The sequence below is a fragment of the Thermobia domestica genome, unplaced genomic scaffold (genome assembly GCF_964235325.1).
Source record: "Thermobia domestica unplaced genomic scaffold, izTheDome1.hap1.1 HAP1_SCAFFOLD_1083, whole genome shotgun sequence".
In the NCBI taxonomy this organism is placed as follows: domain Eukaryota; kingdom Metazoa; phylum Arthropoda; class Insecta; order Zygentoma; family Lepismatidae; genus Thermobia; species Thermobia domestica.
In genome coordinates, this window is record NW_027656793.1 from 1 (window position 1) to 61143 (window position 61143).

Genomic DNA, 61143 nt, shown 5'->3' on the forward strand with positions numbered 1-61143 from the left:
AGGTCTCCTACGCCAAAGGCGCGTACGCTAACCGCTTAGCCACCAAGGAGTCGCTACGCTGGATGACTTAAATGGAGAACTGAGAGGCACATACATAAGAAACAGCAGTGGAACTATCCAGAATTGCTCAATACTTTGGGGAGAACCTTAAGCTGGCTCTAAAAGAATACGTGAGCGCGTATACAGGAAGTTCATGCATTAACCAATTGGCCACGAAGAAGCACAGGAACACCTTATTGTTTAGGTACTACTCTAACAGATATTTTTCTATTTTTTATATTTCAAAAACCGGAATCCAATCATCTAATAACAACTGTTTAGTATAATCAGTGTCAAGGAAAGGAGGCGTCTATATATAAAACATCCACTGATACTAATCTCATTTTATTGAATTCGTATTCGTATTTGCTTCTCCTTTGCTACTTGTTTAAACCTTCCTGTTATTTTGCCCTTACTTTTCTCTCTGATACCAAATATGGCTGAAACGAAATAGTCGAAAAATACCGTAACTTCAATATAAGTTTTCAAAATCATTAAATTAATTTGAAGTACATTATTATGCAATACGTGCAGAAAAAAACGTAGATGACTAAATCATCAGCCTACAATTAGTGCATTAATCATAATTTGTTAACTCAAAATCCACTTGCACATAAAAGTGTTTGACAGTAAATATTGCAAAACGAATTTCAGGTTACTAACACTTGCCCAGTTAGAACTGGAGACATCTATTTGAATTACTGACACCGAGAATTTGACTCAAGATATTTCAACAACCAGAACATTGTATCTTTCACTTTTTTTATAAATTATTATTATTATTATTATTATTATTATTTAAGGTTACAACATTATCAGCACTAAACTGTGGAAAGAAGTTCTATACTTCTATTTTACGAAAAACCATATTTTTTCTGTGAACACAGAGAATCGTATACCTGTTTCAATTCGTACATCAGATCTTGCCGCTGGAGTTGACAAATGAATGAGAGGGCCAGCACCAGGCATAAAGTTATTTGATGGATCTTCTGCATAAATACGAACTTCAAAAGCATGGCCTCTAAGATTAATTTCATCCTGTCTCAACGGAAGTTTATCTCCGCTGGCAACCTGTCGATAGATATAACACGTTGTCAACATCTTAAAATAGGAAAAAAGTTCCATACATTTAAGTTACAAAAAAAAATGCACTCTAAAATAATTGCGTGATTATCACACTGAGCCACTCACAGCAACTGAATAATTTTACGTGTTGTATAATGTACGTGTACGTACTGCTATGTCCATTCAGAAAAAAATGAACGTTTTGCTGTCAAACACAAACGGCAAATGATATGTGTAAAAGATTTATGGTACAGCACCTACACCTACTTTACTCTGCTTTTCAACATATTCGCTACACACATTGAGGTAATTATCACAAAGTGATACTAGTTTTCTATATTGTCACTGTACTTTGTTGCCGCCAATGTTTGAGTTCACTAGCAGGGGGAAAGTGCTTTCCGGATAGTCTTTCAACTTGCGAAATAAGAGGAAATCAAACATCCTATCACATTCTGCAGTTCACAGTTGGCAAGATTCTCTATTTATCTCGCACATTTTAGGGCTCATACCTCGATATCGTTCATATCTGCACTGTCTCCTTAGTTGGCTCCAACTGAGGGGACGTAAGTACAGTATGTTGCAAGTTACAGTCGAATGTTTCTTCTTTCGAAAAATACTTTTTCATGTCTAATGAACTCAAAGATGAGATCATACGTGGTTCAATACACTGTCGGCAGCCGAGTACAATGCCGGTATAGAAAAACTGGCATCACGCTATAATTGCTTAAATGTGTAGGAAAGAAGTGTAAGGAAAGCAGCTTCTGTATCATAAATCTTTTGCATACATCGTCGGTTGTTTTGCTTCTTCACTAAAATTTATCTTTTTTTTCTGGATGGTCCTCATATTTTTTCAGCTGGTAAATAAATATACAAATATTTAGAACGCACTCATTCTGGTGTACTCCTTCTGTGGAAATTTATAGTCTATGACAAATTTATAATATTTTTCTGCAAGAATTGTAAGACGATAGAAATACGAAAGAGTAAAAGCTGACACAAATAGAATGGAAAAATAAATGCAACTATCTTCTACTATAACTTTGAGACGATAAACTTCTTTCTTCCGAAGCGACAGTATATTTATTACCTACTTTCCTTCGCTGAAATCTTTCCTCACCTTCCTTTCTTTTTGTCTATTCAGCGGTTACGGTTACTCCCTTCAGGAATATTTAGATTATAAATATGTTTTGGATTTGAATTGGGTTACGAAGGAACTATCAATGTTAAAGTCTACATCTACATACCTAAATTCTTATTATAAACAAAGACACCTAAGCGTGGAGAAAAGAGGTAAGGAGAACGATACCATGTAAGAGTTATGCTCAAGGACCTTATAAAATAAAGGATCTGCCTATACAACAAAATCGTGAAATCATACGTCACAGTTTTGCCAGCCCCACTCCGCCCACTAAGATCGCAAAATTTTGAGGGCAAAATTCATGGTGGAAAAGAGAGCACCCAATCAGACGATGCTCGTTTTTTTTTCTTTCTTCATTGAGTTAATAGAATGAAGATACATATGGGCAGATCCTCTATTTTATAACATCCTTAGTTATGCTACGTTCTATGTGTGCATCTCGCATGCTAGTGACATCTATTGTATGTTGTTCAAATCACTTGGCCTTGATACTTGTTTCTTCCATCAATAAATGGCAGCACAACAAATATGATAATTCTCCCAAAATTACAATTGACTTCAACGAGAAAAAGAAAAGGGCAATTTACCAGGAAAGGTGTCAATGGTTCTTGCCATGTATAACATTAAGATACAGTAATTTTAGTCTTCACACAGGCAGAAATTTAAGCTTATTTATTTAGGTACTTATTGATTCGTTTGAAAGGAACTAAAATAGTAATTAGGAGTATGGGCTTTTATTCTATATGATACGATACACTTGAAAAAAAAAAGTGTTTTTACACCTCCTGTGGTTAACCAAATTATACAGTGCGAACTATAATTTCATCTATTTTACGGAACATTGTTACTTGCTCACTAATATTCATTAGACTAGATGAAGTCACAGTTCCTACACAATAATTCACTTATTGATAGTTTTTAAAAATCCCAATCTCGTGCTAATTGATGGAAAACCCTCTCGTCAACATAAGACTTTCTTCACAAATGATTTACACCGTATTAACATTCGTATTTTAAATATGAAACAACGAACACATGGACAGGATTAATTGGTTCAACAAACAAAAGAATATCTGTTCGCAGAAAGAAAAAAAGGTGTCTAGATGACAATTCACACTAGATGGCAGCATGAGAGTCGATACTGCTGTTCCCCTCATGTGAAAAAGGTGTAACATACTATCTTGTATCTCCTAGTATCTTTACTCCATGGTCACTCGCGAGGACGACTGAGGAGTGCGGTGTTGCCATGTGCTTCTCGCGCAGAAGAAGAATCGTCTGCTTCCTCGTTGAGGGTGGGAGGGTCTGTGTGACAGTTTGGCAATGTGCGATGGTTACCATGGAGACGCGACAGGTTCTGAGCCTAAGGTTGGTTGACCTGCTGTCTTCTGCTCGCTCGCCGTGGCCTTGTGCAAAGCGGTCAGAAATCATCGTTCACCGGCCAGGGTATAGTCTATTACTCATTAATAATTTTTGTTGGCGCTGATGAAGTAAATACAGTATATGAAAAATCTCATATATATCCTGCCACAAAAATTCCCTCTATCCCTATTCGAGAAATGATTTTTCTAACAGGTTGGCATCACTGGTTTAAAACAATGATGTCAACCTGAAACGTTATAAAATCCCAACTCGAGAGGCAAAACTTCCCATTTTTCTCTTGAATTTTCCAGGCTATACTAAAAACAAAATTTTCTAAGAAAATATGAACAGTAAAATTAGTGTATATTTAATTTTCTTCAATATATGAGTAAATGATCCATAGCATAGTTCCGTTCGTCTATGCTTATCAAAAAATAATGAACTCAGATTTTTCTTAATTGAAAGAGAGAATTGAAAATAGTACATTTTGTCTTGAGTTTAGTATGTCCATCACGCTTTTGTGCCATGATCTTCCACTGAACATAAAACTAAATAAACTTCATTTTTCAGTCATTTCGGATGAAATGTTTTGGAAATGACGTTTGTCGTTTTACATTCTTCCGTTATTTCTGTTCTTTCTTTCATTTTTTTAAATACTAGATTAACGTACAATTAATGTTCCTTGGCACTTGTTTTTTGAGATTCACAAGTTACTAATACACAAATCACTTTAACACTAATATGCATTTTGCAGTATGTCGATTAAAAGTAGGGAATTCGTGTTATTATTCTGTTCAAAATCTCTTGTCACGAATTCCGTCGAGGAATTCGAAGGTTAAAATATATAAAACGATAATTATGCCTGTTGTTCTGTATGGCTGCAAAACATGGTCGCTTACTCGGAAGGAAGAACCTAGACTGAAAATATTTGAGAACAAGATCCTGAGACGAAAATTCGGACGGGAATAGGGAATGGCGGGAACTTCATACCAAGAAACTACATAATTTATACGGTTTCCCAAACATTGTTAGGGTCATCACGTCTGGGAGGCTCAGATGGGCAGGTCATGTAGCCAGGATGGAAGAAAGTAGGAACGCTTTCAAAGTCTTAAATGGCAGACCAACCGGGAAACGATAATTAGGAAGACCTAGGCGCAGATGAGAGGACAATACTAAGATGGATCTCGCAGAAATGGGAATACAAACTAGAAACTGAATCCAGTTGGCTAAGGACAGAAGTCAGTGGAGAGCTTTTGTGAACGCGGCATTGAACCTCCGGGTTCCATAGGTCATAGAGTTGGTTAGTTAGTTATGCATTTTACAGTAACAAAATTTGACAATCAGCATTGATTTCACGTTTACTGAACTCGCTTGTCTACTCGCCCATAGAGAATTTTATTGGCGTCAATGGAATAGATATATGAAAAATCCCATAAATCCTGCCCATTTTTACGGAAATTCCCTTTATCCCATTTCGAGAAATCATTCTCAAACCAGTTGAAAATGCTCCAAGAGCATTGTCAGAACGAGCTTAAAAAGAATGGAGAGATAGAGCAGGAAGGATAAGTGTGATTATTTCTAGATGTAAAAGTAAATCTTTTTATCCACACCTTGTTCTGTTTCTCGCAAAATATTCTCTCTCTACAACTTATAGTTCCCGAGATATGGCTTCTTAAATTTCCCGAAATTCGAAGTTTTTTTGGCCAATATCTGAGTAACGGTGGCCAGTTGATAAGTGGCCACCGGTTACTATTTGGTACCAAAATATTCACCATCCTCTTAGGTATTGATCAACACCAATATGATCTCTGTGTGACTTACGGTTCCCGAGATATGACTCCTTAAACATCTGGAAATCGGCCATTTTTTGACCAATATCACGAGAACGGCAAGTCATAGAGAGATGACATTTGTGTTAATCAATACTTAAGAGAATGGTAAGATTTTGGTACCGATATTAATTGGTGGTCACTGACCAAATCAGTGGCCTCCGGTTACTATTTGGTACCAAATATTTACAATCCTCTTAGGTATTGATCAACACCAATATGATCTCTCCATGACTTATGGTTCCTGAGATGTGGCTCCTTAAATCTCTGGAAATCGGTCATTTTTTACCAATATCTCACGAACGGTAAGAGTGACTCAAAAAATGTAATCACCTTCTCAGATACAGTAGTTTTTGATGCTCCCACGGGTTGGCATCACTGGTTTAAAAACTATTATTTAAAATAACTAGTTTGCGTGTTTCACAACATGCACTACAAAAATAGTTGGAATCGAACCCGGGATTAACCCACTTGACCGACATGGAACTTTTTTTTTTTTTTTTTTTTTGTCCGTCGTCCCGCTAAAGGGTTTTGCCCTTTCTTCGGGTAAGTGCTTTATATAAAATGTAGTTTGCAATTTAATGTGGTCGGTCTAAGAGGTGCACAAGTATATAATATTTATTTATTTATTAAATACATATAAACAGAGAGGAGATGGAAGGGTGACAATAACATCTAATGAAGTACAAGCATACTATAAGCATGAGACAGCAATATTGTTGAAAATAATAAGTTTATTACCATGTAGTGCGGAGTTAAGACGAGTGCAAAACTGGAATGAATATGGTACAGGAGGCAATATGGAGAGAAGTAGATGAAGATGAAATGAAGTGCTCTGAACGCCACATCACAAGGTATTTGTTAGTACAGACGAATGCGAGTTATGTTCTGTTCCTGGGGCGATTCAGGAACTGATGGAGACAGAGGAAGCCCATGTTAATAGGTGGTTACGGTGCGTGTGATGGATATATGAATGATGAAAGCTCACGTGGTTCGTAGATGTGAAAGATTTCGGGATCCACTACACCATCATCGAGTTGCAAATGATAAAGAGTCATGAAGTGCTGTAGGGGAGTATCAACGTAAGCTGAGGGTGCGTCGTGATCTCGATCGTACCGTAGGATATCAAGTAACATGGGATGCTGCTGGTCAATTCGCTTGCAAACGTACCGTGTACGAAGCTGTTCAAGATGGTGCAATAAAGGTGGAAAGTCAATCAGCTCGTAAAGTAACTGTGTCGGATGCGGTAAGCGGATGCGATGTGCTAGGCGTAGAGCATGGCGCTCTAGGATAGCCAACTTCTGATAGAATTTGGGCGGTGCAGATGTCCAGGCAGTGTGACCGTATGTTAATGTACTGCGCATAAATGCTTTATATGTATGAAGTACTGTTAACGGTTTTAAACCCCAGGTTGTACCAACTAGGCGCTTGAGGAGGTTGAGCCGATTTTGCGCTTGGCGTATGATCTTGGTGAGGTGTGGGGTCCAAGTAAGTTTGGAGTCAAATATGACACCAAGATAAGTAAGAGTATTTAACGGCACGACAGGTGTATGGTCTACTTGAAGGTTTAATCGACTTGGATTCCTGTAGATACGTGAACGGCGTCTACGTGGCAGGAAAACAATAGCCTGAGTTTTGGTAGAATTAATACTTAATCGCCATACATTACACCAGTCAACGAATGCATCAATTGCCGTTTGCATAGTTTTACTAATGGATTCTACTGTGCGGGCTGTCGTAAAAAAGGCGGTGTCGTCAGCAAACTGAAATATGTTGATGTTGTTTGGAACCACAAGGTCGGCAACATACAGTAGGTATAATAAAGGAGACAGTGACGAGCCTTGAGGAACACCAGATTGGATGAAGATCGGATGAGAAAGTGTTCCGTTAATAGAGATATATGCTAGTCGCCCTAGTAAGAAAGAATGGATGAATCTGATATAAGAGGATGGTAGAAAATAGTTATGGAGTTTGTACAGTAAACCAGGGTGCCAAACTTTGTCGAAAGCTTTTTCTAGATCAAAGGCTACCAGACAAGAAGGAAAACCTGTGTTGTATTGATCATAAATAGCCGTAGATAGTCGTAATAACTGATCCATTGTACTAAAATGGGGTCGAAACCGGCTTGATGAATAGGAAGTAGATTATGAGTTGCAAAATGAGCGTGCAAGCGGCGGACTAGAATGCGTTCTAATATTTTGCAAAGGCAACTGGTGAGATGAATAGGGCGATAGGACTGTACGTCAGTTGAAGGTTTGTTAGGTTTGGGAAATAGAAGAACTTTCGAGTATTTCCAGTCGATTGGAAAAAATCCAGTTCGCAGGATGAAAGTATATATGGCGCTGAGAAAAAGTAGAAAAGCAGGTGATGCTTGCCTGACGAGAACATAGGTAACAGAATCAAAGCCTGGTGCATGTTTCGTTTACGGAGCAATGTTTGGCGAATATCATCTGGTTGGATCGGAGTGGTAAGTTGATTATTGGGCTCTAAAGAGTGGCTGATAGATGGGCGCAGAGAAGCAGATGTTGGATCTGTACGTCTGTTTATTGAATTTTGTAGGTGCTGCGGTGTATGCCAACCAGGAAGAGGTGTAAAAATATCTTGAAAAAATGATGCAAACGTATTCGCTTTATCCATATCAGTGATCACTGCCTGATTATTGTGAACAATGGGGTATGGTGTGCGGGATACTGTACCGGTGAGTTGATGGAATTTGTGCCAATATTTACTGGGGTGTGATTCACTTGCAAGTGTGTTGCAAGTTTGAATCCAATGGCGTTTCTTATAGGCAACAATATAATTGTGCGTAATTCTAAGGTATTGGCGATGAAGTCTAAGCGCTTCAAGATTACCCGTAGCGAGGTACTCACGATGTGCTCGACGAGAAGCGGATATGAAAGGTAAATAGTGCGGAGGCAATTTTGGTTTATGTAATTGTACTTCTGCTGTTGGAATGGAACGGTGTGCTGCTTCTTGAATAGATTCAGTAAGATTAGCAATTGTGTGATCAAGATCGTATTGTGTAGTAGGTATAAGCAAGTTATTAACAGCAGTGTCCAGATCGGAGCGATATTGTTCCCAATTGGCTCGTTTGTAGCAGAATACTTTCTGAGGAGGTATGTTAGAGTGAGAGCGAGGAGAACAGTGAAGTGTAAGTTTGATAGGCACATGATCACTACCAATTGAATCAAGCACATCGATATGAATACTCTGCGAAAGAGATGTTGATGTGATGACAACATCAGGAGTAGTATTGCTGACGGGGCGTGTAGGTTTCGGTAGAACATGGAACTCAGCAACTGTTTCAGTGTGAAGAAAGTCTAAAAAGTTAGTTTTGTCCCTCTGTGACCGACTATGAATGTTTAGATCCGCCATGATAATGTAGTGCCGAAAGGTAGAATCGATGTATCGAAAAAAGTCGTAGTTGATTGGTTTGCCTGGTCGAAAATATATGGTAGCGAAGGTAACAGTGCGGCCTCGAAAATAAATAGTCGTGACATTATGCTCAGGAAGGTGGAGTGTGAGCGGAAGTGGAACCGTGACTGCTCTATAAGGAAGGCGTTGGCTAACACCTATAGCTGTACCTCCGTAGACTCTTGGACCAGATGGAGCATCATGTCGGAGCAAGTGATATTTCGAAAAGTAACAGTTCAAATGAGGTGCGAGGTACGTTTCGTTAAGTGCAAAGGCTGCAATTTGTTCTTCTTGAAGAAGTTGTGTAAAGAGCACATGGTGTGTTAAGACTGATCGAATGTTAAGAAAAAGTAAGTTATAAGCCATAATGATACGTATTATTCTAGCGTATGCAGAAGTACCCATATTAAACGTAGACTTCGAGTGGTTGAATTTGAAAGTGAACTGTAGGTCCGGAATATGTAGCATGAAGTTGTAGTTTAAACATTAATTTGGCTGCATACATGATCTGATTCAGGATATGATTGCGATCAAAAGGATGGATATTTTGTAGAGAAATAGTGAGGAAGCGTAATAGGTCTTCAACAGTTATTGGATGGCGCAGCGAATTTGCTGGCGGTGTTGGAGTGTCAACAGAGCGTATGGGTACAACGAGTTCTGGCTTAGCTGGATCGGGTTTAGGTTTAGCTTTACACTTGTAGCTATAGGTAGGGTGTCCCTCAGAACATCGAACGCAATGTGGTGGCTCCTTAAGATTAGGGCAGCTTTTTGTGGGATGGTCAAGTGAACAGTAGCCACATTTGATGGTGTTCGGACACTCAGATGTCGGATGGGAATTGTATTGTTGGCATTTCTCGCATCTAACAGGCAGAGGTGCTGGTGTGCGAGATGGTTCCACCTTGTAACGACGCCGGTATATATAGGCACCGTGGAGAAGCAGTTGGTCGATCAGTTGTTGTTGATCAGTAAGAATGCGGACTAAGTATGTTGGACCCTGGTTATTCTTGATACGTATACAACGCTTGACAGGTAGTCCTTCTTGGTGTAATTCGGAGTAAATTTCCTCATCAGTGAATTCAGGTTCCACTCCCCGTATGACGACAGATAACATTGGAGGACGCCGTGGTGGAGGTGGTGTTTTTCGTCCGCTGGAACTTAATGTTGATATTTTTGCTTTTAACCCAAAAATTTCGAAAGTAGCTTTGTTGCGGACATGTGTAGCGAAGTTCGGATTTGTCGATTTCAGAATGATACCCCGGCGCGTCTTGATGATTTCACGTATTTCTGGACGAGGAACATACTTTACTAGTTGTTGAAAGACAGCGCGCACTGTGTCGTATTTTGGATCGAAATCAGTTAGTAGGAAGTTATAAATTGTTTCTTGGTGTAAAGTTGATTGATTTCCAGTGGAAGTGGATGCCCAATCCATATTGTTGCTGACATTAGTAGCAGTAGGATCTGTTATTGGTGTAAGCCGTTGTTTCTTGGGATCTAAGGTTTGTTCGCCGTCAGAGAGGGATCTGGATCGAATTCGTTGTCCGGTAGTGACACAGTTTGCATAAGTGGTAGGAACAGTGGTGGTAGTTGGTACTAGCCGTGTAGTGCCGGTAACAATACGCGGTTGCGTTTTTTGGCGACCATGTGGGCCAATGTTCAATGCAGTTGTTTGAACAAGAGTCGATGGACCGGAAGCATTGCCAGAGTCCGTCATAGGGATGAGAGTTCTAGGGCCAAAGCCGAAGAGGAAGCACTAATAAAATCGGTATCCGGTGGAGGTGCCAAAGTCGTCAATTAGTATTGGTGATATAGGCCTCCGAAGAGGAGAATATCAAAAACAAATCGTAAGCCCAAGAGAATTGCAAGATCGTCAACAGTAAAGTCAATTAGATAATTTAGCCTCCGTAGAGGCTTAAACCAATTCGACGGTTGTTTCCTTAATCCTCAGTGAGGCAAGTAATCCAACCGTATTTCAGAAGTTCGCGATGGGATGGATAATTCAGTGACTCGCTTATTTTTCCCCGCCAGCTACGGATACCCTATTTTTTTACCTGGTTAGAGATTCCAGGTGGCCAGTTGACATGGAAGTCAGTCAGTCCTTGTCGTGGCTGTTGTTGAGTAGTGAAGTGACGGGCTTGAGCCCTTGCCTTCCATGTTTGTTGCGGCGTGGTTTGTTGTGAGTGGCGTAACTGTTCTTCGGGGCCGCAACTGTCGCTGGCTCCGGGCTGGTCATCTGGGGTGTTCAGGGGCGAGGCATCCTGTACAAATGTCTTCTTGGTTCTTTGGTGGCGATGTTCTCAATGTGTGGGTATGCAGAACTTCTGACCTGGCGCCAGAAGGAAGCTGATTGTTGTTGTCTGACCTCATTCAGCGTCGCCAATTTGAGATCTTCATGAAGTTGAGCCACCCTGGTGTCCCACGAGTGTCCTGTGATTGCTCTCGCAGTTTTGTTTTGAACCACTTGCAGCTGGCGGAGATGTGTGTGTGGTACATGGCCCCAGGCTTGGTGGGCGTACAGCAGTACCGATCTGATGCACATCTTGTAGACGTGAAGCTTGGTTTCGTGAGTGATTTGGGGGCTCAGGAAGAGCGGAAGGAGGGCTCGGAAGCGTTGTGTCGCCTTCTTCGCTGTCGTGGAGAGGTGGGGGATGAAGGAAAGTTTCTTGTCGAGGATGACACCGAGGTATTTTGCATGGGGACTGAGTGGGAGGTTGGTTCCTTGTAGGGAGAGGTGGATGGGTCTCTGCTTCCTGTTTTTTGTAAAGTCCACCAGGGTGGTCTTGGTGGGATTTATCTTGATGCGCCAATTCCGTGTCCAGTTTTCCAACATGTGAATGTGTCGCTGCAAATAGACTTCTGCATACCGGTGATTCAGATGGCTGGCAAACAGTGCGGTGTCATCGGCATATGTGGCAGTGGTGGTGTTGGCGGTCTGAGGGATGTCGCTGGTATATACGTTGTAGAGAATGGGGGAGAGGCAGGAACCCTGCGGAACTCCTGCTCGAATACTTCTTGACGTGGTGGTATGGCCTGCATGGTGTACATGAAAACTCCTGTTTTGCAGGTAGTTGTGTAATAGTTTCACGAGGTAGTTTGGGAAACTCGCTTGCATGAGTTTATGAATGAGACCTTCGTGCCACACTTTGTCAAAGGCCTTTTCTATGTCCAAGAAAAGTCCTAAAGTGTGCCCCCGTTCGTTAAATCTGAAAGTGATGTCATCTGCCACTCGCACTAGTTGGACTGTCGTGCCGTGTCCTGGTCGAAAACCAAATTGATGTGGCGGGAGGATGTCCTGGGCTGTGATATGCTGTTGCAGGCGCCGTTGGATGACTCGTTCCACAAGTTTGCTGAGGTGAGATAACAAACTGATCGGGCGGTGGTTTTTGAGTTCTGACCTGTTCCCCAGCGTCTTGGGGATGAGTATGACTCTTGCGTCCTTCCAGGCTGGAGGGAAGTGGCCTGTGTTGAAGATGGCGTTGATCAAACGGCAAAGGAGCACTATGACTTTTCTTGGTGCGTGTTTGAGCGCTTGGGGTGGGATGCGATCCGGTCCAGCGGCACGGTGGGTCGGGAGATGCTTTACAATTTCTTCCACTTCTCTTGGGCGTACTAGTGGGGGGTGGTTCAACAGTTGAAGGTGATTGGCAGTGTGGATGGAGTGCTGAACTTCCACCAGCGTCTCGGCGTCAGGTTGGATATCATTCGGTTGAAAAACACCTTCCAGGTAGTCCGCAAAGAGGAGGGCTTGCTCCTCCGGTTTGTACACCAATCCTTGTGGACCTCTGAGGGGTTGCGCACGTGGTGGGCCAGTTGGTCGGGCAAGTGTTCTGACTAGTCGCCAGAAGTCGCTTGAAGGTGTGTCCATCTCCTGTAGGGTGTTATTCCACTTCTGCAGACGCCTGCGTAGCAACCTCTTCTTTATTCGTATGGAAAGGGAGTTCCATACACGCTTGTATTCTGGGTGTCGTGTTCGCTGCCAAAGTTTTCGTGCTGTTCGTTTGAGGTGGATAAGTGCCGATGTGCGGGCCTCTGCCGGGTCTGGTTGCTGCTGGTGAGATGGATTGTTGCTGGTGGTGGTGGTCACATCCATCGCAGTGAGGATGTTGGAAGTTAAGGATGCTACTGCTGCGTTGATGTCTTCGGGGGTGCGTAAAGGGAGACGAGGGTCCACCAACGCTGCCAGAAGGTCCGTATATTGCTGCCAGTTGGTCTGTCGCAGTGTGGGTAGTTGCCTTGCAGGAACATGTGTGCGGAGGGCCACTGTTAGCTTGAAGGGGATATGGTCTGAGCTGAGTTCCGGAATGGCAATGGGGCCGTCCGTCAAGGCGATGTTTGCGCTAAGCACCATGTCCAAGATATCGGGCTGACCGCCATTCCGGGGAAAGTGCGTGGGTTCCGTGGGCGCGGAAGGCAGAAAGTCGACGCCACGGAGAGCCTGATAGAGAATGCGGCCATTTCGGTTAGAGGTTCTTGAGTTCCAGTGGGGGTGTTTGCTGTTTAAGTCTCCACCAACCAGCACTCGGTGTCCCAGCCTCCTGAGAAGAGTGAGGTCTGGCGGGTGAAGAGGCCCATTATGAGGTTTGTAGGCGGAGATCAGCTGCAGTGGGCCGTCCGGGGAGTGGACCGTGACTCCTATTGTTTCAAGTGAGGTTAGTGCCGGCGTGGGGAGAGGGTCGTGGGCAATGTGCGACTTTATGAGAATGGCCATACCACCCATGGGTCCTTGTCGGTCTAAGCGATATGTTGTGTAGTTCCTGACAGTAAATTGCTTGTCGGGCTTTAGGTGAGTTTCGCTGATGAGGGCCACGTCTATTCTTTCTCTGGTGAGGAAATCCTGTAGTTCCTCACGTTGGTCGGCTATGCCGGCAGCGTTCCAGCACGCCACTATCAGATTGCGGGTAATAGCAAATTTATTGCGTCCCATCATCCAAAAGGTCTGCGGCTACTTCCAGGACAGTAGTCATTTTGGTGATTGGATCTGTGGCTGCAACTATCTTTCTTAAACCTTTCTTCAGCTTCTCGATAATGGATGTGAGATTCAGTTCCTTGAAGAGATCTAGAAGTTCTTTGATAGAGGCTGCTAGCGAGGGTTCGTTGGCTGGATTGGTTTCTGCAGGTGGAGGCGTGGTCTGTTGGCGAGTGCGGGAGTGCTTGGCGGTGGCATCCGTGGGTCGCACTGGCGGAGTGTTTTTCGTAAGCTTAGCACTGTCACTGGTGGCACTATCACTAGTTTTACTGTCACTGTTCTTATGTGGTTGCTGCGGGGCTGTTTTGGATGGTTGGGAGGTGGTCTTGTTGGCGGGGGTGGACTTGACTTTGGGGGCCGTTGAAGGGCTGGAATCAGTTTGATCTTTCTTGTTGGGTGCTGCAGCAGGTTGTTCTGTGGAGGTGTTGGACTCTTGTTGGTTGGCTGCTCTTCTGCTCTTAGCCGTTTTGATATATTCACATCCTTGGTAGTTGGCGGGGTGATTGCCGCCGCAATTGACACACGACGCTGGCGATTCACGGGTCTTCTTGGGGCATTCAGACGTATGGTGCTGGCCGCTGCATTTTACGCACCGGGCGTCCGCTCGGCACGTGAGTTGGGAGTGACCGAGACGCTGGCAGCGGAAGCACTGTAAGATGTCAGCGCCTTTGTAGGGCTCAACTTCCACCCTATAGCACAGGATGTAGCGGAGGTCATAGATTTTTTCCGCTTCTTTCGACTTAGTGAGGTGTACCAGAAAGAGCGGGAAGCGAGGACGCTGCCCGGTGCTGTCAGGTCTGCCTTGAAGCTGGGTCACCGAGATAACCGGGAATTCTTGGTCCACTAGATCTTCGTAAATGTCCTTAGGTGCAGCGTCTATGGGAAGCTTGCGTATGACCACTTTCATTGGGCGGGATGCTTTTGGAAGTTCCGTGGAATAGGAGTAGCCTTGGCTGGAGCAAAAGGCGTCCAACTTCTCGAAGTCGCGCGGGGTAGTGCATTGAAACTTGACATAGTCGCGACGCTGCTCCAGTTTTGGAGGGGCAGATAGGGTCTTGACTATGGATTTCACGAAGGCAAACCTGTTGGTGATGTTATAGATGTAGATCGGGGGGATCTTCTTGGCTGCTGCTACCGGTGGGGGCGCTGTCGACGTGGAGGCTGCATTTTCATCACCCTGGGCATTGACACTCAGGGGAGAAAACATGTTTCGAAACTGCATTAGGGAGGAGATGGGGCCATCTGTGGGAGGTCGCGCCGTCTTTCTGGGATATTGAAATCCAGGGGGGGGGATCTGAGCCCTGGCCTGTGGCGTCGTCCATGTCCACCACCACCACCACGTCATCGATGTTCAGTGTCGAGAGGTCCACTGGGGAGCTGGAACTGGGGTCGCGAGCAGAAGAGGACTCTTCAGGGGGGGATGCTATGGGAACTTTTTGTGCGGTGGGATCAACTGGAGCATACAGCTCCGTGTTCTGGAGGCTGTCTTCTAGCACTTCTTGGCTGCACTTGTCTAGCTTGCTAGCGGGGAGGGGTACTCGCTGGCGGGGGCCGGTGCCGAGTGCTTTGTATCGCAGTCCCTTGAACTTCTTTTTAATTTCCTTTGTCTGGCCCGGGGGGGCTTTCCTGCACTTGTTGGGTGGCGTGGACATTATATGCACTGGTAGAATGTATATTGGTTCAGAAGAAGATCGCGTAGTGACGGGTCTAAGTGATAATTAAAGGAACTTGAACAATACTCTATTGGTATCGTCGGTAGTAATTTGTTGGTTCCTGTTGTTCTAACACTGGTCACGAGCGTACTAGACCTGCTCGGACTGGCAGAATGTTTCTTTTCGCCTTGTATTCCTGAGTTAAGATAGTCAGTCTTTATGCATATGGGGATCACTATCTTTTAATGTTCAAGCATCCATTTTGTTCTAACGCACCCTGCCGGGTGCTCGTAGCGCACTATACACAACTATACGGTGGAATCCGCTTGTATATGAGAGAGCTAGAGCTGGTTCAGCCAGGCAGGGGAAGGCGCTTTCGTTTTCGTCCGCGCTCTTTAATCACTACGATTTGAGCGTCAGTGCGTGGCGTGGGTGTGGGGAGTGCTTTGTCTCTTGTTGCATGCAGCATACGACATGCACACACTACCTACTGAATATTAACTATGCACTCCACTGCACTACCATAGCACTGAACTAGAGTTAACAAATGGTTCCTGCAATGTTTATGTTAGTAGGGAAAAGTTTATTTTTTACCAAAAGTTTATTTTTCCGTACGAAAAACACGATATTAAAGGAAATGAAAACGCGCACGACTTGTCCGGTTTACACTAACATCCGGGTATGCCATGGAACTTCTGATTCCAGAATGAGTATTTTTGTCTGAAATCAAACCGTAACGGGATATAGATTTACGTCACCTATTTCATACAGAAAGGTGACAAATCCCTCATAATCGTGAATGAAGTCAATGTACTTTAAAATACTATATTGAAAATAGATTCTTAATGATGGATTTTCTTCCAATAAGGTATCATATTTCCTTTTGAACATTGTTAAAGCATATGTGCTGCCATCTATTGGGAACAATTTAATTATAGCAGTAAATCGGTAATCATTATCTTCCGCCATTATACTGATAGGTTCCGCGTTCGATTTGTTGCTGTGGATAATATTTCAAGTTTCAGAAACAATACCAGAATATAATGAAATTTTGCACTCCTTTCCTACTAAAATAATAACAGCTCCGTTTACTACATTGTGAAATTATTAAAACTATGAGAGTTTAATATTTTAAACCGGAAATGAAAAGAGGTAAGATGGAATTTATTTTCTGGTTCCAGAGCCCACATAGAAAACAGCTTCTCGCTACATGTTATTGTTTTCTCTCTATGAGAATCAATGTTGAACCTAGAAGTGGTACTAGGTTTCCATCTTAAACCGTATTGCAATCTATTCATATATAGAAATTTGATCCTTGATATCTACTATTGTTTTTACTCTACAAAGATAATATTTAAATTAGAAATAGTAGACCCTTTTACTTCCGGTTTGAATAAAGGGATAAATGAAGAGTTGGAATCTATTCTTGGGACGAGAGTGGTAGTAGATTTCTACCAAATCTGATCGCAGGAGAGAGAGAGAAATACGGGGATGGATTCATTCTTGGGGCACTAAATACCCATAAAGTACAGATTTTCGCTAAAGTAAAATCGCTCAAACCGTCCCCAGGTGGCTACAAAGGAAGCGGAACACCATTGAAAGAATCCACATGTTTCTTTGTTACATGGGAGGGATAATTCAACAAGTCCTTCGAGTTGACCTGCTGAAAAAGAAAGCGATGTTACAATTTTCACCCTCTTGCGTACTGATTCTTCAGTAGTCTTTGCAGAAAGACAGATTTATCTAGTTTTTTTTCGCTTCTTTTGTTTTCGCTGCATCCTCCTCCTTCCGTCTCCCTTAGCTTGAAGGGAATAGTTATGGGACGTTAAACTGAAATATTTCATTTAATTTGAATTCAATTTGGATATGTTGTAATGAAGAGAAAAAAGAAATCAATCATTAGTTTCATGGTATGTGCTTATTTTACTCTTAAATATATCATATTGTTAATATTATGTAACTTCCATAACAATAACGCTTGTACGAACCAAACATGTTAAGTGGTTCGCCCATTCCCCCCCCCCCCTCCCTCACGTAAGGCATCAGTGCCGGAAAAGGCCGATAAGAAAAAAATATAATCTTTTTTTGCCACCCGCAGAAATCCGTCCTTGACCACCCCTGTCCATACTATTATATTGAATTCCTTTAATGATTGTTGTGTTAGTATTATTATTACATAATGTATCCATCAATAATACAAGTTTAGCGTTGGCAACAACGTATCACTTCGATACCAAACACGTGCCGTTTATGGCTTATTTGGAGTATTATTTATGAGGGCGGTTAGGGTAAATTTTCTGCTTGAGTACAAAGGAAGCCGGTTGGAAACCAATAGAACGTCTCGACTATATCTATTACCCTCTTTGCTCTATAGTGAACAATGCTGAAACCGGATATGGCCGATTTCTGCCCTTTCTGTTATGAATACAGGAATAAGGCGGAGATAGATCCTATTGTTGGGACTCAGAATCCGTACCAAAAAAAAAAAAAAAAAAAAAAAAAAAAAAAAAAAAAAAAAAAAAAAAAACTTCTCGCTCGAATACCTGTCGAAGATGCACGGAAGAGCATAATCCTTCTATAAGGCTCCCCATATTTATGCATAGCATAGTTTAGAAGTATAGAACTAAAATTAAGAGGTAAGGTGTATATATATCCCCACAATTTGGAAGTGTAACGTAGTTTCACATTGTGGAACGCAACTCACTCACTCGTTATACATTAACAATTACACATGTTTTGACCATCAACAACAGGTTTCATTTCCAAACTTATCTCCCTACTATAGCCGGAAGTGACAGATCTACCACTTCCGGTTTTAAAATTAAATCCTCATATATTCCCACAATTTGGAAGTCTACCGTAGTTTCACATTGTGGAACGCAACTCACTCACTCGTTATACATTAACAATTACACTTGTTTTGACCATCAACAACAGGTTTCATTTCCAAACATTGTGGAAAGCAACTGACTTACTTGTTATACATATTAAACACACAAATGACGTACTATTGTTATGTGTCATACAACCTGTAGATGTTACCTTTAATTGCCACTCCACCAGGTCTGTTCCTGTGATCATCTCTGATACAGGATGTTCCACTTGCAATCTTGTGTTCATTTCCATAAAATAAAAATTGTGCTTATTGTCCATAATGAATTCCACAGTACCAGCTCCAACATAATTAACTGCTTTGGCAGCTTGTACAGCTGCTTCTCCTAATTTTGAGCGAACCTCTGGAGAAATACCAGGCTTTTAAGAAAAGAAATAAAAAGAGAACACGTAAGATTTTTTTGTTAATATATAATATAATCAAAATTAAGGACACAATCAATCTTCAGATCGAAACAACTGACGCATGTTTGATTAGAAAAAAAAAAAAAATCAGGCTACTGTCATAATTAGTAAACATTCTCTTTTATTTGCTGCATCTGATATGTAAAGTACTATTTATCTTACTGTTTCGGTGTTTCCTGACATCTTTCTCAGTAGCTCTGAGCAACTTATTTCACTTCTTAAAAATTCTGTCCTGGACTGTTTAATGTAGATTCCTTGTACAGTCCGCAGCAAAAAACCTGGAACATGAGCTCGTAAGTTTATTGTGAAACTACGCCTAACAGCGCAGGGAATAAACATAACGTATAAGTGGCACGAATCACGCCAGGAGAAACCTCGGCGTTATCCCCTGCACACTTATTTTGGAGCAAAAGACTTCGTCGTTTCACAATAATCTTACATGCTCATGTTGCAGGTTTTTTTCCTCCGGACTGTACCAGAATCCTCTTCTTTTCAAAGTTTGTTGGTGTGGAAAACTTATGCAGAAGATTTCTGTGAAATAATAATTTTGTGCTATTTTATGGAAATTCGGCTGTCATTTTTAACACACAGTTTGTGGAAATGCTGTTATCATCTTAAATCAACGCGCGCTACACTTCACCGACGACACACTACTTTAAGTGCATAAGTTCTTTTGACAGCAACAAATTTTCAAAAGAAAAGGATTTTAGTAAAAAAAAAAAACTGTTAATTATTATTGGCAAAGAACCATCTACTTTTTAGCGCCACTCGATTTTCTCGTGGGGTGCGCAGGCATGGTGGCTCAATGGTAGAGCACTTATTCCTGGTGTGTGGGGCCTCTGATTCGATCCCCGGCCAATTAAGTTTGTGGTGGACAATATTATGTCCGTGGGTTTTCTCGAGGTACCCCGTTTCCTCCCACCTTCTCATTCCACCAGATGCTCCTCATTCTCTGCCTTAATAATTATCTCCCTTAGCCTAAAGGACATAATGGTGGAGGCGTTAAACTGAAAAATTTCGATTTTCTCGAGAAAAAAAATAACGCATATGAGCTTACTCACAAGCAAGTTCTTCTGTTCAGTATGATGTGATTTATTGGCTGACATATTTCCTAATGAAGAGCTTAATTAAGGGTATATTTCAATATCAGTTCACCTCAGTAAGGGGCATGGTTCTCGTATAGCATAATTTTTTTAGGTTTACTACGTAATTCGTTTTCTCAAAAACTACGCATGAGGTTTTCTACTTATGCATATCATTTATTCAGCTCGACGAGGTCTATCAATTGGTATAAATTTTATCTTTGGACAATTTCTTTTCGTTAAATGCTAATAACATTGTAGAAATAATTATCATAAACATGCATCAATTCATATGTATTTCTGACGATGAGCAAACATATAGTGTATGTCCCATTTGGGTACACGTTAAGAACCTAGTATAAGATGACAACGCGTGACCCGTCCTACCACTATAATATGGGCAGGAATAGGTTATGTAACAAAATATCACAAGAAATTAGTTTCAAAACCACTGGCAAAAGATATAAGCAAAGAAAACACTAAGTTGTGCGCATTTTCGCTGAACTTCATTAGAGAAGGAGGGAAAGAAGAAGGATGAGAGAAATATTGAAGAAAAGAGCGGTAACTCAAGAACGTCATGTTTCATATCATATTGGCTTCCAGTCTTGAGGTTTGTTTATTTATATATAAGTTTCAGATACAGATCTATGTCCATTTTACATTGTAACAAGGTAACGAAGTATGTAAGAAATAACAACAATATTAAACAAACATCAAGACTAGAAGCCAATATGATATGAAACCTGACGTTCTTGAGTTACCGCTCTTTTCTTCAATATATATAATATGTACCACATTTACAGAGACTTTACTTTGTTTCTAAAATGATTTTCAGGGTTAAAAATATAAACATCAGACGATAAACTATTATACACTGATGCCAGCCTGAAGTAAAAATGAAATGAAATCTTTAAGTTTTACGTCCCACGGATATGCCGGTTAGGCTAAAGGAGATGTGATGATGAGAGATGAGTGAAATAGTGAAATGAAGAAAGTGGGGGGAAACGGGAGAACCCCGAGAAAACCCACGAGCACGGTGTTTGTCTACCAAAAAGTCCACACGGCGCGAGCTGGGATCGAACCAGGGACCCCAAGCACCGGAGGTGAACGCTCTATCACTGAGCCACCGCCCCCGCCCCCCAGCCTCAAGTATAAAGAACGTTGTATAACTGATAGTCTGGGTGTTTCATATGGTAGTAACGTATGACTGCGAGTAAGGCGACAAGGTACACGAAAATTGAGAGCAGAAACCAATAATTCGGAGTTCACTAATAATTTTGCGGAGAGCTAACAAGTCTTCCATCATGCGGCGAGTAAATAGAGTCTGTATATTAAGTCTGCCTAGAAGCTGTGTTTTAGCAATACGTTGATATCACATCGCTAGAGTTCAACAATCTACTTTGGACTTCTCTCGTGATTAAACGCCTTTAGTTTGATTTCCAGTGGAATCCCAAGATAAACTACAATAGCTTGTTGCCGAAAAGAAACGCTAAAGCTATTCACTACACTCCTCACCATTTAATATCTGCAAAGTGCTATTACAATGGATGTCCCACTCGAAGGTAGACCCGATAATATTCATTCGCTGTTTTAAATACTTCAAGGTTTTAGTTTATGTTTGTTTGAGTTAGTGAATTAGTTAAATGATAAGTAATCACACTCGATTTTTACAAACAAGATGAGATCACGAGATGCCATTTAGTGGGAGATCCAGGCGGTGACATCAGAGATTCTGGCACCCACCTTTAGAAACATACAACGTCGTATTCAATTCTTTGGACGCTCACGAAAGATATTTCCAGCATCTCCTGTAATAACATCATTTCATTTCATTTTTTAAATATGTCAATTAAGTTTTTAAGGCGTTATAATCATCGAACACTCAAATTATTACAGAATATAAAACGTCTAGAAAAAAACTGTTAGTTCATTTCAGACAACATTCCCTCTTATTTCCACAAAGCAGTCACATTGTTTGCTATTATTATTATTATTATTATTATTACAAAGAAATAAAAGAAGAAAACGTGGTGAAGAGAAGTAAACGCTAAAGAAATCAAATTTTATTATAAGCACAAATGTGAATGTATATCATATAAAAGGTACCATACAAATTTCGTTGAATAGAGGAGAACTTCACATACACGGAAATCTCAATAGCTAAATGCAGTTTACATTGGTAAGCCTAAAGGGGAAGAAAAAAAGAGGTAAATTTAGATTACTAAGGTGGGCGAACGAAGGTCTATCATATTCCGCTGTTGTATGGAACTCCTTCTTGGCTTTTAGAGCAGTCTACTAAATTTTGACCTATGTTAGAAGTCACTAATGTGCGAAGTTGGAAATTGATATAAGGCGGAAATCGCAACTGAAAATAGAAAAAGCACTTAAGAACAAGAAGGATGATTAATTTGTTTATTTGGCGTTTATATGTTTATTTGTTTATTTGGCAGACAGTTGTTCAGCTTTTGTTGTTGATCTAGGAAGCTATAATTTTATGTGTTGAACCCTTACGATAATTTGGAGATTAAAGGCATTTGTAGTATATGAACCGGTAAGGAAGCACAAGATTTGTATCATCCGAGGAGAGATTATCAGGCACCCAATTGTATGTGTACGGTTATCTGTGGAAGGTAAAAAGCCAATGAGTTATCGAATATTTAGTGTTAGGCTTATTATTTGGTTGCTCTATGATTGATTATCAGTACTCAAGTCGGCGCAGATGAACCAAACTTCTCGTCACAGTAAATATAAGAATCCATGTTGTGTACAAAATTGAATTATGACATTCTAATGCAGGGGAAGCTATATACAAAAGTAATTAACAACAAGTAATAACTAAGGCAAAAGTTTTTAACCGACTTTTAAAAAAACTCAATTCGACCCTTTATATATATATATATATATATATATATATATATATATATATATATATATATATATATATATATATATATATATATATATATTGTGCCTATGTTGAGAGTGTTATTATTGTAACTGACTTCAATGTGAGCATGTTTACGCTTAAATGTAACAATTTTCATTATTATTTTTTTTCAAAGAGTATACTTTCTCGCAGGTTCCATATGCATTTTATTATGATGTAATGAACATCTTTGGGGTTAGACCATGAAACTCCTCCGTCGAGCCAAAAATATTTCACTACTGGATTATTAAAAAACAGTCTTATTTGATGTATTACACGATAGAGTTTCCATTTAACAAAGTTCCCGCGATTTCAAGATGGCGGCCGATGGTGTCATATGTCTCAAAAGATTTCCCCCCTCGTATGTTATCATCACTTTTTTCCTTTTTTCCCAATTTTTAACGGCTTGGATTTTATTTAGTGTTCCCACACTTTTGGACTATATAATGAAATGAAAATCTTTGAGTTTTACGTCCCACGGTTATGCCGGTTAGGCTAAAGGAGACGGTGATTATGAGTAATGAATGATATGGTGGAATGAAGAAAGTGGGAGGAAACGGGAGAACCCCGAGAAAACCCACGCACACGGTGTTTGTCCACCACAAAGTTCACTTGGCGGAGGCTGGGATCGAACCCGGGACCCCAAGCACCAGAGGTGAACGCTCTACCACTGAGCCACCGCGGCCCCCCACTTTTGAACTACCCTGTATATATAGTCTCACTTGTTTCGTAAGGCGATCCATTTTATAGGAAGCAAGCGTCCTACCTTTAGTTTACGTATCCAACTAAACTACTGGGGTGACGAAAAAACTGGAGAAATTAAATAAACTTGAAAGAAAATAACCGTCTTCAGAAACGCACTAAAAAGCAGAAAATAAGAAAAACATTATTAACAGACTTCAAGCAAAGCGCTAAAAATAGAAAATAATCAAAGTGCTAAAATACAGAAATTAAAAATAAGCGCTCAACAGCTGAAAACAATTCATTATCATCGTTTATAAAAAATTAAAGTTTGTACAATCCGCGGCAAAAAACCTGCAACATGAGCATATAAGTTTATTGTGAAATGACGAAGTCTTTTGCTCCAAAATAAGTGTGCACGGGAGGAGGCCGAGGTTTATCCTGGCGTGATTCGTTCCACTTAGACGTTATGTTCATTCCCTGTGCTGTTAGGCGTAGTTTCACAATAAACTTACATCCTCATGTTGCAGGTTTTTTGCCGCGGATTGTACCAAGCCAGGTCCGTATCCAAGGGGGGTCTAGATGGCAGGGCCCCTAAATTTTTACTGCCCTCCCTAAAATTTTCAGGATAGGCTTGCAAATAAACTATAATATGGTATGATCGGCCCCCCTAACTTATACCGACCCCCCTACCTTTTTGGGCTGGCTACCGGCCTGTACCAAGCCAAACAAATTAATGCCCAATATGAAATTAGTTTGAATGGTAATTTGACGCATTAATTTGTTTGGCTTGGAACACATTTCATTTTTTTTTAAATATATATATAGATAACTAGCAGCGTTCACCCCGCTTCGCTGCGGTCACCCCGGAACGCAATAAACTTTGTTACTTAGATAATTTTTACTTTTTCGCTTTCAAGTGATATGATAAAAACCATAGAAGATTGCAGTAAATGTTAACATTATATCGCCTGTCATTTATGTTAACCCGCCCCGCTTCGCTGCGGTCACCCCAACCCGCCCCGCTTCGCTGCGGTCATCCCGGAACGCAATAAACTTTGTTACTTAGATAATTTTTACTTTTTCGCTTTCAAGTGATTTATAGCGCCTGTCAGTTATGTTAACCCGCCGAGTCACAGGGTCATGCGGGTTGCATATAAATACGTTTATTTTTATACCTATGATGAACTAATAACAAAGGATTTGTACGTATGGACACCTGAATGGTCAATTATCTCAAGACACTGGTAATTGAAAATTAAAGTGATATGATAAAAAACATCTAGGGTCCACATCCTAACAACCCCCCAAAAATGAAAGAAATCGGTTCAGCCGTATTAGCGTGATGAGCGGACAAAGGATTTTTTGTACGTATTGACACCTGATTGGTCAATTATCTCAAGACACTGGTAATTGAAAATTAAAGTGATATGATAAAAACCATCTAGGGTCCAAATCCTAACAACCCCCCAAAAATGAAAGAAATCGGTTCAGCCGTATTAGCGTGATGAGCGGACAAAGGATTTTGTGCGTTCTCTTTTATATATATAGATGGTAATCACTCTTTGCCTGTTATTGAATTCGCACCAACAGAGGATTTGATGTGTAAAAATAAGCTTAAATCGGCTGTTTTTTCCCTTCATTAATATTTATGAATCCTTTGATCATCGCTGAATTTACTGTATTTGGAGTTGCACTGTCCTGTGACCAGCACTGATGTTCAAGTTTCAACATGCTGACCAACTGCACAACCAAGACTTCATCTCCCTATCCGCTACAAGTATATAGACGAGATCGGCGCGGAAATGAATCAAATGACAAAATTTTAAAATAAAATTAAGAAGCGTTTTAAATTGAATGTTTATTGTGGTCGGTTTTAAATTAAACGTACTGTATATAGGTTCGCAAAATTTTTACTTGTTTTACATGTATGGGTTGAAAATAAACAAATCGTCGTAAGAATGTGTATTTCTAGGTAAGAGTAAGTATGAATATAGATTTCTTATGAACTAAAGATTACAGGTGTAAAAATAACAAAATTATCGTGTTTATTAACAACATGACAATGGTGGATAAATGGAACAACAATCATAAGTAAATATGATTTAAAAACAAAAGTATTAAATAATATACGAATTATTCCAACAATATTAATCTATAACCATACCAATTCATCCATCAATTTATTTTCAATTTCCGTAATTGCTTACACATAACACTTTCTTTCAATTTTCCTTATTTTCTCATCTTCAACATTACTCTGCACACATACATTAGCATCTTTCTACTTCATCATTCTTTGTCCCCCTTTTTTATGAAAATAACAAATTCTTTGGTAAAGTATCGCAGCAAAATCTTTGGGATTGAAAGAATACCAAAGGGTTTGCGTCGTGAAATACCAAGGTATTTGTTAGAATTCCCTCACATTTCATCTCATCATCACCCACTAGCAAGTTATTTGATAAAGTATCGCAGCAAAATCTTTGGCATTAAAGGAATTCCAAAGGGTTTGCTAAGTGAAATATCAAGGAATTTGCTAGAATCTGGTTCTCCGGCGTAAGATTGTATGGTGCATATGATCTTACGTCCCTCTCCAGTCAAAAGTAGGCCCTCACAGAGGTAGAGACCTTGACGAGGTTGTGGGGCTTTCAACCAACATCTGCCTGCACCAAACTTCTTAATTTGTTATGAATGAAAACTAATATCTTGTTCTTTTCTTTGCAGGTGTACAAGAAGTCCACTGGTTGTGGAAAATACAAGCAATAAACAACAAACTTGTGCTGAACATAAAAAATATTACACCTATCTAAAAGTTATGGGATAAGAATTGTCAAACTATTTTACTCGCTAGCTTTCCTGAACAGAGTCGAAAAAAATACCAAAAAGTAATATTTCAGAAGATTAATATAAGTAATACGTTGGGCACAAGAAAACAATCCAAGAACAGAAAGAAATGCCAGAAGAAGATTGACAAAATTAAAAATTAAATACCTATTCATCTATATTAATCTGAATGAACTGAATTTTTCTCAGTCTTGGGAAGTAACGTAACGGAAGTAACGCGTTACTTGTAACACGTTACTTTTTAAGTAACGTTTACTAGTAACGCGTTGCATTTCTTCCAAAGTAACTGTAACGGTAACGTGTTACAAATGTTTAAGTAACGTTCCTAGTTTGTGTTACATTTCGGATGAGTAGCTACAATATAAGTATTTTTTTTCGGAAATAAATGTTCCTTTCCTTAAGCGAATTTCTCATAATGGAAGAATGGAGCATGAACTATGTATGTCAGTGACCGGCAGTCACCAACACACAGAGAAACAGATACGATCATAGTGCCACTTGCTGTTTGTAGAAGATGAGTACAGTCTTAGGGAAATCATGTGTAGTGATTGCAAGCACCTGGAAGATTTTGTCATAGATTTTGATAGCTCCAAATCAATACATTCAGTGAGTGAACTATGAGTGCAACGGTACGGTAGTCTATTTTACTTTGATTCGTGTTGTTTTTATAAAGATGGAGAACGAAAATATTTTACCCTTCAAATATTTGAAAGAATAGTTTTTCATAAAAGCTGATGATGATGGTGGACATAATTTAAAAGTAGTGTCTGAAGTGCTCCAGCGGGAAATATTTATCAACAATTAGGGTGCTATAATTAACGATATACAGTAAGGTATTAATATGAATAAACTGTGTTCTGATTAGTAGGCCTACTTTATTACATTTGTTGATGGTACGTAGTGTCGGAGTTCCTTCAGATTACTTTGCGTATCCTAGAGTCCCGTTGACAATAGAGTTTGGAAAAACTAGCTTTAAAAAGCATGTATCGATTTTAGAGTTACTGGCAAGTTTCGATTAAACCCCAGTTCATGTAGTCCCATTTTATTAGTTACAGTGTAATCCTTTTCTATATTCTATATTTTTAATTTTACATAACAACATTATTATTATTATATAAATAGTTTAGCAGAGTAATACTAAGCAGCCATTTTTTTAACGCATACGGATTAGCACGAGTCGAGTCGGGTCAAAGGTAGGGTGACCAGATTCTGACAAGCGGAAAGTAGGACACAAGTATAATCAGTGGCGTATTTAAGGGGGGCTTCCCCGAAATTTTATTTACTATATTAAAGTAAATAAAATATCTTGTAGAATTTTCACATTTCCAGGAATATAGTTAGCAAAGCCCCGCCGAAACAAAATCATAAATACGCCACTGAATATAATAGTAATTGATAGTCTACTGCGTCGGCAATACTCATGTCCTTATTTCATTTAACATTAACCTTAAGTTAATCATTCATTTTCGACTTAAGAAAAAAGTGGTAGTCAACAAAAGTACGGTATTGAAGAAATTTAACACAAATCCAAATACTCCAAATGACAGATACAAAATTGATTAAACAATTTAAAACAATTTGATGGAGTAATATGAAAAAGTCACTTTCATGAAAAAGAAAACTTAAGTATATTGAAGCATAAAATTTTAATGAAATATAATAATGCGAATCGTCTTAATTATTTATCCATTACCTTCCAAACATTTTTCAAAAATGTTAGCAATTATTTTAATTAACATGTGACATACTAAGTACATCAGTAAAGTGCTTGGTGACATATTTTTCGTTGTTTTACAAAATCGTGTCATGGAATCCACTACGGATACAATTATGGTTACATATGGGTATTATTAGGCAATTAAAAGTTTCAGTTTTTAACTGAGATTTCTCATTACTCTAAAATTATTCACTATACAAAATGTCTTTCAGTCGGAACATTTGTGGCAGGGAGGCACGTACTAAACTCCACATTCTCTCATACTTGGGAATATAGAATGGATTTTTCTTCAAAATGCTTGAACAATTGATTCCATTTTAAATCTACCCTCATTTGAGCAGTGTTTCAGAAGTAGTATACTATTTTACATTTGTAATATCATCAAATAGGTAGGAATCGTTTGTTTCTTTCCCTGACAATTTATTAGTGTACTTCCAAACTGCTCTGGAAATTATGAAAAAAAAAAAAAAGATGAAAAAATAAAAGAGGTGTTCTTCACAGTTTTCAGAATCTTACACCTGAAGAATACTTACAGCAGGAGCTTCTTCTATGATCTTCTGATGTCGCCGCTGTACACTGCAATCTCTTTCGAAAACGTAGACGTAATTCCCGTGAACGTCTCCGAAGATTTGAACCTCTACATGCCGAGGATTTTCGACAAACTTCTCAATCAGCATTACATCATCTCCAAAAGCCTTCATTGCTTCCGTCTTGGCAGATTCTAGTTGGGACTCGAACTCATTCTCTGTCATCGCAATTCGCATTCCCTGGAAATAGATTGCACAATAATAATAATAATTTTATTTTCAGTGCTGCGAACAGCTCTTAAGCAAAAATGCAGCATTCTGTAAAATATTTATTTATTTATTTATTTATTGAACAAATTCCCAGATACAGCATAATTGTGCCATTTTACACAGGGAAATATCAACAAGCGGGAAAAAAAGAAAAAAGAAAAAACAATTTAAAAATAAACAACAACAGTAACATCAATAGTATTAACAAAGAGTGCACAAGTAATATTATTTAGCCAGCACGCGTTTTATTGTTCTTTCAAACACCGGGTAGCTCGAAAAAATGTCCACCTCACTAGTTAGATTATTATAATAGTTGGGTACTCGGTGAAAAAGAGACCTCTGTATAATTGTCAACCTAGGGCGTGCAAGATGGAATAGGTGGGTATTCCGGGTTTTGCGGGAAGGGACATGTAAGGATAGTTGTTGAATTAGGGTTTCTGATCTTAGGTTCCCATTTACAATCTTATGAAGAAACTTCAAATCAGAGTTATTTCTGCGTACTTCCGGCGTCTGGATATTAAGATATCGCAAAATTTCCTCCTTAGGTAATATTCGAACTGCGGGAACACGAAAACGTTCTATTGCAATAAAGAAATTGAGAACAGACTCAAGTCTAGAGATGTGTAGGTGCGGCCATGGCCCAGATGGGAGAGCAGTATTCAATCTTGGGTGCTACAAGAGTTTTATAGAATGTTGTTAATGATGCCACGGTACGTAGTTCAGTGCAACAATCATGTAGACTAGACAGTAAAATATTATATTATAGTATTTTATGTAATGAAATATAAGATAATTGCCAACTAAGCAACTGAAGGCTCTTAATATATAATTTTCAGCAAGTTTTATTTAACCTTCGCACTACCCAAGTATTTTTTGTAACACGGACTACAAAGGGGGTCATTTTGTGCCCACTTGTTAAGATTAAATATATCTCGCAATAGAAACAAATTAGAAACTCTCACAAAAATCTGCAGAGACTGAAGTAAACAGTTCACAGGAGGAGACTAACAGCTATCTATTATGCTGCCATCTAGGAGTGACATTTCTAAATGTCAGTCACATCTCCTACCAACGGGGGAGTACTTTGTGCCCAACAGGTTAAAATAACAAGTTTGTATCGCCCCGAGCAGTTTGGGCGGCGTCTCTTCTTCTGGCGTCGGCTGACTATCGCTAGTTCGAGTCTCAGGTAGAGTACCACAGTGTTCCAGAGAAATGAAACGTAGATAAGAGCTTGTTTGTAGTCGGGATTTATTGGTTGAAGAAGTTGTACAGTTCAGAAAATAAAGATTTACAAGAAAGCGCACAGACTGATTGAACGCAGACTCTCACTAAGAGGAATACGCGAATGATAAAACGTTTGTCAGACCAAGTCCAACTGGACACAACCGCAGGTGACAGACCGGACCTCTTCTAATGAAGCGAAATTTACGAAGTTGACGAGCCGAGATTCGGTGTAAAGAGAAGGGTGACGAAAGTGGTCCATCCTGGATGTTTTATACTCTCCAATTTGGATATCATTGACGTAAGCCTCATGTGAGAGTCCAGTGTTCGTACATCACATGATTTTGATAAATGCCATTACCATCTTTTTTGTATTAACTTTAACAAAGAAATTTAAGAACATTACACCTTTTTATCTTTGAGTCCTTCACAATGTTTTCGCATGCATCGGTCAATAACCCTAACCATACATACATCTAATGTCGTAGTTTCTCCATAATCCGGTTGTTTCTCTATCATGCGATCTTTCCTTTACCTTTTAAGGAGATTATTACGTTCTCCAATGTCTCTGTCATGAAAGTTATTGACACTAGTGGACTTATTTACATGTAATGTACAGATCACTTATCAGTGGAAAAGAAAAGAAAGAAAGAAAAACAAAATAAAAGAAAAAGATGATACACAAAAAGGTAGGTAAATGTGCCAAGGTACGACAAGTTTTATGACATACACTAACGTTCAATATGAATCACCGTAAGGTATTCGCTTTAGCTAAACATGCAGAGCAATAACATATTTTCTTACAATTTTAAAGAAACGATTAGAAGAGTAATTACAAAAAATATAATGTGGTGGGCACAAAGTACCCTCGTTGGTAGTCAGAGGGTTAATCTTTCTATAACAGAATGAAACACTTTTTATTTCTAAATTTCACATCCAGCAGACAAAAATTCGAGATCATTTCTCATACCTGTAACGTAAATATAGATTGGTTAAAACATACTGAAGATATCAATTAAAAATAAAATCCAGATTAGCAGTAATAATAATAATAATAATAATAATAATAATAATAATAATAATAATAATAATAATATAGTTCAGATTTGCCTAAGAACATTTGTACTTGCAGATCATATGAAGAAAATTACCCTTTTTTAATTATTAACATGTTATGTTTGAATCATTTCGAACAGACGAATGACGATAATGTTAAGAGAGCTATTCTAAAATCGATCTCCGACGACCAGAAAGTAAATAATGAAAAATACTATTACCTGTGTTGAAAATGATTTTAAGAGTGAAAATACAAGTATAATCCTTTATCTAGAGAAGATTACTTAAGGCTGAGTTGAATTTTTGAGTCCTTAAGCAACACCGAGGTTATGAAGGACGGTTAACCTGGACTCAGAACCACAACCGGAGCTTGACTTCAGTACAGTTGATTAATTCTTACAGTATAGGTCGTTTCCCACCACACTATGTCGCCTCCAAAAGATATAGATAAACCTACTTAGAGTACGATAAATCACAAATAGTTAGCAGGTTGCAGGAAAGAAGATTAATCTCAGCAAGTAGCAGTGTACTTAAGATCTAATATAGATATGCATTCAGACCTGGATCTAGGACTTGGTCAAGAGAAAGTTAGGCGTGTCCATACGTTATGAATGACATTCTATTCAGTGTCAATTCGAAGCTTCAAATGTTGATTTCTGCCACTTCCGGTTTGAATAGAGGATTACGAGACAAGAGGGGCGGGGGACGTAGTTCCCGCTCACTACTCTCCTGCCGTTTTCTGTTGTCATTATGCTTTGGTCAAGAGCTCAAATGTTGAAATGTTTTTCAAAAGCAGCAGTTCTGTGATTACAATGCAAAGAGCTTTTTCTTGAAGTTCGCTATTCTGCGCAATGAAAATGTCCCTGATCGCAAGATCATCTTGCAGTAGGTAGAGATGCTCACAACATTCTTTCGACATCCCATTCACTCGATCTAACGCTCACATCATGATTTGGAACTCGCGCTCAGTCAACTTTACGCTTACTTCGTGAGGGAGAGGTCGAGTGAGCGTGCGTTCCGAACTCATGAGTTCGGGCACCTTTGTTCCAAACAATAAGTTCAGTACTGAAAAGAAAAATCATCTGGCCGCCCTAAGAGTGCTCGTACGCCTGAGAGTATCGAGGCTATGAGACAGTCTGTCTTGCAGTCCCCAAAATGTTCTGCAAGGAAGCGTGTGCAGCTGGTGTAAAAGGAATTTTACAAGAAGACTGCATTTTCACTCTTGTAAAATCATGACTGTCCAATAACTTTAACCAGTAGAATGTTAAAGACGTCAACAGTCAATGTGAGAACATCATGCAAAATGATCAAGATGATGTTCTTTTCTGTAGTGAAAAAGCACATTTCCATTTAAGTGGTTGTGTAAACAAACAAAATTTTTTGCTATTGATCTGAGCATAACACAATTAAAATTGTTTTCAATACGACTTTATATTTTTGAATAAGCAACTTTCTATTTGTAATACTGTTTATTTTATTAGCCTTATATTGGAAGATTTATTAGCTCACCCTGTACATAAAGGAGTTTTGGTAAACCAAATTTCTTAGTAAATTATTGTCTTCTACCAATGCTATTCAAAGTTACTTGGGTACGTAATTTAATGGGAGCAGGAAAATTCGGTGTAGGAAATTTCGGTGTAGGAAAATTCGGTGTAAGAAAACTCGGTGTAGGAAAATTCGGTGTACAGAAAATTCGGTGTACGGAAAACTCGGTGTGGGGAATGTTCGGTGTAAAGAAAGATTCGTTGTAGTAGACAGTAGTATTTATTAAAAACTTAACTTTGAGCATAAATGAGCGTATTAGTTTTAAGTTCAAACTTTGTGTAGAACGTACTTTTACTGTCTGCTATACCAAATTTTGAAAAATTGTGATCGTGAAATAATTTGAATTCTAGATTTCGACGGATTTTAGCATTTCATGGCCCTTACATGACGAGAAATTTGTTTATTGATGTCCGTTTGTGTGATTTAGCGAAGCGATCATCGATACCAATCGACATTTCATTTAAAACTTAAGTTTTTATGCTGTTTTGGAGGATGTCTCCTAGAATTTTATATTTCAAAAAAAAAAAAAAAAATCTTCAAAAACGACATAGTTTATTTATGTTACTCAAAGGTGTAAAAATAAATGCCTCAACTAAAGTATCTACGCCTGATTGGAGGAGAAGTCAATAAGGAGTCAATAGGGTTGCAGTACTTGTTTACCTTAACTTAAGGCAAACAAACTAAAGTGTCTGATTGGAGGAGAATTAAACAATTTGTACAAATATTATATGATAAAACCATCCTGCTTTATATTGCCCTTTCCACTAAGACTTTTTTGATCAATAAATTTTTGCATCTTACATATGTATATGCAGAGTGATACTCCCGGATTCATTGGGCTCTAGAATTTCCAACTAAAGTCCGGTTTTCATGCGGTTTGTTGCAAATTATCAAGGGAGAATGGAAGGTTTATGGGACTATGTTTACTGGTTTAAATTCATTCGGGGTAATATCGAGCAGGCCGCAAGAAAAACAGCAAATATTCGCCATTGTACGTTACAGTTCGAATGAGATATTGGATATTTGAAGCGAAATTGAAGAATACAAATTAAGTGTTAGTGAGAATACAAATTAAGTGTTAGTGAAATGAAATGAAATCTTTAAGTTTTATGTCCAACCACATCCGCCAGCGGTGTCCGATGCTTCCCTGCCTTACTCAGAAGAGATGCTGTTTCCTTCAATTTATTCACTAGCGACCATATTATGTTCCTGTTTGGGGCAGAACGTGAGGCAAAGTTGCGTGTAGCTGCCCTTTGCGTAGCAACAACAGATCCCGGCCTCTAAAATGTTTTTAACGATAAAATCACGTTGCTCCAAAGAGTACATTATTGTAACTGCGTCCTGATCATATTGGTACAGTAGCACAGCATAATTCTCAATACGAAGGCCCAGTTTCCTGTTTCTTATTGACCGTCGCGAGGTTACCATCTAACGAAGAAACTCAAATCTCCATACCGCACCGCACCTAATTCCAATTCGGTACAGTGGCGAATATTTGCTGCTTTTCTAGAGGCGCGGCCTATATTACCCCAAATGAATGTAAACCAGTAAGCATAGTTCCATAAATCTTCCAACGTTCCTTGATCATTTGCCACAAACCGCATGAAAATCGGACTTCAGTTAGTCTAGACTCCCAAATGAAATCCGTGAGTTTTAAAAGAATCACCTTGTATATGTTCTATGATGTACTATATAGGAAAGGTGTTTTTAGTTGTTCCTATAACTATTCTCTGAACTTATAGTTGTAATTGTTTTATTTCTGACAAAAAGTGTCAGCTTCATTGTGTGATGAAAAGTAGTTTATAGTAATACCCTGCAAAAGACATGCAAGAGGTATTGCACTCAAGGCAGAAAAATAAATTTGCTTTTCTTGAAATAGGTAATAACATTTTATTTGTTACATTATATGGTTTTCGTTTTCACAATATGAAATGTCGTAAATTATTGTAAGTAGTAATATTCAATATGTATTACACCGAATCTACCGTACACCAAAATTTCCCCACACCGAGTTTTCCGTACACCGAATTTTCCTACACCGAGTTTTCTTACACCGAATTTTCCTACACCGAATTTTCCTAGACCCTAATTTAATAGTAAACATTTGGCCATGAGTGTACTAACAGAGTGAAGTCTAAAAATGTTTTTTTACCTTTCCTCCGCCTCCTCTAACTGCTTTTATCATAACAGGATATCCAATTCTTGCAGCTTCTTCTTTCAGACGGACCAAGGACTGATCTTCTCCATGGTAGCCTTCAATTACTGGTACCCCAGCGTTACTCATGATTGCTTTCGATGCGCTGGAATTACAAGTTATACAGTTCAGTAACAGAACTTTACAAGGTTGACCAACTAACCTGTGTAGTCAACATGGAGTTTAGGACTGAAAGATAGGTACACAATTCTAATATTACGCATTAAAAGTGATATTCCTGAAAATAATAACGATATTCTTATACAAATTACCGGTAATACTATGCAAAACTACAATTACATCTGTAAAGTTTACAAGGACGCAAGTAAAGAGAAGTCACGAGATGGCATAAAGTACAATGTTAAAAATGTCTTTGTAGCCGAAACATTGTTATTCTGTAAAGAATACTAAATACTGAAGTGCCAATTGAGAATCTAAATTTTAGGTTGATTTCTCACAGAATATTGAGGGCGATAGACAAACATGAATTGAAAAGAATAGAAAACTGGTAATTGGCTGATAAAGAGGATTTAATTTCATTACTTGCTCTTACAACACAACATGTATAAAGATTGTGCTTGAGGTACGAAGCAAGAAATCTGAAACTATCAGAAAAATTGAAAATGAAATGGCTCCTTATGTTCATTGAAGTAAACCTCAAAGGCTCCGTCTCTTCTTCACTTACATAACTCACAGACAAATGGCAAGTCTAAAGCTAAAGTGTAGACTTGAAGTGTGTGAGTGAACGTAGGTTGTCCGTTTTAAATACAGGCTCCATCCATAAGACCTGTAGGAAAGGCGTGTCTGAGGGCTGTTCTCTTCTAATTTGAAGTTTATGCTTAAAAACTAATCAAAAAATCGTGGGTAGACATTCTGGAAACAGGCGGTTTGGTTGCAGTGTTGCCATCTTATTTCCCATTTTTCCTCCTTGCCGGATACTGCAGAATGAAATTTCCTTGTTTTGTACATGAACACTCTTCTGATCTGGAATTCGTGCTTCAAAACCAATAAAGTAAACATGGATAAACATTTGGGGAAAGCGTTAGTTAGTTTGCAGTGACGCCATCTCTCATATCATGTTTCTTACTCATCAGATGCTGCGGAGAGAATATTCCTTGTTTTGTACCTGACTGTTCTCTTCTGAATTGAAGTTTATGCTTCAAAACTAATGAAAAGACCCTAAGTAAATATCTGGAGAACCAGTGGTTTGTTTGCCAACTCTCATCTCTTATTTTTCTTCTTGTCGGATCCTGAACGATGAAATTCCCTTGCTTTGCACATTGATACTCTCTCTTCTGATCTGGAATTCATGTTTCAAAACTAATAATTTACAAATAATTCATTTTGAGGACTGGTATACAATGTCGAACGCTACGGATATCCTTGTTCTACCGCTTCATTTCCATCGAATGCTCCGAGAACATGGCTTGTCCGAGTTATGGTTCCGTAAGTCAGAAACGAATATTATTCCCATTCATACCTTAGTGATTTCATGTTTCGAATTATGCGATGTCATCCTTGCAACACACATACTAACAGATTGTGATGTGACTAGTAAGGTAGGAACAAAAGCAGCAGCTCTGAGGGTTCATCACGAGAGATATTTGAAACATTTTGGTTCACGTATACCATAATAGATGAGGATTATAAGCTTGCAGAGGAGTACTTGGTCCAAATAATGAAACCAGGTACGATGTGCAAATCCTATGATGAATTACGTGTCCACACATATCAGTATCAAACAAGTAAAATTGTTAATCTGTTGACCCACATAGTAGAACATGCCGCGATCTGCGATGTGATTGCAGAAAATTTGCCGCGCCTGTGCAGTAAAATTGCCAGAGGAAAAAATAATATAGCCAACAGAAAAGTGTAAAAACATGCCCTGTTAAGGGTAGATGTCTTAAATGCACGGACGACTCGCATATAGATAGATTGAACTGTTGAATACATCGCATAAAGCTTATTTTTTAACAATCACAAGTGTTTCTTCTGCAGAATTCCTGCAGATTTTTTTTTTTTTTTTAAGAATTCCTGCAGAAAATTTTTGACTTACAAAAGCTCGTCGCAGAAAGAGAAAAAAAGTTCTGCCATCGGGCTGTTGACATTACCACGTATTTCATTCATCTGCATTGCATGGCCACATCAAGCGTTCGTTTAACCAAATGTATACGTGTCCTCTACGATTGAATCCATTATATAGTCCTCTGTACGATTGAATCCATTATATAGTCCTCTGTACGATTGAATCCATTATATAGTCCTCTGTACGATTGAAAATGAAATGAAATCTTTGAGTTTTACGTCCCACGGTTATGCCGGTTAGGCTAAAGGAGACGGTGATTATGAGAGATGAGTGAAATGGTGGAATGAAGAAAGTGGGAGGAAACGGGAGAACCCCGAGAAAACCCACGAGCACGGTGTTTGTCCACCACAAAGTTCACTTGGCGGGGGCTGGGATCGAACCCGGGACCCCAAGCACCAGAGGTGAACGCTCTACCACTGAGCCACCGCGCCCCCATCTCTGTACGATTGAATCCATTATATAGTCCTCTGTACGATTGAATCCATTATATAGTCCTCTGTACGATTGAATCCATTATATAGTCATCTGTACGATTGAATCCATTATATAGTCCTCTGTACGATTGAATCCATTATATAGTCCTCTGTACGATTGAATCCAGAAGATTTTGGATAGACTTCTGTAGATGAAAGGGAACTACTTACCTGATTCAAACTTAAATATTATATCTGACAATTTGACAATAACGTGTGGTTGTAAACAGTGCAATATAAGAAGGTGTTGATGCCAGAAATCGTCAACATCCTGTGTTTCCTACTGCAAGTGTGATTCTTCCTGCGAAAATATGTAGCCTTCCATATATGCATCTATCGGCTCCAATGGAATATTAATAATAATTTCCCCACCACTGTGTAGGTTTTGTAATATGTGTCGGTTTTCTAAGCGGACGTAAGTGTTACACGCATGTATCGCAAACTGTAATACTCTCTTCCTTCGTGATTTTGTTCCTATTCTTTATCTGGAACAGATTATCAGATGTTATTAACAAAAAATTGGCTACTTACCAATGAATCCTCCCTTGAAAAATTTAAAGATTTTGACGTTTCGGAACTCTCAGCTGGTTCCTTCCTCAGTGGCAAGGTAAAAAGGATTAAAACGGAAAGGAGATAAAAAAGAGTAAAACCAAGAATACATACCCCTATTTAAAAGTAACGTACAAAAAAGTCCTGAGATGAACAGAGCAGAGTGAAAAAAAGAATGAACTGAATAAAAAAGAACGCGGTGTCAATGTTAGACCACTATTGCCAGATCCAAAGTATGCATCAAAGGTAGGTACCCAAGTTCGATCAAGGTTGCCAGTATCAAGGTTCAATGCAGGTTTGTATTTATGAATAAAGAACGATTCTTTAATTTCCCGTTGTTGTTGTTGTTTTTTTTTTTTTTTTTTTTTTTATTTTGCTGAACCTATTACCTTAACCTGTTTTATATTATGTGAATGTTGTTTTAGATGAAGCGCTAAACCCGACATGCCTTTATCTTGTGACTTTTTTGATTCCCTAACATGTTCCTTCACACGTGTGTTAATATTACATTTAGTTTGGCCAATGCATGAGGAATCACATTCTCAATGGACGCGGTAAATACTTGCCTTATTTAATGGATCGACAAAATAGCTTTTAAATCCAGTGAGATGTTTTTGTAAACTTTTGGGGGGAAATACTTGAAGCAGTTATATTCTTTGCTTGGTTAAATTCTTTAAGTGTCACTATAATTGTCACACACTTTTACCACCAATATTTTGCTTTTAAATTTTCTCAATTGCAACATTAAAAAAAAAAAAAAAAAAGTCTCTACAATTTTATTTGTGTTATAAATTTAACACAAATTAATGTTATATTGGCCAGTAATATTATTAGCTTCATTTGTTAATGCATTTCAATTACATGTAAATTATGTCAGAATTGTTACATTTATTTCCCAGTTTTCAATAACGTGCAAAATGTTACAAAGTGCCAAATTTTCCTACTTTACAACTCAAATTGTATTGTGGGTACACACAATAAACGAAAGACTTAAATAAGCATAAATAATTATCTTCATCTTTGCAATAATTTTATCCTATTACAGCATATACTTTTTAACTTCTCAGCCTACTATAGACATATTAGAAAGGAGTTTCTCAACATAATAATTGTTTCACAAAGAAATTAAGCTACTTAACGGCAGCAATGCATAAATTTAGGAAAAAAATTCGTGCAGCATCCAACAAGGAGTAAAATGCGAAATGAGAGATGGCAACCCTGCCAACAAGCCATCTGTTTCCCAAATGTTTTCTCAGAGTTTTTTCATTGATTTTGAAGCATAAACTTCAAATAAGACGAGTACAACCAGGGATAAAACAAGTAACATTCTTCCGGCAGCATCTGATGAGTAAACAACGTGATACGAGAGACGGCAACACTACAAATAAACTGCTTTCTCAGAATGTTTATCCATGGTTATTTTATTGGCTTTGAAGCACGAATTCCAGATCAGAAGAGAGTATTCATGCACGTAGCAAGGAAATTTTATTTTCTAATATTCGAAAAGGAGGAAAAATGCGAGATAACAGATGGCAACACTGCAACCAAACCACCGGTTTTCAAAATGTCTACCCACGATTTTTTTATTAGTTTTTACACACATACTTTAAATTAGAAGACAACAGTCGTCAGACACGCCGCTCCTACGGGTCTTATGGATGGAGCCTGGACTATTTATATAAAACTGCGGAATGCAGTCCGCATGCTTTTTATATTTCCTTGTCTGGAAGTTCCACATGTGTATGTCTGATAGAATAAAATAAGCTTTGGGCTTATTTCAATACACCGGATTAGATTTTGGAAACAACCTTGACTTAATTCATACAATTCAGACAGTTGGCATTTCGTACTCAAGCCAGCCTTGAATTGTTTACATAAATTTTACAAGAAAAATCAATATTTACAATAATATCGGGATTCTACAATAATTATAGTGTGATGCGGAACGCCTATACTTTGAGGGTTGATCTTACATTATACATCCTGTGCACCTGATTGTGAACAGGCATTGATACGTAATGATATGTGCATTCAGTGCCCTTGGTGTCAAGTGCTAAAAAAAGCGGGACAACGGACAAACACAAAGGACCACAATGTAGACAGTGGCAAATCTCTCATAAGAGGCAAGTTATTCCAGAGGGAAAATCTAGTGATGGTATCTAAAAGGACAAGGGAGTTATTAGAGGAGAAAGTTTTCTCCGTAAGATTCACATTGGGAAGCTTCCACGACAGAACTGCTAGAACATTTGGTGGTGGTTACTGACGGAAGGCATTGGATACACTTTTTTTTTTTTTTTTTTTTTTTTCCACAAACGTGATCTAGTACAGCAACACTCTCGCTCATTGAATTGGCACTTACGTGCTTATTCCATGAAACATTCTGGCAAAAATTCCATGAAACATTCCATGAAAAATAAATAATATCATTTAAGTAAACAGTGAAGAACTCCGTAAGTGACACATTAAAAAAAAAAAAGTCCAAAATACATCCAAACCCAAATATGACAGAAGAATAGATTTTTGTTTCGATCTCCTCATACAAAAATTAGGGTAAAACAACTCGTTACAATAGTAATGGAATAAAATTTGGATTTAGAGCTCCCCCCCCTTCGAAATTGGCCTTAACGCTTATATCATCGTCACAGAGTCCCCTTTGACCAATCGATAAAGAAGACCCGTAGCGGAGGACTTAAGACCAACCAAATTCAAATTAAATGTCCTTAACAATTTCCCGCCAAGAAACTTTGTTATTTTGTACAATGTTTAGACAGAAAATTTCTCCATTCAGATATACATGAAGGAAAAAAAACCTTTGTACATAATTAATTCCTATAATTTATGTTAAAAAAAACACCAAATTTCACAAACTAAATCTCCAGACTATTGGCTGCAAGTTACACTCCTCCAACACAAAATATTTCATCCTCATACCCCCCGAAATTAAGCCCAAATCTTGGAAAATTACTTCAGGAAACAACAAAACGTGGACTTTAGGGTGCCATTCCTTAATCATCCTAGTGCACCCTCATGACAGTCCTAAGGGACCGAAGACAATCTCTGCCTTAACCTAAGCTTCGAGGAGCACTGAGACCTACAACTACGAACTATGAATTAAGATAAGGAAGACCTACAAGGAACACAAGAATGTAGAAAGTGTCAATGCTCTAACCAAACCATAAGGGATCAAACTGAATTACCTGAGGAAGATGAAGAAGAAGACATTTGAGGCCAATACTAAAAGGACATTAACATAGTAGAAAAGAAGCTCAAATCTTTAAACAAACTACGATAAAACGACATCAGAAGTGTAATGCTCGGCTTGCTGCATAGACAATCCAGACTAGAAGGAACGATCATTTAACTTAACAAATCAAAACTAAAGGAAGAATTCATTGACTTAAAAGCGAAAGAGATAATAAGAAAGCAAATAGACATAAATAAAGAGTCAATGAAACTGAGATCTTTGTACGCAAATATAGTAGCACAAGCAGCTGAAGAAATTCCAAAGACAAGTAGAACTCGAAACGAATTCTTTTCATCAAATCATAGGAAAACCAGTCAAATACAGAAAACAGAAAGAGTTCCAAAAGGCAATTTATCCAAGAAAGAAAGAAATAAAGAAAGAAAGAAAGAAAAAAACGCTAACGCCAATGACAACGAAAACAGCAATAATCGTTTATAAACAACATTTTAGCCACAAAATGGGTTAGCTACAATAAAGAAACTCAACTTGGTTTTCTACAAATAATTAGGTTAAATTATTTTGCTAAGCAACATAAAATTAATAAACAACCGGCTTCAATTACACTAAATAAAATTTAATTCGGTGATCTTTCAAAAACATTAAACTGCGTGTCCATTCTACGTACCTATAAATACTTTTTCACATCTGTATAACAAGAAAACAAAATTATAGTAGCAGTTATTTAAGAAAACGAAATGAAATATTTAAATTTTACGTCCCACGGTTATTCCAGTTAGGCTAAAGGAGACGATGATGATGAGAAATGTATGAATTGGTGGAAGAAAGTGGGAGGAAATGGGAGAACCCAGAGGAAACGCACGCACACGGTGTTTGTCCACCACGAAGTTCACTTGGCGCGAACTGGGATCGAACCAGGGACTCCATGCACCAGAGGTGAACGCTCTATCACTTTATTTAAAGAAACAACAAAGAACATTTTGCATATTGTCCGTATAAATGGACAATTGTTGTAACGGAGCAAAATAATCCGTTAAACATTTTATAAAAGTATTGTTTTTAAAAAAAAATCCACGATTATTATTATTTATTTATTTATTTGTTTTTTACTTTTTACCATACGATGTTTCTAGATTCAGTCAGCTCTTGATTAAATCTTACGAGAGGAATGTTGTAGTAGGTAGCCGACTATATAATTATATTAATTAATAAAGTTTGGTTTTCTGTTTTACTGCTTTACGATTCGACGAAAAGAGCCCTTTTATTTTTAATTGCATCATGGAAGGCAATATTTTCTAACTTTTCTATTAGACTCTATTATTCATAAAAGCAGCATGGAACCACTCTGCCATTTACTAAAATAATGGTTAATTAACCGACATTGCCTACACATATACCCAATCTAAATATATTTTTAATATATTATACTTTAATTAATTTTTCAGTAACATGATAAGCTAGAGTGATGAAAGTACGAGGGTGGATCAGATACTAAGGTTACAAAGCCGACATTTCTGGAGTTTCGTTTGTTATAGAGGAATGAGGAGTGTGCGGTAATTTTAATAAATGGAGTTGGCAACTGTGCAGAGATTCAACCACCCGCCACCTGCGGCGCTACTTGAGGTAATACAAATGGCGATTCGTTTGAAAAACTAATCACGTGAAGAAGTCCGCTCAGTTTATGTAACGGAGCAAATTCTATGGAAGAAACGTGTAACTGCGGCTGAAATTCACCGGCAGTTGGTAGAGGTTTACGAAGGAATTGTAATGTCTCGTCATCATGTCGCAGAATGACGTCGAAAGTCACACACTCTTTCACTCCTGAAGTTTGTGCTCTCCACTCTCTGCGAGAGAAAGCACCGATTGAGTTACTAGGTTACTCTACGCAGATTGGGTGGCGTAGTAGTTAGCGCATCAGCACGGTAAGCAGGAGATCCCGGATTCGAGTTTCGGTTCAGTCATTCGCTTTTTCATTCTTTGTGTGTTATTGAATTCGTACCAATAGAGGATCTGGAGTGTAAAAATAAGTTTAAATAGGTTGTTTCCTCATTTCATTAACATATATAAATCCTTTCGTCATCGCTGATTTTGCTGTGTATGGAGTTGCACCGTCTTGTAACCAGTACTGATATTCAAGTTTCAACATGCCGACCAACTGTACATCCAAAAGTTCATCACGCTATCTGCTACACATATATGTACAGTCCACAGCAAAAAACCTGCAACATGAGCATGTAAGTTTATTGAGAAATGACGAAGTTTTTTGTTCCAAAATAAGTGTGCAGGGGAGGACGCCGAGGTTTCTCCTGGCGTGATTCGTGCCATTTAGACGTTATGTTGGTTCCCTGGCTGCTGGGCGTAGTTTCACAATAAACTTACATGCTCATGTTGCAGGTTTTTTTGCTACGGACTGTACACGACGCGCGAAAATGAAACAAATGACAACATTTTAAAATAAAATTCAAAAGTGTTTCAAATGGAATGTACCTTGTGGTCGGTTTTAAATTAAATGTACTGAATATAGGTTTGCAAAATTACAATACAGTTTTCATTTGTTTTATACGTATGGGCTGAAACTGAACAACTCGTCGTAAGAATGTGTATTTCTAGGTAAGAGTAAGTATAAATACCGTAATTGCGGGCTACTTGGACCCTTAAGGGGCTACTTGGACCCATACCAAAAACTCGTTTAAAGTCCCATATGCAATGCAATAATGAGTGAGTTCAGAGTTAGATCCGTTAGATGGGATCATAATGCAGGCGTACACACATTGAAACTAGTTCTGTGGTAGGCTTCGATTGAGCAGCATTGGTGAGAAAGGTCGTTGACGAAAAGAGTGTATTTATTGAGCGCCAAACTTTTATGTGTGGATACTACTTGCAAGGATGTGGAACCAATGCTAAGTAAACACATAAGTAGCTACATATAGGTTAATGTAACTGACATGGTAAACTTTCTCATATACAATAAGATGTGTGCGTAATTAGATAATACAGTATATGAAGTGTGTACATATGACCTGGAAAACATGGATATTTTGTCCCTCATCTTTTGTTATCTTTATCCCACCCATCCTTTGTTATCTTTATCAATGAAAAATAAAGGTCTGTTGTCACGTGTCACACAAGTAAGGACTATTTATTGTTTCCTTAAGGATACCGGTACAAAATGGTACACCAATATAAAAGATTGCCTGCAGGTCGAAAATATGCTGATTTTTCATAACAGCTTGAAGAATGTTTACCAGCAATTCAGTCGGGGAAAATGTCGCGAAAAGAAACAGAAGCTCACTTCAAGATAAGTCGTTCCACCATAGAAAGAAGATTAAAGAATAGGTCAAGGCAGAATCCGGGCCATCTGAAAGTGTTCACTGAAGAAGAAGAATTAGCCTTCGCTAGTCATCTTGATAAAGTTTGTGATTTCGGATTCCTCGTTAATTAACTTGATTTCAGATTTAATGTGAAGTCCTATTTTGCCATGCATGGGAGAACTGTCATTACTTTCTAAGACAATCTTCCCAGTCGAGATTGAGTGAAGTTACTTTAGAAAATGCACCTCCAGTCAACGACTAGATTCGCTGCTAATATAGATAGGGCTCGTGAAGCTGCAGAAGAAAACGTAATCAGCTATTACAATCATTATATTTGATAGTACCTCTTAACATGCTCTCTTTGTGGTTTGCAGTAAATAAAAAGTGTTGTTCTTGGAACACCTACGTCCTACTTAGTCTCAGAGCAGATTTCAATGGTTTTCTGTAGGAAAATATGGGGGTGGGTTCAAGTAGCCCGAACGCGAGTCTTACTTGGACCCATTTTTTACAATAATCGCCTGTGCTTTGTTTTCAATATATGTAACTAAAACTGTCTTCAATATATGCAATAAAGCCTGTAGTTCCACTTAATATGGGTTATGACAATAACTTTCGAGTTTTCGTGGATGAAAATAGGTCGAAAGAACGAATTTGTTGCAAAATTGGGTCCAAGTAGCCCGCATCTACAGTATAGATTTCTTACGAACGAACAATTACAGCTTTAAAAATAATTAAATTGTCGAATTTATTGACAAGATAACAATGGGGAATAAATTGAACAACAATTATCAGTAAATATGATTAAGAACAAAAACATTAAATAATGAACAAATTATTCCAACAATATTAATCTATAACCATAGCAATTCATTCATCCATTCATTTTCATTTTCGTCCTTGCTTTCCTTACACTAACACTTTCTTTCAAATTTCCTTACTTTCTCATCTTCCACAATCTTCCACACACACACATTAGCATCTTTCTACTTCATCATTCTTTATCCCCCTTTTTTTATGAAAATAACAAATTATTTGGTAAAGTATCGCAGCAAAATCTTTGGGATTGAAAGAATACCAAAGGGTTTGCGTCGTGAAATACCAAGGAATTTGTTAGAATTCCCTCAACCTTCATCTCATCATCACCCACTAGCAAGTTACTTGATAAAGTATCGCAGCAAAATCTTTGGCATTAAAGGAATTCCAAAGGGTTTGCTAAGTGAAATATCAAGGAATTTGCTAGCAACTGGTTCTCCGGCGTAAGATTGTATGGTGCATATGATCTTACGTCCCTCTCCAGTCAAAAGTAGGCCCTCACAGAGGTAGAGACCTTGACGAGGTTGTGGGGCTTTAAACCAACATCTGCCTGCACCAACCTTCTTAATTTGCTATGAATAAAATACAATATCTTGTTCTTTTCTTTGCAGGTGTACAAGAAGTCCATTAGTTGTGAAAGATACAAGCTATAAATACAACAAACTTGTGCTGAACATAGAAAATATTACATCTATCTAGAAGTTATGGGATAAGAATGGTCAAACTATTTTACTCGCCAGCTTTCCTGAAGAGAGTGGGGGGAAATACCAAAAAGTAATATTCCAGAAGATTAAAATAAGTAGTAAGTTGGACACGAGAAAACAACCCAGGAACAGAAAGAAAATGCCAGAAGAAGAGACAGACAAAATTGAAAATCAAATACCTATTCATCTATATTAATCTGAATGAACTGAATTTTTTAACATTCCGCAGCAATGCCTTCCAGGCTAAAAGAGGAACAAAAACAACAAGTGAAAGATAATGGAAGAATTGGTAGAGTGAAAGAGTGGAGAAAACGAAATATTCAGCACAAAATCTATGCGCAAGCTGTTACCCAGTATAAAGTATGGGATCGTACCATGGACTCCTCGCTACCATAATTTACCATCACCTCTTATCATCTTGAGATAGCAATAACTCCCAACAACACTTACTGGAACTTTAATTTTTTCCTAAAATGAAAATACGCTAAGTGTTACTGCATTTAAAATTTAATGCTGGAACTAAAGTAAGGATACAATGGAATGAAAGACGATATTACAAATGAACTCACAGGAAAACATATTAATTATTTTGATCAAGATTCCTTTTCGTGAGCACGCAAAGCGTTTAAATATGTATACGCATTCAAGTAAGTGACAACTTAACTAGTTACTAATGTTCTCTCCAGCGGTGTCCAAGAAGTTTACATCAAATCTATCGCTAACATACACAAAAGTGTTTGAGAATGTCCAATTCTTTTAATGTACAAAGATAATAAAAGTCCAGAAGAGGGTACGACGGGTAGGATAATACTACAGAGGTTGTTTCTGATCTATGGTGATGAAATTACACACCTTGTGCAGCACCACCAAGCGGGAAGAGAAGGAAGCTGTTAGTCGTGTAAGCACCTTGGACCACTGACTGTGCGTAACAGGTGTGTTAAGTGCATATCGAGACAAATGCCGCCGAAAATAAGTGCTTATTGGGAGGTCTACATAACTGCTCTTTCTGACGTGAACTAGATTGTGTAGCCAAAAATACGAAGGTGAATTCAGAATATTATCATGCTAACATCCTGGCACCCATTTATGGCTATGATATTCCCTGTCTATATGGAAAGGACAAGAATCGTGTGAGGGTATATCAAGACAAGATGTCGAGTTACACATCTCGCTCAACCCGCCTCTTCTTCCAACAAATGACAGCAGAAACTTTAATTCGTGCCATTCCATTCACAGACATTCCAGTGAAGCCCCCTGATGCGTCACCGACGGATTTTTGCGCCTTCGGCCTCCTGAAATGAACCTTGTCTCACAGGAGACTCCGCACCGCCGAAGGGCTATGGAGAGCATGTCAGAAGGAGTGGTTGTTGCTTGACATGACTACACTGCGTGGTAGTCTCCTACAGTGGAAACTTCGCTGTTGGGTAATTCCCCAGATGCAGGGCCACCAAATAGAACACACTCGATGGCGGGAACACGGTTTCTTTTAAGGTGAGTGCACTTTGAAATCGTCACCATAGATCGGAAACAATCTCTGTATTTTTAGCAAGCTTTTTACAATTGTACTTGAATATGTTTCGGTCTCTCAACCAGAATAATACAGGAATAAATGTAAACGGGGAACATCTGATATATCTTCGTTCCGCTAATGACATTCTTCGCAAACCACAACACAAATGCAAGATATATTAGAAGTGATTAATACAGATAACAGACAAATCGTACTGAAAATATATGGAAAAGATGAAAGTGGTGTTCGACAACTTCGCAACAAAATCAAGAATTGAAACTGAAATTAGAAAATTAAAAGAAGAGAGTGTCTACGTGTATCTTGGACTGAAATTCATGGAGAGAGAGAGAGTGTGTGTGTGTGTGTGTGGCGGATATACTGCAAGAAGAAATCACGATCGGTGGATAAAAATAATCAATTTTTGACAGGATATCAAGAGACAAAAAGAGTCTAGGAAAAGTCCTCATACATGGTTGTGCAGCTGTTATAGGAAGAAATCAGAAGGAAGCACGAATAAGTAAAGGAGTAAGGCAAAGATGTAATGTTTAACATCTATACAGAATAAGCTATAAAAGAATTCTTTGATAAAAACAAGAAAGGCGTAAAAGTAAATGGCAAGGTTTTCAGCACAATAAGGTTTACTGATGACATAGCACTGACAGCGGAGAACAAAAAGGTCTTGTAGGAAGCACTTTCAAACTTGAACTACCAACTGTAAAAACATACGAAATGAAGATAAATAAGAAGAAAACCAAAGTGATAAAGTGAACAAAAGCAGGACAGGAAGGGGCAAACTTATAGCTACGGAGAGAGGAAATCAAAGACGTGCCTCTATTTAAGAAGTCTAATACCCTCGAACGGAAGAAGTGAAAAAGATGTAAGTTTCAGAACAACATAGGCTAAACAAGCAGGAAAAGTAGGAAAAGTAGGAAAAGAGGACTGCTTCAGTAGGAAAAGAGGACTGCTAATATCACGAAATGTGTCGCTGAAAGTTTGAAAACGATTTATTAAGAGCCTGGTATGGAGCGTGGCGCTTTACGGATCAGAGACGTAGACATTGAGAAAAGCTGAAATATTCAAGCTGGAAGCATTTGAAAATGTGGTTGGCGCAGAATGCAGCGCATATCATAGACCGAAAGGAAAAGGAATGAAAAAGTACCAAAAGAAGCTAATGAAGGACAGATCATGAAGATAATAGGAAAAAGAAGAAACAGCATGCTTGGCTACAGTACTTCAATCCGGTACTTCAATTGGATAGAGGGAAAGGCAGAAGGAAAACCAGGAAAAGGAAGACCAAGGATAGAATATGTAGATGCAGTTACGGAAAAGAGACCTAAAGCTACGGGAAAGATACGGTTTTCAAGTATAACACAGCTCTCTCAAGGGAGAGAAAAGTTTTAAAATTTCCATGTTGCCTACCAACCTTTAAATTTCTTCCTAAATTATACAGAAAACCGACAAGTACATCCTCAAAAAGTCAGTTCATTCTTATACAATCACATAAAACTTATGGGTTAAACTTCTTTCTACGAGTGAGTACATAGACTGATTTCATCTGTGAAAGATATCAAAAATCAAATAGAAATACTTTGAATCAGGAAAGAACAATAGTTATGGAAAAGATACCTTGGGAAAATTGAAGTATTTGATGTTCACAACTCACTACACAATAAAATTTGCTGAAAAGCCAGATAATCGATGAATTTGTTTTCTCCTATGGTGTAAACTAACATTTAGTCTGTACAGAGTTGTTAAGAAATATGGTTTACAGCTCAGTTACAAAACTCCAATACATACTGAAAGATCTTTTACGGTTTTCAAGAACTATTTTGTAGATGACTTAGTCCATTTTGGGAGTATCTTGAAATGAAATGAAATGAAATCTTTAAGTTTTACGTCCCACTATTATGCCGGTTAGGCTAAAGAAGTAATGAGAAATAAATGAAATGGTGGAATGAAGAAAGTGGGAGGAAACGGGAGCGCCCCGAGAAAACCCACGCACACGGTGTTTTGTCCACCACAAAGTTCACTTGGCGCGAGCTTGGATCGAGCCAGGAACACCATGCACCAGAGGTAAACGCTCTACCACTGAGCCACCACTTGGGGATATATCAAGCACGATGTGAACGCGATTATACTTACAATGGTATGAATAAAAGGAACATTGGTACAAAGTTTAAGGAGCATACATCATCATCTCACAATCAGGCGCAGCTACAAAGTACTTTCTCCACTGGATTCTATCATTTTCCCTTTGTCTCCAATCATTCCATATTTCGAGTTGTAGTAGATCCTCATAGATTCCATCTTTTCCTGGTGTACCCAGTGGCCTTCTTTTAACCGGAACGAAATCTAGTATATTCAAAGATTTTCATGAGGACGACATGACCCGTCCACATAAGGCATTTGGTCCCCATTAGGCCTATTATATTTGGGTTCCTGCATAGCCATCCTACTCTCGTTTCCACAGAACTCGCCGATCTCCTGCAGTCGTATCTCTTACCCAACCGAAGATCTTCCTTAGGACTTCTCACATGAAAATGAAAAGACTGTTCATATCTTGGTTTTTAACACTCCAATTTTCTCACCCATAAAGCACTACAGGACGAATGAGTGTCCTGTACATTAGCTTCAGTTTTCCAAAACACTATGTAACTTAAACAGTTGACTGAGGTAATAGTAAGCTCTGTTTCTAGCTTGTACCCTTGGTTTGATTTCTGTGTAACATGATGCACTCACTGTGAAGATTATCCCCAGGTATTTGAACTCTCGGAACCTTTTGTATGATTTATTGCTAAATTTCAATGACTGAAGTGGCCCTCTTATATATGTTTAATTCCTACTTATAATCAGAAATTCATTTCTGATTCATTTACCATATGGCCAATCATTCTGATAGCTATTCGTTCATTTGTATCAGATATTTGGTTCTATTCAAGAAAGCCACATCGTCGGCATATGCAAGGTTTGTGACGTTCTCACTTCCAACTCGAGCTCCACTAACATTCTCGTGGAATGTTTTCTTCATAATACTTCCCAGAGGCTGGTTCAATAACACTCGTGAAAAACCATCTTCTTGCCTCAGATTTGTGATTATGTCAAAATTCTTTGTGACTTGGTACTCCAGTTTTACCTTGCCTTTGTGTCACTCAGGCAAATTCTAACCAGGCTGACTAGTTTCTTCGGTATTCCAAATTAAGATAGACAGTTGATCAGGTTCTCTCGAAGAACGCAATCGTAGCTTTTTTGAAGTCTAATATAATCTTTGTTATGTTCCCACATTTTCCTTGTAAGCTGCCATAGAATATAAATGTTATACAGTGTGGAAATCCCTTCCGGTTCATACGATTGTATCCTATTGAATAGGAAGTTGGACAGGATCTAGTAGAATGTGCTGAAAAGAACAATTTCTCGGTAATTGGTACAGTTAATTTGATCACCTTTCTTGTATAGTCTTATAACCGTCACCATTATAGAAGTAATTTTTGTGGACGCTCTGTATATTTCGTAAAGACAGCAATTATTCTTCGATTTACACTTTATTTCTGCGACGCAAATAATTTCTTTCTTCGGAGGGAACTGCTTCCTTCCCACGCAATAAAACAAAAGTCTTTCATCGTTCACTCATATGTATATGTGAAACGTTGTTTTGTGGTGAGAATATTTTAGTGCGTAACAAAGACTATGTTCATTTTCTGAACTATATGTATGATAGTCGTATTTTTCTTACTTGAGTTCGCAGTGTTTCTTCCTTACCTATTAATATGCAAAGACTACGTTATATGAGTTCTTGGAACTAAATCAAGTGCATTCTTCAATCATTTATGGAAATACTAGCAGACCAGCTGCGATCCAGCCACAGCGTCGTCAACCATATCATTCGGCCAGCTTTTATCAAAAAGTTTTCATAACAAAGTTAACGCAATGTTTTGCACATTATGGCCAGTGAACTGTAAATTAACGTCAATTCTATTAACATTTAATTTGCATATACATACAGGTGATTTAACCTGATTGCATTTTAAAATGAACTGCCAACATTGACCAGTCGGTCGATCCAGCCCGCACCTCGAACGTCTCAATTCGGGGAGTTTACTCCAAGTCTTGATATTACCAACACGTTCGTTGGGTTCGACATAGCATTACGTAGAGGAGCACACGTATAGTAGCCGGTCAAGGACTTGCCCAACGGCTAGCCCCTAATTAGTGAAATCCCGGGTCCACAGATCCTGTGCGAATAAGTAGTAAACGGGCATACCAAGGATTTAATTAGTAGTGCAACTGTCTACGTTCATTTGCTGGAAACCATAGTCAACTTCTACGGATTCTCGCAATAGCTACAAAACTACTTCGTGGGATTACCCTAGGGTTAGCCTCACAGTGCTAATCCCCCATGCGTATCAGCTAATGGTGTGAGAAAAGTCTTCTAGTGAAACCCCAATTATAATCTTTCATTCATCTGTATACGTGATACAAAGGGCTATAATATAATAAATGTGAAGTGTAATTTTGTCTGTGGAAATAGTTAAGTGTTCAGTGTTTAGTGTCGTGATTGTTTTTTCTCCTACATTTTTTTATCGTATTTTAATAAATAAGCATAGTGTTATTTTATTGAATGTGTTTTTGTTACATGTATGAGTGATGTTTATGTGCGCTGTGGTCTGAACGATCATCTGAACGTCTGTGAGGATTTCGAGACGAGACATCCGAACCTCTCAGTGCTTAATACTCATCTCATTGTTGAGACCGGAGGGAGATCCGAGAAAAAGGTCTGTAATTCCTTTTTGAAAATGTTCTTTGAAGCCTTCACCAGGTAAGTTCAGGTCTCCTGAAAGCACTCATTGGTGGGACAGATCCGGAAAGCGGTTACAGTCTTGTTCAAGAGAAGCTGGCCATCCACCTCACTCTGAAACGCCCTGCACTCTTACTCATAATCGGAATTAAACTAAACTAATGTGAATTATTTTTAACCAATTGAAATCTTTACTAGAGCCATTATATCAGAATTTCCTATTTACAGTTGTCAGAATATCGCCTTCTAAAGAAACCTGGGTGGCTACGATTTTTTTTAGCAAGACTGTACATAGTATAATTAATCGCTGTCTTCCAATCTTCCGGGATCTCCTCCCGAGTCCAGATTCTTTCTCTAGGTTGAATTTTCTCCAGGAGTCTTTCGTCTCCTTGTTGAATAAGTCTCAACCGGATCTCAATTTCTTCCAGGCTTTTTTTTTCTTTCTTCTCATTCTCATTGATTTGTTCTAATGAATGTGGTAGATAGTCTGGATGTACAATAGTGGGCGTTGGAATTCGAACACTATTTTAGGTTCCTCACAGTTGAGTAGCTCAGTAACACATTCTTTCCTCTCATAAGTATGTTTTGTTTTTTATTTTTATTTTTTAAAAGGATTTTCCTTATCTTGTCCTTCGCCAACTTTTCGCAACTCCGGTATATTCTTTAAAAAGTAGAATTCCTTCACAAGACATCCCTAGTCTTTTCACCGATATGACGTCTGCCGTAATGGGATGGTAACCTATCACCAACCATCTACCTGGAGAATAGTGTTTTTGATTCCGGAGTGACCCTTCCTTAGATGAATAGAAGTTCATCTGCCTTTTTACTTATTGGTCCAGAAACATTCGGGAGGCATCCCCCCATCCGGCACCTTCTAGAAGTTACAAGTTCTTCGGAGGACAACGAGCATTTAAGGGATACGAAATATTGTGATTCGGCGATTTCAAGCTTGTCAAAGTGCCTAGGCATTTCAAAATATAACATGAAGTATGTTAAATTTATTCGCAAAACTACAGTTCCAAGAAATGTATTTTCACCTTTTAATCTAAAAACAATGAACCTTTCTTTAGATTTAGATAAAGCCAACCTAACTGCAGTCAAGTTATTTGCGAGAACAACAATCGCACACAGATTTGATAAAGCAACAATTTCTGTAGTGTAATTATCAGCATATTTGTATACATTGTGAGATTTCCAGTTAAATGTTCTGCATACTGAATATTTTACTAGGCATACATACTTTCTAGGTATTCTTGTAACTAGAATAATAAAATAAATTACATTTTGAAGCTTTTACTTAAAAGATGCTATAGATTACATAGTGAAAAAATGAAAAGAACCTGCTATCTTTGTATCCAATTACGTGTAATTTCATATATACTGTACATTTCAATGCATGCTGGTATCTTTCTCAATACCTATACGTTGTTATATATTGGGATCTTATCATAATACTCTGTGTTCTGAAGGAATTAAAGAGAACATTATTTTACATGAAAAGTGGCTAAGTGCATAAGTGTTTAGACTGTTTGATGGATATTCAAAATGTTCCCGACATTATTCAACGTGAGTGATACAATTTGCTGACAATTTTCAATAAGTGGCTAAGTGCAAAAATCGATGTCTTTTTATTATTATTATTATTATTATTATTATTTGCTTACGTGTTTTTCCTATGATTTATATCTCTTTAACTTCTTCAGGACATAAAAGAATTAATCTAAGAATTCAGTGTGTAGTGAGGTGTAGATATTGAGAAAGATACCACGATGTGCTGAAAAGTACAGTATGAATCTGAAAGATGTGCACAAACTCCTGGAGGTGATTCGTGACATCAAAAGAAGACAAAAAGTCCTCTTGCATATTATTGAATTCCGCGTCGTATAAGAGTGACAGGGGTGCCAACTTGACTCAAATTCTGACAATTGGAAAGAAACTGAAAGATATGCACGGCATATCTTTCAAACCTGATTCATTAATTACATATATTTGGACACAGTTAAGTAGAAAACCTTTCTTTTTCCTGATGAGTTTCTCACAGCCTTAGTCATACTTCTGGAAATATTTACATATGGAATGCCCACTTTGTCAAAAACAGCATCATACATAAGCTGGTGGGAAAACAAACCATCTTCGTGCAAGTTTTCGATAAGACACTCTTGTATTATAAACACTATCTATTTTTGTTCTCGAACTAGCTGGGTTCCTACTGATCTGAAGAAATCTATTTCCCTGACTTCTCCCTGACTTTGTCCTGACCTTTGGCAGGAAATTACCTGACTTTCATGACAGGTATTGGATGATGTTGACGTATAAATAAGGAATAAATAACGGTGAATTTCCCAGAACATTCACTCCATAGAGACAAATAGTAATCTATTGCTCATACATATAATTCACTTACCTCCCATAAAAAATTGAGCAATGTTCCATATAATGGTTGACTAAGCTGAAATTGGTGTCCAATTAATGTTAGAAAAAATGTATTTTATGAAATTTTCCTGACTTTCCCTGATTTCCAGTCTTTTTCCCTGATTTTCCTTGAGCTGCACTATTTTCCCTGAGTTCTCCATGACTTCCCTAACCAGTAGGAACCCAATTTTTTTTAGTGGTTGGCCAGCTACCCCTATCACCACCTACATTCAGATGATGGAGTCACCATCTTGAAGGGTCTTTGATCCCGGGTTCGATTCCCAATGAGAACACTCGATCGAAAAAGAGTAAAAAAAATTCAGGTTAACTAACCTGAGTGAGGTTTTCACACCGGGCAAATACCACAATGGTCCCAGGCCGCTTTCGTCCTTCTGCATTCCTTTCTTTCTCCCCAATTACTCGAGTAGTGTGATCACCGAAGGACGTCATCCCTCATACGTGACGAGCTAACATGGCGATAGATGCCGAAAGCCCAGAAATCTAATTCCTAATCCTAATCCTTGAAGGGTCTCTCAAGGAAATTTTTGCATTTCTTCAGTATTACACAATAATTTTTATTATCAATAAAAATTTCCCGTATTTCAAGTATCAACAGACACCTTGACAAAAACCAAGATTGTTACTTAATCTCTCGCAATTAGTAGCTTCTATGGAATGGATTCAATGACATATGAAATCTTAGAGTTTTACGTTCCACGGTTATGACGTTTAGGCTAAAGGAGACGGTGATGATGAGTGATGAATGAAATGGTGGAATGAAGAAAGTGGGAGGAAACGGGAGAATCCCGAGAAAACCCACGCACACGGTGTTTGTCCACCACAAAGTTTACTTGGCGGGGGCTGGGATCGAACCCGGGACCCTAAACACCAGAGGTGAACGTTCTACCACTGAAGATTCAATGACATATAGTGTCCCACTATTCCCTACTCTTCTCTAATATATACATTCAATAATGTTAATTATTCCTAAAACTCGTAAAATGTATTACCTCTTAATTCCCATATCACGTATGGCAGACGAAGGCGGTCCAATAAATATTAAGTTGGAATTGTGACACAGCTCAGCAAATTCAGTGTTTTCTGACAAGAATCCATAACCTGGATGGATTGCTTCTGCTCCAGCTTTTCTCGCTACCTCAATGATCTTTTCCTGCTTCAGATAGCTTTCCTGGGATGGTGCTGAGCCTATATGATAAGCCTCATCTGCCTATTTGAAGAAGAACATTATTCCACGTTGAAAACAATTAAGAATAAAATTGATACAGAAATAACTATCCTTGTAAACTTCAACACTGTACTAATCTTTTTGCTCCTATAAAATGATCCAATACTCATTTGACTTCTTACCGATATTTCAGACATAATAAATGAATCTCTTTCGTCAAGACGTTTTCTAGGCTAAATCTCTACTTTTACTAAATACATAACAACTTTCCAATGCAGCGTTAAACAAATTTCCTTTCGCGTTTGTTTTTAAATTGTAATTTTTTTTTTATTGCAAACATGCATTATCAATGTTGTTCACGGAAATAACAACACTTTGTATTAGTGCTATTTCGTTTGTTTTTATTTATACTTTTACAAGTTTGACTGCTCTTGTTATCAGTAAAATCATATCAAGTGTAGTCTATAAATTACGAAGAAGGAAGACTTTGTTTCTACAGCACTCAGTGCTCTTAAATGAAAACCATTTTTATACCTTTACTTAGCCATCCATTGTACCGCAAATCAGAATAAAAATCACAATGTAACGAATTTATCAGTGCATTCGCTAGTTGGTTCATATCGAAACGGTCTGCAATATAAATTTATGAAAAGGATGCTTAAGGTATGGCTGTTTAACTATTTGTTTGGATCGTTCAAAAACGATTGGCACTACATTTTGTGTGTGTGTGTGTTCACAGAAAGAATTTACTGAACAAATGAATATAGATTATATTACAAGCATTCCCCGCCAATGTCTATGCACTTCTGCCATTGTTCTGGCGGCGTCCGTATTTGCGTAGCAAACCATTCTTTGGGGGGGTATCCCGGCATCACTGGTAGATAACTGGAAGAAGTTCTTCAGTGATGGTAAACTGCTCACACCGCATGACCTCTTTCATTGCGTCGCATAGGGGATAGTTGCTCGGTGATGTGGCAGCACAATAAACCCTAGTTCACAAACGGTGGCAATCGTCTGGTGACTGACATGTGGCCGCACATTATCGTGTTGGAGGTGTACGCCAGGGACCCTTTTTCCGTGGCGGCATTGTTTAATGCGCCAATGGAGTTGTTGCAGTGAACTGCAGTACCAATCACTGTTGAGAGTCGTATTGGGAGGAAACCAATCTACCAGCAGTATCCCCTCCTGATCCCAGAACACAATCGCCACTTGTTTCTGCACGAATAGTCCCGTCCGTGACTTCTTCGGATAAGGGCTTCCAGTATGCTTCCACTCCATAGACTACCGTTTCTTTTATGGAGTCTCGTGGAAGAACCTTGACTCGTCGACGATGACCAGACACTCAAATAACTCCGCGGGATCTGCACTGTACTGTTGCACCAACTGTTGGTATATCCTCACATGCTTCTGTTACTGCGCAATGGTGAGGGAATGGGGTACCCACTGTGCACACACCTTTTTTTATCTTGAAATCCTCATGAATCATCGTGTGAGGGTTCCCCGTGATAAGTCTGTTGCCTTCTCTAGTTCATCAAACGTGATTAACCTGTACCCCATTATGACATGCTGGGCATTGTTTGGTTTGCGAGCAGATGCTGGACACCCAGTGGTTTTATATTTTTCAGTACAATTCCTGTCATCTCTGAACTCTGAAACTCAACGAAACATGGATCTGCGTCTTGGTACTGTTTCCCCACATATGGCTAACTAACCTCTTGTGGATGTTAGCAGCTGTCTCTCCTTTCTTCCAAAGAAACCAAACTATCCACCGTTCTCCATGCTTACCTGCTTTCGTGTTGTCTTATCGCTGTCCACTGGCGTACTCGCAAGCCGGAACAAGTGTTGCTGTAATGCGCCACCAATAGGAAGTAGCAACACTATCTGGTGGCGGTAGACAGTACTATAGTCTATCTTTCTACATACACCAATACACACATTTCAAACTGATACTTTGCGGGAGGTATAGGGGGAGTGCCAATCAATATTGAACGAACTAAATAATACCGGTATGTCTTCAATGTTATTATTAAGCAATTTTTTGCAATGCATCATCATTGTTACAGTTTTATGCCACTTACACATTATTTTAACGCACTAAACTCAACAAAAGAAAAAAATGAACATTGTTCTTACCAGTGCAACATGCATTGCATTAATATCTGCATCGCTATACACAGCAACAGTTTTCATTCCCAACTTCTTGGCCGTTCGCATAATACGACAAGCTATTTCCCCTCTGTTTGCAACGAGGACTTTGCCAATTGGTTTTACCGCTGCTGAACAATGGTGAGAATACCATGGTGGACGAATACGGACAAACGGACTGCAAAGAAGATAAGACGTACGTAAACATAGCAAACCAAATAATTACAAGCACGCTAAAGCATCGGATATTTATGTCTGTTTATTTGTTTAATATCTTCTTCAAATTATCATTTGAATAGCTTGACTACGAATACTCAATCGAATAGAATACACACGAATTATATTATCTTAACCAGGTTATCGATATCACACTATTGCGAGCGGTGATTATATTCAATGAAAAAAAAAAGCGGAAAGGCTATTACTCACCGCAAAAAATATGTAGCAGAATTTCCTTCTACTTGCAACAGGTAGCGCTTTCGGAAGCTGATACTTCCTTCATCAACCTGTGGTAGACTTCAAAAAGGATGAAAAAAAAAAAAAAAATGAAGGATGGTTAAAAATTTAGGATACGTAAAAAACCAAATCTTCTGTCAAACATTAGGGTTTTTTTCTTTTTTTTAAAAAAAAAAAATAAGATTCTCTGAGGGAGGTTTCCGAATTTCTTCCCTACCTCTAAGGTAGGGTTTCGGTAGTAGGGTCATTCCATATCAATTCAATACAGTGACTTAACCTCACCATCTCAGATTCTAATGAAATTTGGTACATAGATGTCCTCTAGATAGACTAAGAAAATTACCAAATTTCAACTTTATATATCGACCGGTATTGAAGATAGGGCTATGTAAAATTTGAGTTGAGTTGATTTTGAGTTTAACGTCCCGTTCAGCAGCGAGGCTATATGAGACGTGGACCTACTGATTAACGTGGAATCCGAACCACATGAGCCCCCGCCGGGAATCGAACCCGGGACCCCCACGCCAAAGGCGCGTATGCTAACCGCTTAGCCACGGAGGAGCTCTATGTAAAATTTGGAAAAATGCCCAAAAGAGCTTGTTCAATGTATTTTGAAATTGGAATTGCGAATCTCCTAATTGAGCTAGCGAATTGGTTGAGGTGTCATCTTTTAATATCATGGGTTTTCTGGAGGGCAGCATGATGGATCAGTGGTAGAGCGCTCACTTCGGAAGGTTCTAGAATACAGGTTTCCCATATGAACTTAGGTAATTTCGTCACCGGAAATTTCGTCACTGGAATTTTCGTCACGGTAATTTCGTCACCAAAAATTTTGAGATAGTAATTTTGTCTTCAAAATACTAGCATGTAGGAAATTTTGTCATGGTTATTTTTTCACCTTTGTTGAACTAAGTAGAGACAAAGTAAACGACCAAAACAGCTAACCTTGTCTTAATCAAACTTGGAAAACAATTCAGTTGGTGTTCAACTCTGGAAAATTGATACTCCACGCAAGAACAAACAGCAGTTAAAAAAAAAAAAAACAACATAATGTCAGCTTCAGCAAATGTCAAAAGCACAGGCAAAATGGGGCGCTAATGGATTTATATATCACTATTTACAAATATTAAGTTTTGCCAATATCAAGATTTCAGAACAGAAAGTAGCAAACAAAATGTAACTTGTTATAATGAAATAAGTGTTTTACATTTTATTTTCTAGTATTCATAACATTATAGGAAACAACAAACAATTTTTTTTTTTTCAAACATTCACTTCCAGTGTTATACGTTATGCACTAAGACTGGAGCCGTTTCTGCAAAATCTGAAACATTCTTCTTGTTTCTTTTTTGATGGTGACCAGCATCTTGATGAAGCACAGTTGAAACTGTTGCTTCAACTTGTCAAATTTCATGAATAAACTTCCAAATAGTTGGGTGGGATATTCCTACCAGATGATGAAACTTCTAGTTCCACAATCCACAAATATTATTTGTCCTAGAATTGCTGTTCAGGGTGGCTTGGTGAACATTCCAAGTGTCTGGGGGATATAGAGGGGGCACATTACGTAAACGAATATTCCCAGCCCGAGCTTTAACACGGCGATATGTGCTGGACACGTAAGTACTATCAAAATAGTCCAGAAGTTCCAGCTCTTCCTCTGAAGCCTCTTGTATTCCTGATGCACATCTGCTATGGGAAGAAATGCCAATCCGTTCATTTTCTCGCAAAATAGACGAAAATTTTCAATGCTCTTGTACCGTTCTGTGAATCCAAGCTCTTGGATCTTCCTACACGTTGACTGAGTAACGTGAAAAAAAGCAATGCTGTACATGAGTTGAATTTCCAGAAGTTGCTTTTACTGCATGCATTTCCGCTATCTCGAAATCCATAACCACAGTTACAGGGTACAGATATTCAGTAAATTCACTGCACGAAACAGTTCTTTATAAATATATATTTTGTCTTGCTCAGCATTAGGATGTACACTTAGTAAAGGAAGTTTCACCTCAAGTAATATATAGGTGTTTTTTTTTTAAGGAGCCATTGAAAAGTTGCCGTTTATAATCCATGTTCTCGATAGCTCCATAAGGCTAAGACCCATGGACAACTATAGTTGCCCTCTTGTTACGAGGCGTTCAGTCCCGGAGACAACTTTAGTTGCCGTGCACCCATCAAGGTCAGCTCCCGCACTTCAGCACGCAGTTAACGAAAGAAGCCAACAGCTTCATACAGCTAGTCCCTTCTGTTTACTTTTCACTAATATTTATCACCTTCATGCCTACAGGTCACATACTGCGTAGATTTATATGACATGCTGTGTCAAATGTATATTCCCCAAAAAGAAATGAGTACTCAGAAGGAAAAAAAAAAAGTGTAGTTATTTTTTTCTCCTGTTTTATAAGCCAGTGGAAGTGTGTGTGGTTGTTTCAACATCCTTCTTGTAATTTGCTTAGGCTTCACTCCCTCTTTTTAGTTGAACTTCTGGCCATGAATACCACCGCAACAAGTCGTGGTTCTTATGATAGTGGCGTATTTTCGCCCGGAGAAATTACGGAAATAATAGATGATAGCGACTCCGACGCTTTTGAAACGGACGATGAATCTAATATTTAGACATTGCTACAATATTAGAACAACTAGAATCTTCCGACAGTGACACGAAAACAACACTCGATGCTGTTC

The 61143-nt window shown here is 38.5% G+C and overlaps 1 protein-coding gene across 1 annotated transcript; it reads right to left on the bottom strand.

Moving 5' to 3' along the window:
* Positions 1-938: 938 nt before the first annotated feature.
* On the bottom strand, positions 939-58180 carry Mccc1 (Methylcrotonoyl-CoA carboxylase 1; the record flags this gene model as incomplete). Its single annotated transcript, XM_081748056.1, is given in 6 exon segments — positions 939-1110; positions 18502-18711; positions 28540-28773; positions 34778-34925; positions 55682-55899; positions 57991-58180. Coding segments are annotated over 6 exon segments (1172 nt in total), but the record flags the coding sequence as incomplete, so codon positions are not given.
* Positions 58181-61143: the final 2963 nt, after the last annotated feature.